We start from the raw sequence: 72,089 nt of genomic DNA, 5'->3' as shown, positions 1-72,089 counted from the left end.
CGTCCTATCCATATCATCTGGGGGACGGAGAAGAACATCAGAATCAGTTGTGAGGGAACATCAGAAACAGACACAACAGTTGTGAGGACTATCCCGTGGTGCTCAGCAGGGAAGTACTACAACACACAAGCGCTAGTTGGTAGGCACCGATTTCCACCTGCAAAGGGAACTCTGGATGTGCCTTCAGACTGGCCGGACTCAGCCAGCCCGGTTAACAGTGCTCTGGATTGAGGATCCTGAAGCCTTCAGTAAAGAAGTAAAGAGACTGCAACCTTGTGTCCTCGTTATTCATCGCGACCTGCACCGCGCACCACCACTTACAACTTTCATTGGACGCCCCTTAGCAGGGTCACGGACCGGGTCTAGCCACTGTGACAACCCCAGGACTGAGACAGAGAAGCCCGGTGCCGAGTACCCCGCGGCCCTGCGTCTGGGGGTGCTCCACATCATTGTCACCTTGGCAACCATTATGACGTAACCATCACCATTACAACCTATTATGACATCATCATCGCTATGACAACCATTATGACAACCCCGTCACCATTGCAACCTATTATGACATAATCATCACCATGGCATCTTCGCCATGGCAACCATTCTGACATCATTGTCGCCATGGCAACTTATTATGACAATAACATCATTGTCACCTTGGCAACCATTATGACGTAACCATCACCATTACAGCCTATTATGACATCATCGTCGCAATGGCAACCATTGACATCACCGTCACCATTGCAACCTATTATGACATCATCACCATGGCAACCATTGTGACATCATCTTCGCCATGACAACCTTTATGATATCACCATCGCCATGGCAACTATTATGACATCATCGTCAATACATACACACATACATTCGTTTTTATATATAGATATGTATATCTCTATATATGATCTTGCAATTTTCACACTAGCCATTAGGCTTCTATTAAATTCACATTTCTTTATTGTACAGTTAAATTTTCAGCAGTCATAGGCAGGGCTGACATCAGGGCATTACTGCTCTTTTACATGCCACTGTATATACAGAGCTCCTGTTGGTAATGTCACTGGTGAGTCCCTGTATTACTTGTACACTATATACAGAACTCCTATGTACAGGTCCTTCTCAAAAAATTAGCATATAGTGTTAAATTTCATTTTTTACCATAATGTAATGATTACAATTAAACTTTCATATATTATAGATTCATTATCCACCAACTGAAATTTGTCAGGTCTTTTATTGTTTTAATACTGATGATTTTGGCATACAACTCCTGATAACCCAAAAAACCTGTCTCAATAAATTAGCATATTTCACCCGGCCAATCAAATAAAAGTGTTTTTTAATAACAAACAAAAAAACCATCAAATAATAATGTTCAGTTATGCACTCAATACTTGGTCGGGAATCCTTTGGCAGAAATGACTGCTTCAATGCGGCGTGGCATGGAGGCAATCAGCCTGTGACACTGCTGAGATGTTATGGAGGCCCAGGATGCTTCAATAGCGGCCTTAAGCTCATCCAGAGTGTTGGGTCTTGCGTCTCTCAACTTTCTCTTCACAATATCCCACAGATTCTCTATGGGGTTCAGGTCAGGAGAGTTGGCAGGCCAATTGAGCACAGTAATACCATGGTCAGTAAACCATTTACCAGTGGTTTTGGCACTGTGAGCAGGTGCCCGGTCGTGCTGAAAAATGAAATCTTCATCTCCATAAAGCATTTCAGCTGATGGAAGCATGAAGTGCTCCAAAATCTCCTGATAGCTAGCTGCATTGACCCTGCCCTTGATGAAACACAGTGGACCAACACCAGCAGCTGACATGGCACCCCACACCATCACTGACTGTGGGTACTTGACACTGGACTTCAGGCATTTTGGCATTTCCTTCTCCCCAGTCTTCCTCCAGACTCTGGCACCTTGATTTCCGAATGACATGCAAAATTTGCTTTCATCAGAAAAAAGTACTTGGGACCACTTAGCAACAGTCCAGTGCTGCTTCTCTGTAGCCCAGGTCAGGCGCTTCTGCCGCTGTTTATGGTTCAAAAGTGGCTTTACTTGGGGAATGCGGCACCTGTAGCCCATTTCCTGCACACGCCTGTGCACGGTGGCTCTGGATGTTTCCACACCAGACTCAGTCCACTGGTTCCTCAGGTTCCCCAAGGTCTGGAATCGGTCCTTCTCCACAATCTTCCTTAGGGTCCGGTTACCTCTTCTCGTTGTACAGCGTTTTCTGCCACATTGTTTCCTTCCAACAGACTTACCATTGAGGTGCCTTGATACAGCACTCTGGGAACAGCCTATTTGTTGAGAAATTTCTTTTTGGGTCTTACCCTCTTGCTTGAGGGTGTCAATGATGGCCTTCTTGACATCTGTCAGGTCGCTAGTCTTACCCATGATGGGGGTTTTGAGTAATGAACCAGGCAGGGAGTTTTTAAAAGCCTCAGGTATCTTTTGCATGTGTTTAGAGTTAATTAGTTGATTCAGAAGATTAGGGTAATAGGTCGTTTAGAGGACCTTTTCTTGATATGCTAATTTATTGAGACAGGTTTTTGGGGTTATCAGGAGTTGTATGCCAAAATCATCAGTATTAAAACAATAAAAGACCTGACAAATTTCAGTTGGTGGATAATGAATCTATAATATATGAAAGTTTAATTGTAATCATTACATTATGGTAAATAATGAAATTTAACACTATATGCTAATTTTTTGAGAAGGACCTGTATATGGTCATCGGTGATCACTGTATTATCTTGTATTACCTGTACACTGACACTATATACAGAGCTCCTGTGTATAATGTCACTGATGATCCCTGTATTATCCCTACACTGACACTATATACAGAGCTCCTATGTAGAATGTAAATAGTGATCACTGTATTACCTGTACACTGACACTATATATTGAGCTCCAATATACACTTATGGTAATATTAGTATTGTATTTTTTTTTATTGATGATCAGTATTGTATTGTATTCAGTCACTATGTGGTGGTAATATGTGGTCTGATCATGGTGTGGCTTTATTTGTTCCTTGTATGTGCTATTAGTCAGTCACTATGTGGTGGCAATATGTGGTCTTATCATGGTGTAGTGGTATTTGTCCCCTTTATGTGGTATTATTTGGTCACTATGTGGTGAGAATATGTGGTCCGGCCATGGTGTAACAATATTTGTCTCTTGTATGTGGTATTATTGATCATTTACTAAAAAATGTATGAGACACATTACCTTAAAGAAAATTAAATAAAATCATAGCTAGAAAGATTATTGGATATTTTAAGAAATGTTTAATAGGTTAGAGTTGAGTAAGGCCCTGCCAAAAAAGTCTACCTTGTCGTGGTGGAAGGCTTAAAATAATCTTTTTGCCAAAACAAAAGCTGATGGCTATGCGTGGGATATGGTGTTTGATGGGAACTGTTAATGAGGGATTGGTGAGTACGTGGTGCAGAAATGCAGTTTTTCCTGGAGTGGCGGCAGGACTGTGGAAAGTTCAAGGGTTGGAGGTGGAGCTTGGGTGGTGACAGAGCTGGGGGGACCTATGCAGAGTCTCAAGGGGCCATAAAAATGTTGCCAGTATGGGGCACTGAAATTCCTGGTGGCAGCCCTGATCACAGGCAGGATTACAATGAAATGTTACACCTGAATATAGAGTAGAAAACACAGGATCCACTACTCACAATAGTTTATATCAAAGCTTACCTTCTCTCCATCCCTTCACAATTACCTCTGGCCATATTGCAGCATAGAGAGCTAAAACCCCTATACAAACAATTGTGCCTCAGTTTATTGCTGCTAATTACCATGTGAAGAACAGGAAGTAGAAGTCTAATAGAAGGCCTAGCTGCCTTCTGTAGCATGCACTGTTCTGATTTGAAAAATTAATCAGATTAATAAATTCAGCAAATTTTTTCACATGGACCAACTACGTAATGGTGTGATCTGGCCCATGAGTTCTAATTCGGTCAGTGTGCTATCTCCTGCACACAGATAAGACAGTCACTGAAATTAAGGCTATCTTAACCTGAAGACATACCTCCCAACTTTCAAAGAGCAGAAAGAGGGACAAATAATGCAAATTTTGGCAACACCCCAACCCACTCCCATTTACCATTTCTTTATCACCTGGCAGGAGATATCAGAGGGATGGTGGCAGTGAGGGATATTTGCAGACACTTGATTGAGAGTGCAGGGCGTAGACTCCGGTCCAGTGATCAGGTCAGTGCTACCTGACAGTTGATGGGAGGTTGCAAATCTCTATCCTTCTGGCGTCCCGGACGTGGCATTTTATTGGCTAGGGCTGGTACAACGTCATCTGTGCATCCTGCTCTTCTCTAGTTCGGACCTGTAAATTAATTTTTTGTTCATTCAATCACAGCCGCCAGAACTTTCTCGTCTTTATGCAGCTTCACTATACAACATCTGGATTTTTTGTGTCCATAGGCCATGTTCACACATTGCAGAAATACTGTGTTTTTTGTTTTTGCAGGATCGGTACCAAACTACTTAAAAACAATTTTCTTGCCCCCTTATTTGATGCATTTTTACTGGAGATGTGAAGCCACGTTTTAATGTGTTTTTTATAGTAGGGAAACATTTTGATTCTGCACTTAAAAAAGTAACTGCAGTTTTTTACATATGAAAAAAGCAGAAGTGCATTTACATAACAGGGTTCTTAGTAACCCTGTTTTTGATTTAAAAAAATAGCATAAAAGCCATCTCACCATTGGCAAAGTGACCTTGTTCGGGTTGGTTCTACACTGTCCAATATTAAAAATCTTACCATGTGTCAGAGCTGACCTCAGTGTTGGAATAAGGGCAGACAAAGGACCAAGTCCCAAACAGTGGACATTACATCAATAGAAATGTATTCAATGCATTAAATCCACATGGTTCAGTGAACACATGCGAATTTCCCTGGGTTCAATAGAAAGCAGCGAACATGTGCTGTGATCAAAGTGCTGCTAGTTCCAGATCATGGGCACCCAGCCTAAGGTTTTTATCAGATCTGCATATAAATACGCCGAGTACAATATGATAAAAAAAAAATCACATTGCACTTGCTCAAATGTTATTTAATGAGGCAGTTCTCATCTGCAAGTTTTTTCTCAGCTGGTACCAGGGTAAGGAAAAAAATCACAGCATGCTGCATATGGCCACGTAAAACAGCCGAAACTCACCAATGCAAGTCAATTTAAAAAAATAAGTAAATAAATAAATTATGAATCGGGCAAGACTGTTTTTCAAAATAAAATATTTACTTGTGTGTTTATTTTCTTTTTACGTACTGGGTTAGTAATGGGGGTGTCTGATAGACACGTCTCCATTATTAACACCAGTGCTTGATGTCATCAGCTGTCATCAACCCCAACTACCATTACTCTGATTGCCTCAGCACCAGGGCAATTGGGAAGAGCCGAGGTAAAGCGTCACTTCTGGGGCAGCTGTGAGCTGATATTTTAAGGTTGGGAAGGGCCTAGTAACCATGGACCTACCCAGCCTGATAATATCTGGTCACTGCTGTCTGATTTACCTTTGCTGGTTAATAAAAATAGGGAGGACCCCACATCGTTTTTTTAAATTATTTATTAGGTTAAATGAGGCTATCTAGCTATTATCTATCTATCTATCTATCTATCATCTATCTATCTATATCATCTATCTATCATCTATCTATCTATCATACACCATAAGCAGAAAATTGGAACAGCACAATGCTCACTAGTGAGTGCCAAGCCTCCCAGGCAACAAAGTATAATGATTGCCCAATTCAGACAAAAGGGAAAAAATGAAGGCTCAGAGGCTTGAGAAATGCTCAGTGTGAGCTGAAATGTCGACCAGACATGTGGGTCTGAATAAACTTCACCACTTTTTTCACTTTGGATAACTATGGAGTGCTGCATTCATTTTTTCCCTTTTATTATACATCATATATATTATTTATCTAGTATCTATCTATATGTCTATATAAGATTGCTTTATTATTTATGATAACTAGATTTAATTATTTAATTTACATATACTATTACAGTATGTACATTGGAGGGAAATAAGTATTTGATCCCTTTGTAAGTTTGCCCACAGACAGAAACATGAACAGTCTATAATTTTAAGGGTAGGTTAATTTTAACATTGAGAGATAGAATATCAAATATAAAATCCAGAAAATCACATTGTATAAATTATATAAATTTATTTGCATTCTGCAGTGAGAAATAAGTATTTGATCCCTCTGGCAAACAAGACTTAATACTTGGTGGCAAAACTCTTGTTGGTAAGCACAGCAGTCAGACATTTTTTGTAGTTAATGATGATGTTTGCGCACATGTCAGGAGGAATTTTGGTCCACTCCTCTTTGCAGATCATCTCTAAATCATTAAGATTTTGAGGCTGTCGCTTGGCAACTCGAGTTTCAACTCACTCTATATGTTTTCTATGGGATTAAGGTCTGGAGACTGGGTAGGCCACTCCATGACCTTTATGAGCTTCTTTTTGAACCACTCCTTTGTTGCCTTGGCTGTATGTTTTGGGTCATTGTCTTGCCGGAAGACTCAGCCATGACCCATTTTTAATGTCCTGATGGAGGGAAGGAGGTTGTCACTTAGGATTTTATGGTGCATGGCTCCATCCATTCTCCCATTGATGCGGTGAAGTAGTCCTGTGCCCTTAGAAGAGAAACACCCTCAAAACATAATGTTTCTACCTCCATGCTTGACAGTGGGGATGGTGTTCTTGGGTGAAAGGCAGCATTTCTCTTCCTCCAAACATGGCGAGTTGAGCTAATTCCAAAGACCTCAGTTTTTGCCTCATCTGACAGCAGCACCTTCTCCCAATCACTCACAGAATCATCTGGGTGTTCATTGGCAAACTTCAGACGGGCCTGCACATGTGCCTTCTTGAGCAGGGGGACCTTGCGAGCACTGCAAGATTTGAAATCTTTATGGCATAATATGTTAGCAATGGTTTTCTTGGTGACTGTGGTCCCAGCTGCCTTGAGATCACTAACAAGTTCCCCACGTTTAGTTTTAGGCTGATCTCTCACCTTCCTCATGATCAAGGATACCCCACAAGGTGAGATTTTGCATGGTGCCCCAGATCGATGTCGATTGACAGTCATTTTCTATTTCTTCCATTTTCTTACTATTGCACCAACAGTTGTCTCCTTCTCACCCAGCGTCTTACTTATGGTTTTGTAGCCCATTCCAGCTGTGTGCAGGTCTTGATCTTGTCCCTGACATCCTTATAAAGCTCTTTGTTCTTGCCCATGTTGTAGAGGTTAGAGTCTGACTGATTAATTGAGTCTGCGACAGGAGTCTTTTATAAAGGTGACTATGTAAGACAGTTGTCTTTAATGCAGGTAAAGAGTTGATTAGGAACCTCTAACTGGTCTGTAGGAGCCAGAACTCTTAATAGTTGGTAAGGGATCAAGTACTTATTTCCCCACTGTGTATATTGTACAGTATATAGAGCAGTCTGTATGCATTACAGTTGTGCTCAAAAGTTTACATACCCCAGCAGAAGTTTTGCTTTTTTGGCCTTTTTTCACAAAATATGAATGATAATAACACCAAAACTTTTCTCCACTCATTGTTAGTGGTTGGGTGAAGCCATTTATTGTCAAACTGTATATAGGTGATACTGCAATTGTTACATATTCAACATATAGGTTATACTGCTGTATGTAATTGCAGTTTCACCTACAGCTCTGGCAAAAATTAAGAGACCACCACATCAAACAGCTGTCATGGGCAGCCCAATCTCCAGACCTGAACCCAGGGGTGGATTAAGGGTAGCCAGGGCCCCGGGCTGTTCAGACACTGTGGCCCCCCCGGTCATGTGACGGGGGTCATGTGATACCTGAACCAGATTATTCCAGAAAAATGGCCGGGCCCTACTCTAATGTAACCCATTAAATATTTGTTAAAATATCCAATACAATTTAGGTATATTTGGATTTATTTTTCAATTTTTAAAATGACCAATATCACATACAAGGAACAAATACCACCGCACCATGACCAGACCACAAATTACAACCACAGTGATCGAATAATATCACATACAAGGAACAAATACCACCGCACCATGTCAAGACCACATATTACCACCACTTGGTGACCAAATAGCACATACAAGGGACAAATACCACAACACCATTTCCAGACCACATATTACCACCACATAGTGAATGAATACTACAATACTGATCAGTAATAAAAAAAAACAACAACACAATACTATCACCATAAGTGCCAGTATTCACAGGAGATCTGTACTTAGTATGCAGTGTCTGTGTAGAGGTAATACAGTGATCACTGGTGACATTGTACACAGGACCTCTGTATATAGTATACAGTGTATAGTGTCAGTGTATAGGTAACACTGACTCACCAGTGACGTCTCTAGGTGAAGTCCTTCATCTTTCATCCAGCACAGACCGCCATCATTTCTTCCAGCCAGGACTCGTCTCTGCAGGAAATAACACAGTTATCTCGAGTTCCGCTTGCAGAACACATTACTTAATTTTTCCCAACTTCTACATTACACCACATGAAGTAAAAAAGGCGACATAATGTCACTCTGCACAGTAACAGGACCGCCCCCCCATTTAAAACAGTGTCCTCAAAAAATAAAATACATCACTGCAGTAATAATATCCCTTAATTAGCCCCTATGTCCAGCATTGCCCCCAGACAGTGTGTTCAACAATCTGCCCCAGTATGTCCAGCATATTGCCCCAGAGTGTCCAGCATTGCCCCCAGTGTGTCCAGCAATCTGCCCCAGTGTGTCCAGCATGTTACCCATCAGTGTGTCCAGCATATTACCCCCAGTGTGTCCAGCATATTACCCCCAGTGTCTCCAGCATTGCCCGAGTGTGTCCAGCAATCATCTGCCCCAGTGTGTCCTCCAGCATTGCCCCCAGTGTGTCCAGCAATCTGCCCCAGTGTCTTCAGCATTGCCCCAGTGTCTCCAGCAATCTGCCCCAGTGTCTGCAGCATTGCCCCAGTGTCTCCAGCATTGCCCCCAGTGTCCATCAATCTGCCCCAGTGTCTCCAGCATTGCCCCAGTGTCTCCAGCAATCATCTGCCCCAGTGTGTCCAGCAATCTGCCCCAGTGTCTCCAGCATTGCCCCAGTGTCTCCAGCATTGCCCCCAGTGTCTCCAGCAATCATCTGCCCCAGTGTGTCCTCCAGCATTGCCCCCAGTGTGTCCAGCAATCTGCCCCAGTGTCTCCAGCATTGCCCCCAGTGTCCAGCAATCTGCCCCAGTGTCTCCAGCATTGCCCCAGTGTGTCCTCCAGCAATCATCTGCCCCAGTGTGTCCTCCAGCATTGCCCCCAGTGTGTCCAACAATCATCTGCCCCAGTGTGTCCTCCAGCATTGCCCCCAGTGTGTCCAGCAATCTGCCCCAGTGTCTCCAGCATTGCCCCAGTGTGTCCTCAAGCAATCATCTGCCCCAGTGTCTCCAGCATTGCCCCCAGTATGTCCAGCAATCATCTGCCCCAGTGTGTCCTCCAGCATTGCCCCCAGTGTGTCCAGCAATCTGCCCCAGTGTCTCCAGCATTGCCCCAGTGTCTTCAGCATTGCCCCCAGTGTGTCCAGAAATCATCTGCCCCAGTGTGTCCTCCAGCATTGCCCCCAGTGTGTCCAGCAATCTGCCCCAGTGTCTCCAGCATTGCCCCAGTGTCTCTAGCATTGCCCCAGTGTGTCCAGCAATCTGCCCGTGTCTCCAGCATTGCCCCAGTGTCTCCAGCATTGCCCCCAGTGTCCAGCAATCTGCCCCAGTGTCTCTAGCAATCATCTGCCCCAGTGTGTCCTCCAGCATTGCCCTCAGTGTCTCCAGCATTGCCCCCAGTGTCTCCAGCATTGCCCCCAGTGTGTCCAGCAATCATCTGCCCCAGTGTGTCCAGCAATCATCTGCCCCAGTGTGTCCAGCAATCTGCCCCAGTGTGTCCAGCATTGCCCCCAGTGTCTCCAGCATATTGCCCCGGGCCCCCCGGATTGCCGTTCGCAAAAAAAAAACAAAAAAAACGAGTTCTCCTCACCTGACCAGCGCTCCAGGCGGCGAGCTCCCTCCAGCAGCGTGGACTCGCCGGCGACTGACAATGACGTCAGATGCCGGCGACGTGTGCACTGCCCCTGCGGCCGACTTCAGCTGCCAGCCTTCAATTGGCTGGCGGCTGTTGTTAACTATTGACGTGCGGGCGTGCGCACACACGTCAATAGGAAACCGCCGCAGCACCGTTAGGGGCCCGGTGAGCAGATGAGATGGGGCCCGATGCGGGCCCCCTCTCTCTGCCCACCGGGTCCGGGCCCATAAATGATACACCAGTCTGACAGGGGGCACATGCAGTAATGCCCTGATGGCGGCTGCCGGCGGGCAATCTGTGCAGCAGCCCTGGGCCCCCCCACACCACTGGGCCCTGGGCTACCGCCCAGATTGACCCTCTTATAATCCGCCCCTGCCTGAACCCCATTGAAAACCTCTGGAATGTAATCAGGAGGATGATGGATAGTCACAAGCCATCAAACAAAGAAGAACTGCTTAATTTTTTGCACCAGAAGAAGTGTGAAAGTCTGGTGGAAAGCATGCCAAGACGTATGAAAGCTGTGATTAAAATCATGGTTATTCCACAAAATTAATTTGTGAACTCTTCCTGAGTTACAACATTAGTATTGTTGTTTCTAAATGATTATGAACTTGTTTTCTTTGCAATGTTTGAGGTCTGAAAGCACTGGTTATTTTTTTAATTTTGATCATTTCTAGTTTTCGGAAAAAAAATACAAAATGTATTGCTTGGAAATTCGGAGACATGCAGTCAGAAGTTTATAGAATAAATTAACAATTTACATTTTACTCAAAAATATACCAATATAGAGAAAAATCAGACAAACTGAACTATTTTGCAGTGGTCTCTTAATTTTTGCCAGAGCTGTATATAATGTATATACAGCAGTAGCAGTATCACCTATATAATGTATATACAGCAGTGGCAGTATCACCTATATAACTTATATACAGCAGTAGCAGTATCACCTATATAATGTATATACAGCAGTTGCAATATCACCAATATAATGTATATATAGCAGTAGCAGTATCACCTATATATGGTATATAGAGACGTCTGTATACATTACATAGGTGATACTACAACTGTTCTATATTCAATATATATAGGTGATACGACTACTGCTGTATATAATTGCAGTATCACCTATATAACTTATACACATCAGTAGCAATATCACCTATATAATGTATATACTGCAGTAGCAATATCACCTATATACTGAATATACAACAGTAGCAGTATCACCTATATAATGTATATACAGCAGTAGCAGTATCACCTATACATTGAATATACAGCAGTAGCATTATCACCTATATAATGAATATACAGCAGTATCACCTATATAATGAATAAACAGCAGTAGCAGTATCACCTATATAATATATATACAGCATGTGACCGCGACAACATCGAAGGTCCTGCACACACACCATCTATAGGAACGGAAGCCGCTGAGGAGATCGGCTGTTTGTGGAAGGTGAGTATAACCATTTTTTAAAAATTGTTTTAACATTCTATCTTTTACTATTGATGCTGCATAGGCAGCATCAATAGTAAAAAGTTGGTTACACTTGTCAAACACTATGTTTGACAAGTATGACCAACCTGTCAATCAGTTTTCCAAGCGATGCTACAGATCGCTTGGAAAACTCTAGCATTCTGCAAGCTAATTATGCTTGCAAAACGCTAGTTTTCTGCGGGAATATGCATGCCAATTCCGCATGCGATATACCCGCGGCAGGAGCTGCAGAATTGCTGCGGAAATTTCCGCGGCAATTCTGCAACGCGTGCACTTAGCCTAAATATCACTCATGTAATGTAAGAAGTAAGTGAAATCTTTGGCATTGTACTATACCTAGATTTCTTATCTGTGCATTATATATAAGTATCTGTTGTTTTCATCCAGGAGAGTGGTACGATTTTCTTCTCACTTGGAATCCGTATGCAGTCAGTTGTTTTCTGAGCAGTTATTAACCATTTACTGGATCATTTACAGTTCCCTATATCGGATGCTATACTGTGGTATCAGATTTTTTTTTTTTCGCACCTATACCCTTGAATGGGTGAGTCTCATTCATTTTCAGAGTCAAATTGCAGCATGATATCATTTTTTTCTCACACTGAATAAGTTTGAGAAAAAAAAAATGTTTCTCTGCATTGCCTCATTGCATAACATCAGTCAGTGTGCTATCTGATAAAAAAAAAAAATGCACAGGCCTGATTTGTATGCTTGCTTGCACAAGGCCTTGGTGGCATTGTACTTCTGAATTGTAATTATTGGTCTATTATTTTCTACATTCCTATGGGCAAGCAAAAATAAATCTTGATAAACCTGTTTAAGTTATCCCAAATTTGTAACTTACCCTCTATCTTCTGCATAGGGGATTACTTTCTTTTAGTTTTTAATCTGACCTCTGGGACCCTCACGATCCTGAGAAACATAGCTTTGCAGAGCACCATGTAAATGGAGCTATGGTCAATCATACGCTCTCTGGCGCCATTCACATGTTGCTCTTCACATAACTCCTTTAACCCCTTTCTGCCAGCTGACGTACTATTCCGTCAGCTGGCAGTATCCTCTGCTTTGAGGTGGGCGCCGGCGGTGAAACGCGCGTCGGGGTGTGTGCGTTGCTTGGACAGAGTGGCACCTTAATGTAATGTTCCCCATGACTTTTTCCCTATTTAATTTTTGCACATAGCACTTTATATATTTCATGTAGGTGTATGCTCACCATGTGATTCCCTGCACTGCTGCAGTTATATCCGTCAGCTTTATTTTTTGCACTTTGGCACGTGGATGTTTTGCATTGATTGTCACATGTATTTTATGCTGTCACTTAAAGAAATCTCTTGGGGATCCTTTAAAACCTTGTTTTAGATGACTATCATCTCGTACAGGTTCACTTGTGATATCCCATATACTGTAAGATATAATTTATGTATATAGGTTTATTTTTATTGATTTACACATTGGTTACTAATTATGCTATATGAACTGTCCTGATACGCACACACTTTGTCTATATATGTATATATATTTTTTAAAATTTGTTTATTTTTTATATATATATTTTTTGTATCGCTGCTACTAGTAAATAAATAAAGATACTTATCTCTGATTATATGACCTTGTCTGGTCTCTCATGGTGTATTCATAGTTCTGGTGATTGGTTCGGTTTCCGCCAAAAATAAGCCATCACATGGGCATATTGGCGGAAAAATAAAAAAGTTATGGCTCTGGGAATTAGGGGAGCGAAAAACTTAAACGCAAGACTGAAAAAAGCTGGGGTCATGAAGGGGTTAAAAATATAAAAAAATAAATAAAAGTTCAAATCGCCCCCCTTTCGCCCCAATCAAAATAAAACAATAAAAAATAAGTCAAACCTACACATACTTGGTATCGCCGAGTTCAGAATCGCCTGATCTATCAATTAAAAGATTAACCTGATCGCTAAAAGTTGGCAGCAGGGATACAATTTACCAACATGACCGGCTTCCTGGATCCATATCGTGGCAACCCATTTAGAGTAAAATAATAGAAAACATTTCAGTGGTAAGTCAGTCACCTGTAATGCTAATATTTATGTGGGTATTGCTAATTGCTTTTGAATCTGTGAAAATGGAGAGACTATTTAAAAATGTCTAATATATGAAGGATAAATCCAACATGTATGCCATACCCCTCCAATAAAATCACATTTTGATGACTTTTTGTCAAATCCACTGTATTGGCAAGCAGGGGCTAAATTCTGAAAATATGTCACTGTCCAAATATTTGAGCCAACTGTAATTAGCCATTAAAACCTGACAGGTGAAGCAAATGACATTGATTTCCAAGTGCTAATGACATCTGTCAAGGGGTGGGATATGTGAGGCAACAAGTAAACAGACAGGTATGAAAGATGAAAGCAGGAAAAATGCACAACTACAAAAATTGCAAAATTCTCTCAGACAACTGGGTCACAGCATCTCCAAAATGACAGATTTTGTGCAATGCAGTGATTCATACCTACTGAGAATTGACTAAAAAAGCAACATTTGTAACATGGCTTGGGTTTTCATAACATGGTTAGGAAAACCCAAGACTTATTGGAGTGAAGGCTAGTGATACATCTGTCAGGGGCCGCAGGCTCAAAAAGGCTACATTGGACAGACATGGTGCAAGCCACTCCATCTGACAGATTCCAGAGGAACACCGGCCTTCACCATATAACCACTGTACAGGGATTTGGTCTTAAAATTGATTGCTTCCATGGAAGAGTTGCTATTAGTGATGAGTGAATATAGTCGTTGCTCGAATGAAAATAGTCAAAAATCAGGACTGTCCTGCCCATCGCTAAAAGTTCCCACTATGGCAACATGAGCATCACATCTAGAATAGATAATGGAGCAGTGGAAGAAGGTGACCTGATCAACATATGCATAGTCAGGTGCATGTGCATTATTGTTTACCTGGAGAAGAAATGGAACTTAGATGTACCTTTTGAAGTAGAGAAGCTGTCACAAGCAGCGGTTTTGAGAAACCTTGGTTATTGACATTTATGTGGCTTTTACTTGTGATGAGAGAGCACTAAAATGCTTGGATGCTCGTTACTCGAACCAAGCAATTTCTAATGCTCGGATGCTCGTTTAGAGTAACTAGTATAATGGGAGAAATCCGAGCATTTTTCCGGCAGACCCTACAAGGAGGTCTGGGGGGCAGTAAAAATGTTAAAATTAGTGATGAACGAGTATACTCGGTTTTCCCGAGCACGCTCGGGTGATCTCCGAGTATTTGTTAGTGTTCGGAGATTTAGTTTTCATCGCGGCAGCTGAATGGTTTAGGCTAAGTGCACACGTTGCGGAATTACAGTGGAAATTGCAGCGGAAATTCCGCAACTCCTGCCGCCGGTATATCGCATGCGGAATTGGCATGCGTATTCCCGCTAAACACTAGCGTTTTGCAAGTGTAATTAGCTTGCAGAATGCTAGCGTTTTCCAAGTGATCTGTAGCATCGCTTGGAAAACTGATTGACAGGTTGGTCACATTTGTCAAACATAGTGTTTGACAAGTGTGACAAACTTTTTACTATTGATGCTGCCTATGCAGCATCAATAGTAAAAAGATCTAATGTTAAAAATAATAAAAAAATAAAAAAATGGTTATTCTCACCTTCCGACATCACCCGATCTCCACACGTGACCGCGATGTCATCCCAGGTCCTTCGCACACAGCATCCCTGGGAACGGAAGCCGCCGCGCCGCTGAGAGGCGGGAGGACTCTGGGGCCATCAGAAGGTGAGTATATCACGATTTTTTATTTTAATTCTTTTTTTTTAACAGTGATATAGTGCCCAGTCCGTGGAGGAGAGTCTCCTCTCCTCCACCCTGGGTCCAATCCGCACATGATCCGCTTACTTCCCACATGGTGGGCATAGCCCCATGCGGGAAGTAAGCGGATCAATGCATTCCTATGTGTGCGGAATCCCTGCGATTCCGCAAATTAATGAACATGCTGTGTTTTTTTCCGGAATGCATTTCCGCTCAGGAAAAAACACAGCATGTGCATACAAAATGCGGATTGCATTTATCACGTTTTTATAGCAAAAAAATGCAAACAAATGTTAAAAATCTGGAACGTGTGCACACAGCCTTAGGCTATGTGCACACGTCAGGATTTCTTGCAGAAATTTCCTTTACAAAACCGGACATTTTCTGCAAGAAATCCGCATGCGTTTTTTTCACGTTTTTCTCGCAGTTTTTGGGGGTGTTTTTTGCGGAGTTTTTGTATTTTTTTCCGGAGGTTCCCAATGCAATAATATAGTGGGAAATCCGCAAAAAATCTGCAAAATTAATGAACATGCTGCATTTTTACCGCGATGCGTTTTTTTTTCGCAGAAAAAAATGCATCATATGCACAAAAATTGCGGAATGCATTATAAATGATGGGATGCATATGTATGCGTTTTTAAGTGTTTTATAGCGAAAAAACGTGAACAAAAACGCAAAAAATCCTGAACGTGTGCACACGGCCTTACAGCTACTACCCAGCCTGAGTACATGTGGGGGTTGCCTGGTTGCTAGGGAATCCCCACATGTAATCAAGCTGGCTAATAGCTGTAAATCATTCAGCTGCGGCGATGAAAACGTAATCTCCGAACACTAACAAATACTCGGAGACCACCCGAGCGTGCTCGGGAAAACCTGAGCAACGAGTATACTCGCTCATCATTAGTTAAAATGGATGGAAAAAGTGATGAATGGAAGGATAACAGCTAGGGAAAGACCCCTGGAAGCATCTCCGACTCCCTTATTGCTGCTGAGAACAATTGTGTCAGACTTTTACTCCACTTTATGACTGACAATAAAACATTCGCAACTGATGAGAGATTGGAGTTCACAGGACAAAGAAATATTAAGAAACATTCTTTCTTGTATAATGACTTGTATATAAGGAAACATTTATAAAAAAAAATTTAAAATAAATAATCATTTAAGGAATCCAAAATTTGAAATTTTTGTAAAAAAAATTGGACATTTCAGTCTAATTTATGAAGGAAAAAAGAACTGCCAACAATTACATGGAAGAGTGATTCAGATACACCCTATATTAGACATAAAGAAGGGCCTCATGCACATTCTGTACAAAATGTCATGTAGTGGTACTCCTAGACTCGTACTGGCTATGCACTAAGGGCAAAGGCTGCCAAAATTTAGAAGCAGGGTCATCCATACACTCTTGAAGGCACCAACTATAGTACCTCATTCAAATATTGTGAACAAAGTGCAGTTGTGTACTCCCACACTCATAAAAGATCTGCACACAGTGCAAAGCCACCTGTCAAAAATTACAGGAAAGAAAGGAGAGGTTTGTGGATAATTTCCGCACTTGGTGATCAATGATGAGACGTAGATCCCAGACTGTCAAATGGACAGTGGCTTATTCTACGCGTTTCTAAGTACAAAAGACTTCTTCATCAGGAAAGACCGCAAGTATCTATGGTACTTGTGGTCTTTCCTGAGGAAGAAGTCTAGTAGACCTCTCCACCACAGGAAAGAGAAATGCAAAGTTTTCCTTGTACCATGGGTCTAGCAGGGTGAACAACCAGTACACTCTTTTGGCCAAGATAATTGTAACGCGAGGGTCACGAGAAAGCAGTGGTACAAAAGATGTCGGCCATATGTGCCAAGCTCCCTACAGCCAACACTTCCCTATCTTCACCATGATAACTTCTCTCAATCTCCTCCTCCATCTCTTCCTCCTCATTCCCCTCCTCAGTCCATCCACCTAGGAAAGACGGGACAAAGCTTGTGTGGGTACTAGCCTTTGTTATGCTAGCAACCAGCTCCTGTTCCTCCTCCTCAGCCTCCACCTCCTTATTGTTACCCAATCCGCGCTGAGTAGATGAGATGAGGCTGGGCTGGATAGTATCTCCCGGTCTCATGTCTTCCTCCATCTCCACCTCATATGCATGCATGCAAAGCTTCAGCTTTAATTGTGAGCAGCGACTGTTTAAGTAGGCACGGAAGCAGAATCATTGCGCTGATTATGACATCTGTCACGGGGTTACCGCGACAGTGTGGAGCCAGAAGACCGCAGCGTCTGATTGCTTCTACTCCGGCACTGAGAAGAAGCACTTCTCCTTCATTTTAAATGTTTATTTCTTCTGGCACAACAGGGGCTAATCGGACATGTTGGAAATCCCTGTATTCACAGCTGGGCTCTGTTAGCCACTCCTGTCCCCTTTATAATCTGGGCTGTTACAAATCCTTGTCAGAGAAAGCATTTGCTGCATGTCTAACAATGGGAGAGGAGTAGATATGAGAAAGAGAGTTGGAGGAGTTATCTGTGACTGTTTGGTTTGTATGTGTGGTAATTCCTTATCCTTCTCTGTTTTGGTTTATTTCCCTACCTTCACACCCCAGTGCATTCCTCTGTTTTATGTGAGTGAATATTTTGTATGCCTGGAGTTTTCTGTTAACCCTTGTCTGTGTTGCCTTGTTTGTCGGGTTGATGTATTACGGTGCACAGTAGTGCCCCCTCTTCCCTGGGTGGGGGAAGAGAGCAAATGGAGGGCTAACTCAGGAGATAAGGCAAGGGCAGAAGCCTTGGCATCTTCGCCATCTGAAGTATCCCGGGGAGCAGGGCGAGCTAGGGCACCCCCTAGTGTTAGGGACAGGGAAGGAGCCCCTGGTCCCGGGTCACCCAACAGCTGTGTTGTGACAGCATCATTGCTGCTCACCATCTTTGTGCAGTCCTCAAAGTGTTGGGGAACTGCGCAAATGTCATCCATGCCCACTCTTCAGTTGTTATATGCGGACGCTGCCCAGAATACCAACGCGTGTGTTGGAACTGGTATTCAACAACTGGCATCTGCTGCTAACAAAGCCTTGACAGCATGTATAGTGTGTAGTTCCAGTGCTTTTTGATGTCACAGCTGTAGTTGACTTGTGGAAATGGGTGCTGATGCGGTGTACCTTGACCAGCTCTGGCAAATCTGAGTAGGTTTTCAGAAACAGGGGTCAGTGACAATTGACAGGATGCCAGCTTAAGGGATCATGGCCCCAGTTAGAGGTATACAGACCTACTCCAGAGACCATCCCTGAACCCATATAGACATTCTGAGAAGCCAGGTTGGGACCATTGGGTCACCTTACCCCATGGAGACGTTCGGAGAAGCCAGGTTGGGACAATCATGTCATCTAGCCACGTACTTCAATTGATTGTCAGCTTCCTAAGCTTGTTGTTACCTCATCTCTGTGGGTGCCCACCAAAAGCGGGGTGCCACTGGTAGCCGGCCCTGGAAGCCGCAAAGTCATAGTTGCTCTAATCCTGGTGAGCCAATGGAAGGGTGAGACTCTGTAATTTTCACCATCTTGTACATTCGCTGGGATTGTTCTATATGTTATTGTTTGTTGGTGGTTCAATAAAGCATTGGGTGAGACTCTGCAATTTTCACCATCTTGTACATTCTCTGGGATTGTTCTATATGTTATTGTTTGTTGGTGGTTCAATAAAGTATTGCCACACTGTTTTACCCTCACACTGTGTGTCTGAGTAGTATTACGACTATGGGAAAGGAGTACGGGTGGTCAGTGGGATGAGACCTGGTCCACGTGATCTTTCTAAAGACAGCCGGGCCAGAGGACGAGAGCACCCACTGACCCCCATGTCTCCACACTGCTGAACCACCAAGTTTAGCACATGGGCCAAGCATGGTACATGTGTGAGCTTGCCAAGTTTCACAGCCGCCACCAGGTTACAGCCATTATCACACATGACCATGTCTTCTAGACAAATTCGCTTCAGAAGACCCTGTTGCCTCTTCACTGTGGCAGTGTTGCAAAGCTTCCAGCTTCCGGCAGATGTGGATGACATGCTCTGAGATACTAAATTGGTGATGGAGAATGAGGGGGAGCAGGAGGGGTGCAGGAACTGGTGTAGGAGGTGGAAGAAACCCTGACAGTAGGCTTCGGTAGCACATGAGCCATGTCAGCATGTGGCTCGGCCCCAGCCTCCACAATATTCACCCAGGGTGAGTCACCCAAATGTTTGTGTTTAGCCTTTGGGTCTGTGGGTGGGTGGCTGGGAACTTTCTTTTTTGTTCCAAGGACTGCGGTAGAGACAGCTGAACATTGTGCCGGGACAACTTTTAGGAAGTGCCTGATGATGGTGCCTCAGAATGTGTAAGGACAAGTGCAGGGCGGGAGGCATCTGCACCAGTGTCATAGACAGGGTATTGGGAAGCACCTAGTACAGGGTAAGAGGCAGTGGTGTCACCCACTGGCACCAATCGTGAACCCAGGTGCTCAGCTCCCCAAGTCAGGTGCTTAGATGACATGTGCCTGATCATGCTGGTGGTGGTTAGGTTCTTAGTGATCAGGCCCCTGCTGATCTTGGCATGGCACAGGTTGCAAATTACCATTTTTTTTGTCTCAGAACTCTATTTATAAAAATCCCAGACAAGGGAACACCTAACTCTTTGATGGAAAAATTCACACGTGTTGGTGCTCTGCGGAACAGTTGCCCACCTTCTCCCTCTGGTCACCCCACATACTCTTCCTGCCTGTTTTGGTGCTGCTAATCCCTCCCCCTCAACACTGCTGGCTTTAAGCTCCATGCCAGCTTTCGAGATTGGGTCGATGACTTCGTTATCCACCACTTCGTCTTTCACCGCCACACCCTTTTGTTGATGACTTACTGAATTAAGAACAACCTGACTTATCAACAACTGTGTCTTATTATCATCTACCTCCTTAGACAAAATTTACTATTTCCATCCATCATCTTCTTGTGACCGTGGCTGCTCAATGTTTTGTGCATCACTAAACAGCATCTCCTCCTGTCCCTCTTGGAACATGTAGGGTGAGAGGCCACAATCAAGAAATTATGTAGTAAAGAGCTCCTTGGAGTTTCCTAGTGTGGGATCACTGGTCTCCTGGGACTCAACATTAGGGAGGAAGAAAGATCAGAGTGAGGATTAAGTGATTCAGACTGTTGGTTGGTGAGACTGATCTGTGTGGAAGACTGGGTGGTGCTGGCAAACATGCTGGAAACATCTGCTATCCAACCGACCACCTGTTCACACTGGTGTGGCTTCAGAAGTAGTGTCCTGTGCCTACTTGCAAAGTGGGACAGGAAGCTATGTGTCATGGATGGGCATATTTCTTCTCCTCCAGCAAAAGGACATAGTGGCAACTACCCCACATGCTCAGTGTCATGATATGTACTTTTACCCTGTCCTGTATTTGAATAATATGCCATTTGATGTATGTAACTGTTCTCTGGTTTCTATTAGCTGTAATTTATGTATTTTCTTGTGCTGGGAGTTTACCTGTAACAATGTCTCCTTCCCCCAATACTTGCAGCCCTAAGCTATAATGTAATTAAGCTTTGTCAACTAGTGAAGGAATAGCCATTCTTCCTCACAGCAGGTGGCTAATCAAATGTACATACTACATAGACTAAGCGGAGCCAACCAGTGTAGAATCTTCTGATTGACCCAACCATTGAATAGAAGGTGCGACCCCTACCCCCCTTCATGGGCGGATCCCAGGAGCTCAGACAATCCATTCTTATTTTGAGATCAGATGTGAGTTGATCCTAAAAGGAGAAAGAGTGGGGGTTCTTAGCTGAGGCAAGACCCCACGTCCATCTGTGACTGCGGAAGCGAACGGGGCGAGACTTGAGCTGAGGACATATCTCGTCATTCGTGAGATTGTTTTGGGATCCCGTGGACTCATGTGGACTATTGCTTTGTTAGTTGGCACAAGGATTATCGGGAGGTGCCCCCGAACCTGTTCCGTTGGACTAATTGTGGACTCTGTAGATCTACCTGCATGTGTTGTTCCAGCGTTCTTGATAATAAATCTGTGGAATCATCCCTTGGCCTGTTGTCCCTTCCTGCACTGCCATACACCCCGTCACAAACTGGTGGCAAGAAGCGGGATCAGAGCAGAAGGAATGGAGGACAATGGCCCAACATCGGGAACCAGCACCGCAGAGTACAAGAACTGGACTTTGGGGAGCCTACAATCAAAGGCCCGTGAAGTAGGAGTCCGTTTTAAAGGACTCTCCAAGGAGCAGCTAATTGAGGCTTTGGAAGGAGTTCGCCTGCAAGATGATGCTGAGGAAGGATCCTCACAGCAAATGGAGGAAAGACTGCAGCCGGAGGTAAATACCCAAAAAAGTCAGTGGGTTGTGTGGTACAAGGAGGAGTTGGCATTGCTGGGAAAGGAGGCCACCATAGACGATAAGAGAGAGGCCATTCACAGAGCTCAGGAGAGGGAGAGGGAGGCCATTCACAGAGCCGAGGAGAGGGAGAGGGAGGCCATTCACAGAGCCGAGGACAGAGCTCAGGAGATGGCATTGCTGGAGAGGCAGATCGCTTTGGAAGCAGCTAGAAACTCCAGACAGACTGTAACCCCAGCACCCACCATGAGGGAACTCCCCAGAGTGTCCCGCAAAGACTTCAAGCCCTTTAATGAGGCTGCAGGCGACATTGAGGGCTTCTTCCAGGACTTTGAGCATCAGTGTCGATTAATGGAAGTCCCGGAAAGGGAGCGAGTCCAACATCTGGTGGGGCTCTTAGAGGGTGGAGCTGCCGAAGCCTATAGAGCTATGGACCCTCGGGGGAACCATGAGTATGTGGAGATTAAACAGACTATTCTAGAACATTATGCTGTGACGCCAGACACTTACAGGACTCAGTTCCGTACTTTAGTCTGTGATGGGGAAGTGTCTTTTAAGATATATGGTCATAGACTCAAACAAATATGTCATCGCTGGCTGGAGGCAGAGGAGGCCTTAACCTGGGAGACCTTTCTCCAGCTTATCCTAAAAGAGCAGTTTTAGTTCAAGTGCCCTGCTGAGATCCGGGAATGGGTGCGTGAGAGGAGACCAGCGACAGTGGAAGAAGCTGCATCTCTCGCTGATGAGGCTCTCACCATCAAGCCTCAGTGGAGGGTTCTGTTGGAGGATGGAGAGAGGCCTACCAGCTCCACAACATCGGTGGCCCCCAGTTCTTCTGTCCCCATTGTTCCCTGTTCCTCTAAGCCACCACCTCATGCTGATACCCATGTAAATGTGCCTCCAGTTGCTTCTACTGCATTTTCTGGAATACGACGAGGAGAGGAAGTAGCAGAGCGCAGGTGTTATGGTTGTGGGCATCCGGGGCATCTGCAGGCCTCATGCCCAGCCAGCCCATGGAGGAGTCATCCTCAAACCCCTACAGCACCTTCAGGTGGGAGCCGGCCTCCAGGTTCCCTTACCCCTCGCCCAAGAGGATGCCTTGGATGGAGTGAGACCCAGCACAGATGCTATCGATGTGGGCAGCCGGGGCATCTGCAAGCCTCCTGCCCAGCTGTTCAAATGAGGATTGATCCTGTACCCAGTCGTATTATTAATTATGTACAGCCAAGTGCCATGGAGGAAGACGTGTCACCACTATGTGAGGACTGGCCTAGTGCCTCACCCACCCATGTTGCACCACTAGGAATTTATGGTGTGCGACCTGCAGCTATGACGACTTCTGCTCATCGAGGTAAGCACTTGCAGGAGGTCGTGCTGGATGGACAGAGACTTATTGGATTTTGTGACTCGGGGGCTTCCTCACACTGGCTGATCCCCGAGTGGTTCGGCCTGAGGCAGTTCATAGAGGACCTGGGATTGTCATTAGACTGGCTGGTGGGCAATGGAGGACTATTCCCACAGCCACTGTGGATCTGAACTTTGGTTTTGGGGTCAGGCGATGTGTGGTTGGGGTGATGGGTGGTCTGCCTGCAGATGTTCTCCTGGGCAATGATGTGGGAGAGCTACGATGCCAATTCGTGGCTGCATGAAGCCACATGTAAGTTACGCTCTGCCTTTGTGTACTTAACCAGCGACCTGTAGAGGTCCCTAGTACGTACACAAATTGGGAGGGGAAGGGATTGTCATGATATGTACTTTTACCCTGTCCTGTATTTGAATAATATGCCATTTGATGTATGTAACTGTTCTCTGGTTTCTATTAGCTGTAATTTATGTATTTTCTTGTGCTGGGAGTTTACCTGTAACAATGTCTCCTTCCCCCAATACTTGCAGCCCTAAGCTATAATGTAATTAAGCTTTGTCAACTAGTGAAGGAATAGCCATTCTTCCTCACAGCAGGTGGCTAGTCAAATGTACATACTACATAGACTAAGCGGAGCCAACCAGTGTAGAATCTTCTGATGGACCCAACCATTGAATAGAAGGTGCGACCCCTACCCCCCTTCATGGGCGGATCCCAGGAGCTCAGACAATCCATTCTTATTTTGAGATCAGATGTGAGTTGACCCTAAAAGGAGAAGGAGTGGGGATTCTTAGCTGAGGCAAGACCCCACGTCCATCTGTGACTGCGGACATATCTCGTCATTCGTGAGATTGTTTTGGGATCCCTTGGACTCGTGTGGACTATTGCTTTGTTAGCTGGCCCAAGGATTATCAGGAGGTGCCCCCGAACCTGTTCCGTTGGACTAATTGTGGACTCTGTAGATCTACCTGCATGTGTTGTTCCAGCGTTCTTGATAATAAATCTGTGGAATCATCCCTTGGCCTGTTGTCCCTTCCTGCTCTGCCGTACACCCCGTCACACTCAGCATCTGCGTACACCATCATCAGCACTTCCGGTTCCCCGTCACTTACTGCACGCCTTGGGCATTTTCTAAATGCTAGGTCTCTGGAAACCAAGTTTCCTTTTTAATTGAAACTAATTTTTTTAATGAACAAAAATATGTGGTCAACTGTAGCAAGACAAGCGGTTTTTAAAATTTTTAAACCACCGTAATTGTACACAGAGCACATTAAACTGTATGGATAACAATAGTCAATTTTTAGAACCAAAAAATTTGATCAACTGTAGCAGGTCAAATAGTTTTTAAAAATGTTAAGCCACAGTAATTTTACTAAGAGCATGATAAACTATATGGATGACTACCGTAATTGAATCCTGTTGGTACATCACATAAAATCCAAACAAAATATATTTAAGTTGGTGGGTGTAACGTTAAAAATGTGGAAGAAAGTTCATGGGGTATGAATAATTTTTCAAGGCACTGTATGTACTATATGTATCATTTTAATGTCATTCAAGGTTTAGTGTCCACTAGTGTTGAGCGATACCGTCCGATACTTGAAAGTATCGGTATCGGAAAGTATCGGCCGATACCGGCAAAGTATCGGATCTAATCCGATACCGATACCCGATACCAATACAAGTCAATGGGACTCATGTATCGGACGGTATTCCTGATGGTTCCCAGGGTCTGAAGGAGAGGAAACTCTCCTTCAGGCCCTGGGAACCATATTAATGTGTAAAATAAAGAATTAAAATAAAAAATATTGCTATACTCACCTCTCCGACGCAGCCTGTACCTCAGCGAGGGAACCGGCAGCGTTGTTTGCTTAAAATTCGCGGGTTTACTTCCTTACTTGAAGTCCCGGCTTGTGAATGGTCGCGTGCCGCCCATGTGACCGCGACGCGACCAATCACAGCAAGCCGTGACATAATTTCAGGTCCTTCAGGATTTTAAAATTACGTTCCGGCTTTGTGATTGGTCGCGTCGCGGTCACATGGGCGACGCGACCAATCACAAGCCGTGACGTCACGGGAGGCTGGACACGCGCGCATTTTAAAATGTGCGCTTGTCCTGCCTCCCGTGACGTCACGGCTTGTGATTGGTCGCATCGCGTCGCGACCAATCACAAGCCAGAACGTAATTTTAAAATCCTGAAGGACCTAAAATTACGTTCCGGCTTTGTGATTGGTCGCGTCGCGGCCACATGGGCGACGCGACCAATCACAAGCCGGGACGTCACGGGAGGCAGGACAAGCGCGCATTTTAAAATGCGCGCGTGTCCAGCCTCCCGTGACGTCACGGCTTGTGATTGGTCGCGTCGCCCATGTGACCGCGACGCGACCAATCACAAAGCCGGAACGTAATTTTAAAATCCTGAAGGACCTGAAATTACGTCACGGCTTGCTGTGATTGGTCGCGTCGCGGTCACATGGGCGGCACGCGACCAATCACAAGCCGGGACTTCAAGTAAGGAAGTAAACCCGCGAATTTTAAGCAAACAACGCTGCCGGTTCCCTCGCTGAGGTACAGGCTGCGTCGGAGAGGTGAGTATAGCAATATTTTTTATTTTAATTCTTAATTTTACACATTAATGTTGTTTCGATACCGATACCCGATACCACAAAAGTATCGGATCTCGGTATCGGAATTCCGATACCCGCAAGTATCGGCCGATACCCGATACTTGCGGTATCGGAATGCTCAACACTAGTGTCCACTTTAAGTATTGTAAATGATCATATTTCTGAATGCTTTAATCTTTTACATGTCACAGCATGTGATTTTAGTCTTGATTGAGACATACAGGTACTTTACTTTATCTACTTAGTTTAATAGCCTGGAAAAGCCCATTTAGTTAATATTAGTTACAAACAGAAAAGTGGTAGTTTAGCTTTCTGAATGCTATTGCAGGATTAAAACAGTTTTAAATATTAATCATTGTCCTTGTGAAAGGTTGTTTTGCTTGCTCCAGTTCCTTGAGTAATGTGACAATCATTTCAGTAGCTAAAAATATAGCTTGTGTCCTAAAAGTGTCTACTACATCTGTTTCTTTTTCCCTTGAAGATGGTCAATGATTAAGCCATTTTATATAGCAATACATTTTATGTCTATTGTCAGTTTTGCATGTAGAAAAGCTGCGGAGACACCATCACGTGTTTCTCAACGCAAGCAATGAATAGCCAGGTCTTTCACCGGGAAGGAACAACCACGGGAAGGGCAGCATCCAATAAAGGAAAACCACCTATGCCAAAACATGGTATATATCCACAGACAGCTGTTTCAGGGTATTTGCCCCTCATCAGTGTGGAGTAGGAAACTGGCTATTAGGAGCAGTGCCTAGTGAAAAGACTATAAACATAAGGGTGAATGACCTCGGGGAGATCAAAACATCCAACACCGCGGAGACACCATCACGTGTTTCTCAACGCAGTGATCCAGAACACTGCCCCCATTCCTAATGGGAAATATGCAAATGCATGTAGAAAAGCCACGGAGACACCATCACGTGTTTCTCAACGCAAGCAATGAATAGCCAGGTCTTTCACCGGGAAGGAACAACCACGGGAAGGGCAGCATCCAATAAAGGAAAACCACCTATGCTGAAACATGGTATCCACCCACAGACAGCTGTTTCGGGGTATTTACCCCTCATCAGTGTGGAGTAGGAAACTGGCTATTAGGAGCAGTGCCTAGTGAAAAGACTATAAACATAAGGGTGAATGACCTCGGGGAGATCAAAACATCCAACACCGCGGAGACACCATCACGTGTTTCTCAACGCAGTGATCCAGAACACTGCCCCCATCCCTAATGGGAAATATGCAAATGCATGCAGAAAAGCTGCGGAGACACCATCACGTGTTTCTCAACGCAAGCAATGAATAGCCAGGTCTTTCAGTGGGAAGGAACAACCACGGGAAGGGCAGTATCCAATAAAGGAAAACCACCTATGCCACAACATGGTATCCATCCACAGACAGCTGTTTCGGGGCAATGGCCCCCAATCAGTGTGGAGTCGGAAACTGGCTTGTACCCCGAAACAGCTGTCTGTGGATGGATACCATATTTTGGCATAGGTGGTTTTCCTTTATTGGATGCTGCCCTTCCCATGGTTGTTCCTTCCCGGTGAAAGACCTGGCTATTCATTGCTTGCGTTGAGAAACACGTGATGGTGTCTCTGCGGCTTTTCTGCATGCATTTGCATATTTCCCATTAGGGATGGGGGCAGTGTTCTGGATCACTGCGTTGAGAAACATGTGATGGTGTCTCCGCAGTGTTGGATGTTTTGATCTCCCCGAGGTCATTCACCCTTATGTTTATAGTCTTTTCACTAGGCACTGCTCCTAATAGCCAGTTTCCTGACCTTTGAAGTACCCAAATGTCATGATCGGACAGGGGTTCATGACCTTTGACGTATGGGTATGTCATGGCAATTGTGCACGGCACATTAGCTGTGCCAGTGCAAATGCTGCCAGGAGCTTGGCTTATGTGAAAGCTGAGATCTGGCTCTCACAACCAGGAGTAGTGCCTGCACCCCCGAAATGCTGCGATCGATATTGATCACACCATTTTCGAGACTAGAAGAGTGAGAGGACTTCCTCTCCCATCCGATCGGATCCATCACAACATCATTGCGAAGGCCTGATTGCCCATAAATACATATATTTTTGTAAAAAAAAATAATTAAACAAAAAAGTACACATATTTGGCATCGCCATGCATGGAACTATCCAACCTATAAATCTGTCACACTAGTTAACCCCTTCAGTGAACATCGTAAAAAAAACTATGCTTTTTCATCCTACTACAGATCAAAAATAGAATAAAACACAATAAAAAAGTTGAATGGAAACAAAAATAGTATCATTGAAAACGTCATCTCGTCCCACAAAAAATAAGCTGCCATACAGGTCCATCAGCAGAGAAATAAAAAAGCTATAGTTCTGAGAATATAGCAATGCAAAAAATAATTATATTTTCCATAAAATAGTTTTATTGTGAAAAAGCAGCAAATCATAAGAAAAAATTATAGAAATGCGTCATCGGTGTAATCGTACTGACCCGAAAAATAAAGCTACCTTATCACTTTTATCATATGGTGAGCTGCATTAAAAAAAAAAAAACCCAATTCATGAATTAATGGATTTTATTCATTTTGCCTTCCAAAAATTTGAATAGAAAGCAATCAAAAATGTTATGTGCTCAAAAACAGTACCAATAAAAACGTCAACTCTTCTTGCAAAAAACAAGCCCTAACATGATTCTGTAGGAAAAACAATAGAAAAAGTATAGCTCTCAAAATATGTCAATGCAAAAAAAGCATTTTTTTAGTGTGTGACAGCAAACATAAAAACGATATAAATCTGGTATCACCGTAATTGCACACAGCTGGACAAAATGTATGAGGACCACAACATACTGGGAACTGCAATGTATGGACACTACAATGGCAGATTTGCAATTTTCACTCAGCAATATCCACTGCTGCTTGTTTCTGGAAAAAAAACATGGAGTAAAAATAGTAACTACACCTATAGATAAAATCCTAGATGGGTGTAATTTCCAAAATGGGGTCACTTGAGGGGGGATTTTACTTTTCTGGCACTTAGAAGTTCTGTATATTCTCATACCTCCCAACCGTCCCGATTTCAGCGTGACAGTCCCGCTTTGGCACCGGGGTCCCGCTGTCCCGCTTCGGGCATTTAAAATCCCGAATTTGCGGCCGCCGGTGAAGCCCCGCCCACTTCCGGGATGTAGAGAGAGCCCGATTAGGTTTGTGGCTGGTTTTTTTTTCTTATACATGCTGGGTCTCCTCCCGACCGATCCCTCCCCCGCCCCCGCCCCCGCCCCCTGTGTGTGCGGCGCTGCCACGCTGAGGAAGAGAGCCAGCAGTGATCAAGATGAGAGGTCAGCGACTCACTACCTGAGGTGTGTGCACAGAGCTCTGGCGTCTCCTGCTCTTAGCTGCTATCCCGGCAGAGAAGGAGAGACGGGGGAGGTGCCGGGACAGTGCAGAGCTGTGAGCAGCCGGAGAAACTGAAGAGCTGCACATGGACAGATCAGCCGCCCCTGCACCACAGAGGAGATTGTGTGTGTGTGTGATGTGTGTGTGTGTGTGAGATGTGTGATGCTGCATTTGTGTGTGTGTCATGTGTGTATGAGGTATCTGGTGTGTGTGATGGCTGGGTGTGTGTGATGGCTGTGTGTGTGTGTGTGATGGCTGGGTGTGTGTGTGTGATGGCTGGGTGTGTGTGTGTGATGGCTGAGTGTGTGTGTGTGATGGCTGGGTGTGTGTGTGTGTGATGGCTGGGTGTGTGTGTGTGTGTGATGGCTGAGTGTGTGTGTGTGATGGCTGGGTGTGTGTGTGTGTGTGATGGCTGGGTGTGTGTGTGTGTGATGGCTGGGTGTGTGTGATGGCTGGGTGTGTGTGATGGCTGCATGTGTGTGATGGCTGCGTGTGTGTGTGTGTGATGGCTGCGTGTGTGTGTGTGATGGCTGCGTGTGTGTGTGATGGCTGCATGTGTGTGTGATGGCTGCGTGTGTGTGTGTGATGGCTGCGTGTGTGTGTGTGATGGCTGCGTGTGTGTGTGATGGCTGCGTGTGTGTGATGACTGCGTGTGTGTGTGATGACTGCGTGTGTGTGATGACTGCGTGTGTGTGTGATGGCTGTGTGTGTGTGTGTGATGGCTGCGTGTGTGTGTGTGATGACTGCGTGTGTGTGTGATGGCTGTGTGTGTGTGTGATGGCTGCATGTGTGATGCATTTGTGTCAAAGCTGCATGTGTTTGTGAGCTGCGTTTGTGATGCTGCGTGTGTATGTGTGATACTGTGTGTGTGATGCTGCATGTGTGTGAGCTGCGTGCCTGTATGTCATTATACAGTATGGAGAACTGTGGCCATAATACAGTATGGAGCATCATGTGGGGTCATTATACAGTATGGAGCATCATGTGCAGTCATTATACAGTATGGAGCATCATGTGCGGTCATTATACAATATGGAGCATCATGTGCAGCCAGTATACAGTATGGAGCATCATGTGTGGTCATTATACAATATGGAGCATCATGTGCAGTCATTATACAGTATGGAGCATCATGTGCGGTCATTATACAATATGGAGCATCATGTGCGGTCATTATACAGTATGGAGCATCATGTGCGGTCATTATACAGTATGGAGCATCATGTGTGGCCATTATACAGTATGGAGCATCATGTGCGGTCATTATACAATATGGAGCATCATGTGCGGTCATTATACAGTATGGAGCATCATGTGCAGCCAGTATACAGTATGGAGCATCATGTGCGGTCATTATACAATATGGAGCATCATGTGCGGTCATTATACAATATGGAGCATCATGTGCGGTCATTATACAGTATGGAGCATCATGTGCGTTCATTATACAGTATGGAGCATCATGTGCGGCCATTATACAGATGCATGCGGTCATTATACAGTATGGAGCATCATGTGCGGTCATTATACAGTATGGAGCATCATGTGCGGCCATTATACAGTATGGAGCATCATGTGCGGTCATTATACAGTATGGAGCATCATGTGCGGTCATTATACAGTATGGAGCATCATGTGCGGCCATTATACAGTATGCATGCGGTCATTATACAGTATGGAGCGTCATGTGTGTTCATTATACAGTATGGAGCCTCATGTGTGGCCATTATACAGTATGGAGCACTGTGTGGCCATATTTTTTTGTTTATAACTATTGTATATGAAACAGTGTGATCAGCAGTGCTAAATGGGTGTGCTTGGGACGTGGATATGGGTGTGACTAATTATGAATGGGTGTGGTCAGAGGCGTGGCCTAAAATTTGCGCGCCGCAAACTTTGTCCCTCTTTCCCATCTTCAAAAGTTGGGAGGTATGTATTCTACGTGTCACAACTCTGTTGTCGGGTGTCCCGGGACCAGGAGCTCCTGCCCTGTCCCTAACGCTATGGACACCCTAGCTCTCCCTATTCCCCAGATTACTTCTGATGGTGAAGAAGCCGGGGCCATGTACCTTGCCTTAGCTCATGAATCCGCCCTCAGTCTGTACCCTTCCCCCACCCAGGGAAGAGGGGACTAGTAGTGTACCATAATACACCAACCAGACTAGCAAGGTAATACGAACAGCGATAATGAAAAATAACAAACATACAAATATATACACAGACAACAGAGGAATGCACTGGGGAATGGAGGATGGGGTTAAACCAAAGTGGGAAAAGAAAGGCAATTATAATACACTCAAAACTTAGCAACAGTAACAGATAAATCCACTGATCGCCTTCTCCAATAACAACCACCAACAACTTCCAGCCATGCAGCGAAAGATAGCTCTGACAATGAGTGCTAGCCAGGACCCAGTTTATACAGGAGATAGGAGTGACTATCAGTGCACAGCTGAGAGCATCAATGCATGAAAGTATCCAGGAACTGTCAACTGAGCAGATTAACCCCTGCACTGCTAAAAGAAATATGCACTGCTTAATACGAAGATTAAGTGCGTTTAATTAGGGCATGAATAGGAGAAATCAGATGCTGCGGTCTTATGGCTCCTCTGTGTCATGGTAAACTTGTGACACTATGATTATAAGTTCTGAGAGAGTGAAATCGCCCTGCATTCCTCCCGAGTCTCGCTGTGTGGCTAAGCAATACTGTACAGCCACGCTGTTAGGGCTAGCGGAACGCACCGAATGAATATAGAGATTTTATTATAATAGATGCGTTCGCAGCCCGGGGTCCACCGTGCAGGCGCACCTGCTGCTAGCAAACGGCGGAACTATATGGCGGTATGAGCTAACTCTGTTACTTCACAGAGTAGCCGTGAACTCAAATCACTGCGCCCTGTTAGACTTCACAGTGGCACAGGCTAACTACCCAAACGAGAGCAGTCAGTGGTCATGCACGCACACAAAACTCCTAGCCGGAGGTGGCAGCGTTCAAGGGGCTTATTTCAGCCGGGTCCCTGAACACAATCATACATGACCACACTGGCGCAAAGTACATAACTTAGAACAATACTAGCGCATGGCCGTGCGGCCCTTAAATAGTTGCAGCACGTACAGGACCTTCCTAGAAGGACCAATCAGAGGCTGCCACAGAGCGTGAGCACCTACAGGACCTTCCTGAAGGGCCAATGGCCTAAGCTGCTATATCTGATCATGTGACCCTCGATCTCCACTGAGAGATCTTACTCTGGGCATGCTCAGAACGAGAAAAGCAGGACTTAGTCCCAGAAGCGTCTGCTCGCCGCTGCCCAGCACTGACTTCAATGGCAGAAGCAGGGAAAGCAGCAGTAACTCTTTGTACAGAGTGGGACTGAGCAAGACGCTGGGACCGACGTCGCCACTGAGCAGGCTCCACTGCGGCAGGAGAAGAATGGGAGACCACAGCGGAGATGGACCGAGATTCCCCCTGTGCAGAGATGGGAACTCGACCCCTAACACACGTATGGAGTATTGCTACATTCAGCAGAATTTGTGTGACAGATTTTGGTGCCATTTTTTACCCATTTCCCAATGTGAAAATGTAAAATCTGGGCCTAAAACAACTTTTGTATGTAAAAATGTAATTATTTTTTCTTCACTACCCTAAGGTAAAAAATTCTGTGACATACCCGTGTTGTCAATATGATCACTGCATGCTTAGATGAATTCATTGAGGTATGTAGTTTGTAAAATTAGATCACTTATGGGGGGGCTCTGCTGTTCTGGTACTTCAGAGGCTCTGTCAATGTGACATGGCACCCTCAAACCATTCCAGAAAAATCTGAAGTCCAGTATGGTGCATCTTCCCTTCTGAGCTTGGCACTTTGCCTGAAAAGTAATTTTTGATCACATACAGCTCTGGCAAAAATTAAGAGACCACTGCAAAATTTTCAGTTTGTCTGATTTTTCTCTTTATAGGTATATTTTTGAATAAAATGTAAATTGTTCTTTTATTCTATAAACTATTGACAACATGTCTCCGAAGTTCCAAGCAATATATTTTGTGTTTACTTTCTGAAAATGAGAAATGGTCAAAATAACAAAAAAATGCATTGCTTTCAGACCTCAAATAATGCAAAAAAACAAGTTCATAATCATTTAGAAACAACAATACTAATGTTTTAACTCAGGAGGAGTTCAGAAATCAATATTTTGTGGAATAACCATGATTCTTGATTACATTCCAAAGGTCTTCAATGGGGTTCAGGTCTGGAGATTGGGCTGGCCATGACAGGGATTTGATGTGGTGGTCCTTCATCCACACCTTGATTGACCTAGCTATGTAGCATGGCGCATTGTCCTGCTTCAAAAAACAGTCCTCAGCATTGGGGAACGTTGACTGAGGAGAAGAAATCAACTGTTTTTCCAGGATAACCTTGTATGCGGCTTGATTCATACATCCTTCGCAAAGATTAACCTGCCCAATTCCAGCCTTGCTGAAGCATCCCCAGATCAACACCTGGTCGTCTAATGGTTAGATGGAGACCTGGAGAGGCATACCAGCCACAGTGTCTTGCACCCACTGTAAAATTTGGTGGAGGATTGGTGATGATCTGGGGGGGTTAAGGGGTTAAGCACATCTGGGCTCTCAAAACGCGTCATGACGTCTTCTCTCGATTCCAGACATTTTTGAGTTCAACAAGTCAAACGGTACTCCTTCCCTTTCAAGATCTGCCTTATACCCAAAACAGTAGTTTTCAACCACTTACATACAATACTTACTTACTACCATATTGCATGGTCCATTTTCTCCTGTTGCCTTTGTGGAAATAAAAAATTTGTGACTGAATACCACTGTTTAAGCACATCAGGGGCTCTGCAAACGCTACACGGCACCTGCTATCTATTTAAGCCAATTTTACGCTCCGTAAGTCAAATGGTGCTCCTACCCTTCCAAGCCCTGGCGTGAGCTTTCCACCACATGTGCGGTATTGGTGTACTCAGTAGAAATTGCGCAACAAATTGTAAGGTCCATTTTCTCCAGTAAAGTAGGCATGTGATAAATAGTATTCATAATCTATTTTGTGTGCTAAACTATCTGGTTTAAGGGCATCAAAAGTAAAAGTTTAAAAATTACAAACTTTTTACATTTATTGTCAAATTTTTGATATTGTCATAAATAAACACAAATCATACAGACCAAAATTTACCGCTAAAATTAAGTACAACATGTCACAAAAAAGCAATCTCTGAATCACTGGCATACGTTGAAGAGTTCCAGAGTTATGACCTCATTTATTGACGCTGGTCAGAATTGTAAAATTTGCCCTTGTCAGGAAGGTGAAAACAGGTTCGGGGGTGATGAGGTTAAAATGGCTGGTGTCTTGTTACAGTGATAGAAACCTGTATTATATTGTTTATCGGACAGATGTCTGTGAGCATGTGCAGCAAGTAACTCCACTGCTGTTACCTAGAAATAACCTATACCAAATATTGTCAAACATCTCCAGGTCATAGCAGTGGAGAGTCCGACTACTGCACATGCTCACAGGCACCCATAATATTACCTATTAACATTCTTTGACAGGTTTAACAAGATGCTGGCTATTTTAACCTATGTTCCTTACCTTTCTAAACCAAACAAGTGTGACTTTCTAATTAAAGATGCTCAGGAATTTATTTATAATGACATTTATTTAATTTTTTAAGTCTTCATAAACCATTTAAGAGTGGAAACATTGCTGCTTCTGTTATTGCACAATAAAAAAGATCAATTAAAACCGGATGCTGCTACTCTTCTGAAATGGATTAGTTTGGCAACAAATCATCTCTTTTTGGTGTTCAAACATGCACTTGGAATGAACGCTTATTACTGTCTCATACTGTTAGGGCTGGCGGAACGAACCAAATAATTATAAGGATGGTATAAGGTGCGTTCGCAGCCTGCGGTCCACCTTGCAGAGATGACACCTGCTGCTCGGTAATGGCGGACAGTATATGGCGATATAATATGAACTCACGGGTTAGCTTCACCCGGTATGTAGGAAGCGAACCCTGTTGCGTCACAGGGCCGCAATACCACAGAGACAACGCTAGTATTGGGTCACAGGACTCTGCCCCAAGGACACGGGGTTAGAGTTCCGCTAGACGCCGCAACTGCAGTACCAGGGAAAACCTAAAAAATGATTTACCGCACTGAGTGCATACAGCGCCGCTCTGGAGGACTCCACTAACCACCCTAACTAGGGCCAGGAAAACGCACCAGTTGCATAAGGCGCCGCACTGGCGGTCACTGCTAATTGACGCTGTGTAGTTGTGCCTAGTGCTGGATGGCACAGTCTGGCGCTAAGTAGCTCAATCACCAAAGTACTTTCAACAACACTAGGGATGGGTATGATTAGGAGCTTTCACCAGATTCAGTCATACATCCACACACACACGATTTCTGATTTATACTAGCACATGGCCGAGCGGCCATGCGAACCTTTTATAGTTGTACCTCTCCGGGACCTTCCTAGTGGTCCAATCGGAGCCGCTACAGGACGTGAGCATGTGACCCCCGACCTCCAATGAGGTCGTCACGTGGGCATGCTCAGTAGAAGAAAAGCAGGACTTAGTCCCTGGAACGTCTACTCACCTCTGATCAGTGCTGGTTACAAAGGCTGAGCCTGGAAAGGCCGCAGTAACCAAGCGCACAATATCTGCTTGAGCCAGACCAGACGCTAGGATGAACATCTCTGCTGAGCAGGCTCTACTGCGGCTGGAGGAGAATGGGAGACTGCAGCAGACATGGTTCGAGATTCTCCGTGTGCAGAGGTGGGAACTCAACACCTAACACATACCATTGTAAACACTTAAAAGCGTGTCTAATAGGGTTGAGCGATACCTTCCGATACTTGAAAGTATCGGTATCAGATAGTATCGGCCGATACCCGAAAAATATCGGATATCGCCGATACCGATACCCGATACCAATACAAGTCAATGGGACTCAAGTATCGGAAGGTATCCTGGATGGTTCCCAGGGTCTGAAGGAGAGGAAACTCTCCTTCAGGCCCTGGGATCCATATTCATGTAAAAAATAAAGAATTAAAATAAAAAATATGTATATTCTCACCCGTCCGGGGGCCCCTGGACCTTACCGATTGTAACCGGCAGCCTCCGTTCCTAAGAATGAGCAGTTTAAGACCTTCGATGACGTCGCGGCTTGTGATTGGTTGCGTGCCGCTCATGTGACCGCTCACGCGACCAATCACAGGCCGCGACGTCATCGCAGGCCCTAAACTCCCCCAATAGGGGGATGAGCTAGTGAAGCAAAAATGACTGCTTACTGCTAGGAAGTTAGATAGGGTCTCGAGTATTTGGTGAGAGGACTAAGAGTTCTAAGTGAATAGTGCTACATTAAAGGGTGACCATAAATGAGAGGAGACCGAAGAGGAGGGATAGCGAGATCCTTAGAACAAGTCAGAGAGACGGAGTGGCCGTCTGGAGACGGGTTCTAGCAGAGGACACCTGACCACAAGACCATGGGGAGGTAATGTCATGAGTGGGAGTTCCAGAGAGCCAGTAGTGGGAAAGAGGACGTAAAGGGATATTCCCAAAAACAAAGGAGCTGTCAGACAAGCTGGAGCAGGGGATGCTAGGCTGGGGGGTGGGTCTTTTTATGACAGTGACACCATAATTCTGGACAGGCCAGCATTCTATCCACCTTGCAGATGAATTGCCCCACACTTGACATACAATGCCAAAATGCAGAACCTTAGCCAGAAGGAATCCATCCTCTAAAATATTATAGCAGTGTCAACTCAAGGCTAATTATATGAATTATCAGTTATAAACTGTTTCTTATTTTCTAGCCAATGATATGTCTAATAGTGAATGAGGATTACTCAGAGGATAGAAATTACACTTTCCGAGCCAAGACATGAAAAATAATCCAAGCACTTTTTCTCAGTACTGATTTAAAATTTATGTTCTACAAACCTCAGTTCACAGACATTAGTTAATAGTAGCTTTTTTGCAAGATTTCAAGACCACAGATCAATAAGTAGTTTCAAACATAATATTACTAAAGTGTATAACAGATAAAACAATTATCTTTGCATTTCAGACAACTTTTGCAGTGCAGTCTGAATGCATAAAGAACTGGGACTATTTAAGAGACAAATATTGTACAAGATCATAAAGTTACAAATAATATAAAGAAATATTTATTGAAATATTCATATTAAGAGGATCCATCTGCTCTCTTGACATATCTATTTCAGTAAACAGGTGTATTTCGCATGAAATATCAATTTTGGAGCATCCTTTCTTAGAAATCTTCATTGTGCAATTTCACTATAATTCCTCCTAGAAATGCAACTGCAAGTATTTATCAAAACAAACATGTGAGGAGAGCTGAACTATCCTCATTAAAGGAAATGTCCATTCTAAAATGAAAAGTCTGCAGTCGCTCTCTGTGACTGTAGACTTTTGAATCCACCCAGCACATGCACTGTGTGCTGCAGGGATTCACCATTCTCTGCCCCGACAATGGTGGTCAGGTATGCGATATACATACTTGCAGGCAGAACCCATCTAGAGGGCCTGGCCTAGCTTAATACAAGAGTATAGAGTGAGGCCGCACCCTGTCTAGTGGTCATGGTCATCTAGAAGGCGTAGCCATCTAGCGGGCACGGCCTCACGCCACACTAGTGTATGGCTTTTTTGTACACAGCTGAGTCACTTGGCCTTGTTTCCATGTTGAAAGTACCGTATATTTTTTTGGCTATGATTCTTCTATGTCAGTAACATAGCTACCGGGGGTGGGGGCAGTCGCCTCAGGCCCCGCAATCAGAGGTGCCCACTGGGAACTGCCACTACTGTAAACTGTGCACCAATACAGATAGCCTCTGCAATGGTGCAGCGAGACACTGTCTCCCTGCAGTAACGCTCTATGTTCTGTAGATCGTAGGTTGATTTAAGCCAGCGGTCTACAGAAAAGCAAAGAGAGCATGGACTAGGCATTCACCCGGCACAATGACATCACCGTGTTGGTCCGCCCACATCTTGGTCTTATTGATAGGGCAAAAAAACAGAGTTAATGTCCAAAAAATTACATAATAATTTATTAATTAATTTACAGAAAATACCAGTAATTTTCCAACAACATATAAACAATACACTTAGATAAAAAATTCAGGCAGTTAAAGGTGGGAAGTAGCACAGAAAGAAGATAACGGTGCAGCACTCAGGCTGATGCCATATACACAAAAATCACCTGCATAGTGCAGAGTATGAGACACAGGTAATGAAAAACCGGGGGGCATATAGAACACTATGTAACAATGTATGAGTCCTGTACACTGACTCCTATCTTACTCATTGGACCAAAAATCCCCACCCCGGTATCTTACCCATGCACTGGCACCAGAACTGGACCGCACCGTTGCCCCAACGCGCGTTTCGCATCGGCTTGCTTCGTCAGGGGGCGGACCTGATGAAGCGGAAGCGAAACGCGCGTTGGAGTGGTGTGTGCGGGGGACAGCTTGAATCTCAGACTGGTTGGTACAAATTTACTTTTATTACAAACGGCAGTAGTAAATTTTTCATTTTTTGTGCACCTCAGCTGTTTGATTTTATTTCAGATTGGTTTTTTTGTGCACTGGTTTGGATTTTTCTTATATATATCGCAGCCTTATTAATTGGTAATATTTTTGCACATATATCTGAAGATTTATTATATATTTTGCACATCATTTATTTAATTCACTGGGATTTGTTTTGCTAACAAAATAATTAATTCACATATCAGTTTAATTATATATTTTTCTGCAGCAGTTTTCACACTTTTGGTAGCACTTGCTTTTCACTTATTTATATTTATGCACATACTTACTTGTGTGTGCATATGGGTGTATATACACATATGTGTATGTATTTGAATGCTAATATTCAGATGTAGCATTGCTTTACTGCCGGTGCATTTGCACATTCTGATAACAGGATTTTGTATATACATTTTCTAGTGCCTTACAGTCTGTTATTCCCTGTCCCCTGCCACATTTGGTTTTTATTTAATTTATTGTGTATATTAAATGTAAAAATAGGTTTTCTTGTCTATCAATTTTATATTTTTTATTTAATATATTTCTGATAAAGAATATACGTGTGTAACTGTGGTCTGGCATTATTATTTTAAATAAAATTTATATTTTATGAAGTTTTGGCTTTGAATATTTTTTTGGGTAATATATGAGTAATACGTATTCTTAGTCTTTTTTATTCTTTATTATTGTGGTATTTCTTTTCTATATAGGTATTATTGCATTAAATTCATTGCCTGGGAGTGACCTTGCTGATGCAGTATAACGTGCACACATTGCAGATTTGTCTGTGGAATTTTCTGCGCAGATTCTTCCTCTCTTGGCAGAAAACGCAGGTAAAAATCCACGTGGATTTGATGCGTTTTTGATGCGGATTTTCATGCGTTTTTTTCATACAGATTTGTATGCGTTTTTGTAAGCTAAATAAAGATCTATTATTTAACAAAAAAAAAGAATTGTGATGTCATTTCTTTGTCCAACCTCTTATTTTACATACTCCATTGTGTTTACACACACAGATAGATACATAGATAATAGATAGATAGATAGATAGATAGATAGATAGATAGATAGATAGATAGATACATATGCAGCGCCCCAGAGTCCTGGTCGTTGCAGTACTGTGGCTCCGCCACTATGGGGAGCCATGGTGCGTCCGATGGCACTGAAGGAGTTCATCTGATCAGGTATCACAGACACCAATAGATTTCACAGCTGGGCCTCCGGGGGGAGCTAAGGGTTCTATTCATTAGGCCACTCCCCACCATAGTGGGTAAACTGGGGGTCAGGCAGGAAGTTAGATCAGAAAGCTGACTGGATTGGACGAAGCAACACCTAGTGGCAGAGGGTGTTGTGGAGGAAGAGACAGTAGGGTCTCTGTCAGGGGTGGGATCCTGACAGAGGCTTGGCATTGAAAAGAACGTAACGGGTCCGCGCCAGCTCCGGGAAGCGGCGGGACCCAAGAAAGGACTAGAAGCGAGATAGATTGTGCTGAGTGAGAAACGAGATCAAGCAATAGGAGAATACCAGTAGGGGTCGTGCTGTAAGACCGGAGCAACATCCTACTGAGGCGCACTACCGGCGGCCGGAACACCGAGGGAGTATTTCATTAGACAGCTTCAAGCAATACTCTAAACAGCAGCAGGACAGTCAGTCTCAGGCGGGCTGTCTCACCTAAATCACCTATGAAGTCTTGGGAGGCAATTGCGGGAGAGGGGCGTCTCTAGGGTCCCGGAAGAACTCCAGGCCTACCCGACAAATGGGTGCCGTTCTAACTCTAACATCAGGAAGGGACGGAAGATTAGCAGAAGATCAGTTAATCGAGTTGTGAGGGAACACGAGAAACAGACACAACGGTTGTGGGGTACTTTCCGTAAGCATAGCAGGGAAGGACTACAACACATAGCGCTAAGAAGGAAGGCACCGATTTCCACCTGTGAAGTGAACTCTGGAGGTGCCATTGGACCGGCCGGACTTGCGCAGCCTGGTGAACCGTATTCTGGACTGAGGACTCAGAGATCTCCAGTAAAGAGGTAAAGAGACTGCAACCTGGTGTCCTCGTTATTTACCGCGACCTGCACCCCAGTACAGCTTCACCATCATTTATCATATCTGTCACTGTACGCCCCTCAGCAGGGTCACGGACCGGGCCTAGCCACCGTGACAACCCCAGAGCAGAGACTCAGAGGCCCGGTACCGGGTACCCCTTGGCCCTGCGGCAGTGGGGGCGCTACAACTTGGCGTCACGAACAGGATCTACTTAAGCCTGAGGAATCGGGTCATGTGTGCCTTGGAATTGTGATTTATTTTGCTTGAACTGTGACTTATTGCAAAGACTGTGGATTGCCACTTGCCGCCAAAAGTTCCCGCCAAAACTGCCGCCATTACAGCGCTAAGGAGAGCGCAGGAGAAGACGAAGGGCGTGGAAGTGGGCGTGAACAAGCTGGAGAGCGCGAAAGACAATGGCCGCCCAGTCTAAATATTTCTGCCCCTTGAGGTCGTGTCCGTCAGCAGCCGAGATCCGCCTACTGATCCTCAATGGGGGGCGGAGACAACGAAAGCGAAACCGCCCACGAAGGAGAGAGCGGGAAAAGGACCAGGAAGAAGGAGTCAGTGACATGGAGGACGCCATGGCCAGCCGCCCGGAGCCGGAGCGTGGGGTCAGAGCCGAGGACTCCCCCAGCCACCCGGAGAGGCACCGCAGCCAGACCTCCACAGTTGATGCTGACCTCCTTCAGACCGGAGCGGACGAGCAGATCCACCAACTCCTGCAGACGCAGCTGAGCACTGAGGCCGGGTGGAAGAAGGCCATCATCGGGAGACTCGCCAGACGTCTGTTGGCAGCCTCGTCTGGTCCGGAGCAGGAAAGAAGTTCCAGCGCTCCGAAGCCAGAAAGCAAGACCCTGCCGGAAAGCGAGATGCTGCAAGCAGAGATGACGACGTCGCAGCACGAGGCCCTGCAGCCAGCATTCCAGACCCCAGCGGAGGCAGAGCAGACCGGCACCGGAGGGACCGCATCTGAAGCAGGTATGAAGGACGACCCTGCCCTGACGACCGACACCACTCCAGTGACTGCTAGTGCCACAACTGCTGACTCCATTCCCGTGACTGATCTTGCAGCAGCCGCTACCTCTGCTGCAGCAAATGCCCATACTCAAGCTGCGCAGACCTCCATCGCTGCGCATGATTTAACTGTACATGAAAGACGGATTAACGGCGTGTGTCCAGCACTGGGTGTAACCCTGGACCTCACTTTGCCCAGGCCAAGAAGGGTTAAGTGCCAGGTGCAGCCCTGGAAGCCGTCCAACTAAACCTCGGAAACCTGAATATGTAAATAGTTAACTGTCTGTTTCCCTGCTTTTTGCTGCTTTAAACCCGACTAGGGTTATTCTTAAAGGGATCCCTTCGTTTACCCGGGATCCCTATTGCTTTTCATTTTTGCTTTTATTTTCATTTTTGTTTTTGTTCCACAATATTATCAAGAACTGCTGAATCATGAACAGTGCATGATACAAACTGCTTGTAAATAGTTTGCACCTTCTTAAAGGTGCTCCCTACTGGTTTTACTTAAAGAGAGACTCTTTGCGAAGATACCGCACCGGAGCCTGTGCTGAGTATGGACTGGTAGCTTGAGAAGACGCGCTACCTCACAGAGACTTGGTCCCCTCTTAAAGGGGATGTTCATTTGCCGCATTTTGATAGTAATATTGCTTAAGACAAGTAGCAATAACGTTGATGAAGAGAAAAGTGATGATAATGTTGTACGAGAAAAGTTATATGTGTTTAATTAGTTAAATGTGAAGAAATACTGATGATGTGCTCTGAGAATTAAAAGGTGAAAGATAGAAGAAGGATGCAGTGGGCCCGTAGAGATAGATGTGGTGTCCAGCATGCAAGAAAGGAAGAAAGATAATGAGAAGGCTTAATGTTCGATAGAAAATGTTTAGATAATGTTGATAGATAGTTAGGATAGAAGGTAAACCCTGAGTCCTCATAGGAGTCATGTAGAAATGACTTAGTGCTCTTAAACTGAAAGTAATGTTATGTTCTATACTGTGTATAGTAGTTGAAAAGGCAGTAGGCCCTGGCTGAACGGGGCGGTCCTGTAACAGAAAGGAGAGGCAGTAGGTCTGGTGCCGATAGGACAGGCGGTCCTGCAGATTTAAAGAAGGCGAATGGGAAAGTTAAAATACCTTATAATGTGATTATAGGAAGGTCTTTAGTGGATTTAGAGTGTGAGTCCTTAAAGGCAATGTTAAATTATTGTTCAACAATTTTGTACTTAGTAGAATACCCGGTTGGGTAACAGGAGTTATTTATAGCCTGTAATTTATAATGTTAACCATGTTTGTAACGTTCAAGTGTCCTCACCTCCCATAAAGGGAAGCTCTGTTCAAGTATACTTATTATTATTTGCACTCAACAAAAATTGTATGTCTTTTTGCTAACCTGTATTGTTGTTTTCTTCCCAGTCCCGGAGTACTGTGTTTAACCAGGGGGGAGTGCAGCGCCCCAGAGTCCTGGTCGTTGCAGTACTGTGGCTCCGCCACTATGGGGAGCCATGGTGCGTCCGATGGCACTGAAGGAGTTCATCTGATCAGGTATCACAGACACCAATAGATTTCACAGCTGGGCCTCCGGGGGGAGCTAAGGGTTCTATTCATTAGGCCACTCCCCACCATAGTGGGTAAACTGGGGGTCAGGCAGGAAGTTAGATCAGAAAGCTGACTGGATTGGACGAAGCAACACCTAGTGGCAGAGGGTGTTGTGGAGGAAGAGACAGTAGGGTCTCTGTCAGGGGTGGGATCCTGACAGAGGCTTGGCATTGAAAAGAACGTAACGGGTCCGCGCCAGCTCCGGGAAGCGGCGGGACCCAAGAAAGGACTAGAAGCGAGATAGATTGTGCTGAGTGAGAAACGAGATCAAGCAATAGGAGAATACCAGTAGGGGTCGTGCTGTAAGACCGGAGCAACATCCTACTGAGGCGCACTACCGGCGGCCGGAACACCGAGGGAGTATTTCATTAGACAGCTTCAAGCAATACTCTAAACAGCGGCAGGACAGTCAGTCTCAGGCGGGCTGTCTCACCTAAATCACCTATGAAGTCTTGGGAGGCAATTGCGGGAGAGGGGCGTCTCTAGGGTCCCGGAAGAACTCCAGGCCTACCTGACAAATGGGTGCCGTTCTAACTCTAACATCAGGAAGGGACGGAAGATTAGCAGAAGATCAGTTAATCGAGTTGTGAGGGAACACGAGAAACAGACACAACGGTTGTGGGGTACTTTCCGTAAGCATAGCAGGGAAGGACTACAACACATAGCGCTAAGAAGGAAGGCACCGATTTCCACCTGTGAAGTGAACTCTGGAGGTGCCATTGGACCGGCCGGACTTGCGCAGCCTGGTGAACCGTATTCTGGACTGAGGACTCAGAGATCTCCAGTAAAGAGGTAAAGAGACTGCAACCTGGTGTCCTCGTTATTTACCGTGACCTGCACCCCAGTACAGCTTCACCATCATTTATCATATCTGTCACTGTACGCCCCTCAGCAGGGTCACGGACCGGGCCTAGCCACCGTGACAACCCCAGAGCAGAGACTCAGAGGCCCGGTACCGGGTACCCCTTGGCCCTGCGGCAGTGGGGGCGCTACACATACATAGGTAGAAAAAGAGGAACAGCACCAGAAAAAATACCTTAAAGCGTGCATGCTTCCCTGACCAGCATTCCAATAGCCTTCCAGACAGTAAACAAAAAAGGAAACAGCACACAAAGATGTAAAAAAAAGGGACTTTAATGCCCTGTGGCGTGGCAACGTTTTGGATAAAACAAATCCTTTCTCAAACCTCTTATTTTACACACTCCATTGTGTTTATACACACAGATAGATAGATAGATACATAGATAGATAATAGATAGATACATAGATAGATAGATAATAGAAAGATAGATAGTAGATAGATAATACATAGATAGATAGATATACTGTATCTATGGGTAGATAGATGATAGATTGATCGATAATACCAAGCCCGATGTTTGGTAATAAACATAATAAAATGGTACATAAAGAGTTAAATAAAGGCACACACACACACAAAATCTGTGCTAGTCTGGGATCACACTTGCGAGAAACTCGCATGAGCCTCGAACCTCCGTACTCCGCACTGTCACCGGCACTTGGACCGGAGCACTCCGCTGCATAGAAATACATGCAGCCACACACTCTGGTCCCGAGTGCCGGTGGCAGTGCTGGGTATTGAAGTGCGAGACTCGTGCGAGTTTCTTGCATGTGTGACCCCAGCCTTAAACGCAATATCTGTTTAATTTTAAAAAAATTGAAAAAAAAATGGCGTGGGCTCCTACGCAATTTTCTGCGCCAGAGAGGGAAAGCCAGCGACTGGGGGCCAATGTTTATAGCCTAGGAAGGGGTTAATACCCATGGGTCTTCCCAGGCTATTAATATCAGCCGGCAGTTATATGTTTACCCTTTATTGGCTATTAAAATAGGTGGACCCCCCAAAAAAGCGACGTGGGGTCCCCCTATAATTAATAGCCAGAAAAGGCTATGCAGACAGCTATGGGCTGATATTAATAGCTTAGGAAGGGGCCATGGATATTGGCCCGCCCCATGGCTACAAACACCAGCTCACACCTGCCCCAGAAATGGTGCATCTCTAAGATGAGCCAATTCTGGGACTTAGACTCTCTCTTCCCACTGCCCTGTAGTGGTGGCATATGGGGTAATATTTGTGGGGTTGATGTCACCTTTGTATTGTGAGGTGACATCAAGCCAGCTTAGTAATGGAGAGTTGTCAATAAGACACCTATCCATTACTAATCCTATAGTTGTTAAGGGTTAAATAAAGACACAGCCAGAATAAAGTATTTTAATGAAAAAAAACACTAAACACAGTTTCCCATCTTTATTATACGCCTAATTCCTGCGACGCCCTCGATCACCTGTAAAAAAATAAAATAATAAACCAACACAAATCTCCCTGTTCCTATGTAATCCATTTAATAATGACTGTCCCATGATGATCTCCCCTATAGAGCTGTCACATCAGGAGATGTGACCGTTCTACAGGGCCTCCAGTGACACACTGACAGGAGATAATGGCTCCTGCAGTATTATCACTGAGGGTTCACTTGAGTTCATGCTCTTGCTTTACGGCACTGCTGCATGAGAATTTTCTCACGCAGTGGTGCCGCAAGTGACAGCATGAACTCCAGTGACCTCTGACAGCGGAGTGATCCACTGCGGGAGGATACCTGCTGTCATTGTATTACCGGAGCCCCTAGAGAGCAGTCACATCTCCTGATGTGACAAAGAAAAAGAAAGTAACGGGCACCGCATAAATATATTGGGGATCAACCATATGCATATACAAAGACAATACATATAGAAAAAAGAAAGAAGATATGCATACCAATGGGATCAACCTAAAAAAATAATGTTTATTATAAATACCAATACAAAACACAACAAGGCAAGACACAATATATTATAAACATTTAAAAACCCAAGAAACATGGCAGGTAAGTCATACGTTCCCCCCAGGCAAATAAAGAAATATATGAGCACCTCATAACAGATAAATTATCTAGACAGTAGGTATAAGTTAATGAAGAACACAGCAGGTTCCCTACCAATCTGCTGCCAGCTACACCAGACTGCACCTTGACACAATATATCTTAGATAATTATATCCCAAGTGTTGGATACAGAAACGTCAATATAGGCATATTTACCAGGATTGCTGTGCAGAAATCAGAGCCAAAAGGTGACACAAGACACCACCAGGGAACCTGTAGCCGTAACTAAAACTATTGGCATAAAACCCTCAAAGTCTGGATGGTCAAATTGAAATGCAATGACCAATAGTTAGGTACTAACCATAGGGGGGAAAAGGAACTGAAGCCCCGCGCGTATCGACGCTGTTAAAGCGTCTTTATCAGGGGAAATTTCCCCTGCTATCTGGCTCTGTATTAAATATATGCTGCCTATGCAGCATCAATAGTAAAAAGATCTAGTGTTAAAAATAATTTAAAAAATAAACAATCGTGATATTCTCAACTTCCGGCAACCCCCGCAGCCTTCCCGATCCTCGTGATGCTCCCGGCAACTCCGATTCCCAGTGATGCCTCGCGACAATGACCCCAGATCACAGGTCATTGTCACAAAGCATCACTGGGAATGGGAGCTGCCGGGAGCATCGCTAAGGCCTGGGCTGGATCCGGGGGCCGCCAGAAGGTGAGTATATAACTATTTTTTATTTTAATTCTTTTTTTTTTTTAACAGGGATATGGTACTCAGGGCCTGGAGGCGAGTCTCCTCTCCTCCACACCTGGGTACCATCCGCACATGATCTGCTTACTTTATGCATGGTGGGCATAGCCCCATGTGGGAAGTAAGCGGATCAATGCATTCCTATGTGCGATTCCGCCGTGGAAAAATATGCAGCATTAGCACAGTATTGCGGAATCCCATTGAATTCAATGGGCTGGGTTGTGTATACGGCAAAAATGCATACAATTCGCAACGTGTGCACATAGCCCAAGAGTCCTGGATACAGTTTTATTTATCTTAGGAGCCCTAAGAGCAGCGAGTATGTGAACCTCTGCCACCTGACTCAGTGCTGCTGATTCACTGCAAGGCACCAAAGGCAGTGAAGCCATCCCTGGCAAACAGAATACAACAGACTTATGAGACAAGAATCTGTCTACTGGATGTTGATCAAGGCAACTAGTCTGATTGCCGTATGTGGAGTTGGGAAGGATTGTTTCCTTCCACCTGGTGGGATTTTCTGCTCCCAGGGCAGTAGTATGTCCTTTTATAGGATGAACCAAAAGAGACGTATGTCACCTTTTAAAGTTAATTATGAAAGAGACTTGCCTTTAGCACTCAAGGTAGTAGCTCACTTGAGAGATCTGTTGCAAAAGGAAGAAATGCTAATTTACTAAGCCAATTCAAGCATATCTGTTTGTTTGGCTAAACCCTGTTGTAAAGAATGAAGCAACAGAAGTTGGACCTGGGTCCAAAAACACGAGGACTCTATAACCAGAGTTGGGGCCTAAGACAAGAAAATGTGAAGTGGTGGGCTGACGATACAATGTGCACAACAAGGCACACACAAGTCAGAAGGTCTAACCCGGAGGCCCACAGCCAGAGGCAAAAAAGGCACAAGGCCTGAGGTACTATGAAGCACAGAGGCACTATGACACACTAACGATACCCCTTGAGGCACAGGGGCACCGAAGCACTATGATGCAATATGATGCACATAAGCACTATGACACATTTTGATGCATAGAGGAGCTATGAAGCCCTATGATGCAATATGAAGCAAAAAAGTACTATGAAGCACTATGATGCAATATGATGCATAGAGGCACCATGAAGCACTAGCACTATGAAGCACTATAAAGCACTTATGATGCAATATGAAGCACTATGATGCAATATGAAGCACTATGACGCAATATGATGCATAGAGGCACTTTGATGCAACATGAAGCAAAAAGGCCCTTTAACCCCTTTCTGACCTTGGACGGGGTAGTACGTCCGAGGTCAGAAGCCCCGCTTTGATGCGGGCTCCGGCGGTGAGCCCGCATCAAAGCCGGGATATGTCAGCTGTTTTGAACAGCTGACATGTGCCCGTAATAGGCGCGGGCAGAATCACGATCTGCCCGCGCCTATTAACTAGTTAAATGCCGCTGTCAAACGCAGACAGCGGCATTTAACTACCGCTTCCGGCCGGGCGGCCAGAAATGATCGCATCGCCGACCCCCGTCACATGATCGGAGGTCGGCGATGCTTCAGAATAGTAACCATAGAGGTCCTTGAGACCTCTATGGTTACTGATCCCCGGCAGCTGTGAGCGCCACCCTGTGGTCGGCGCTCACAGCACACCTGCAATTCTGCTACATAGCAGCGAACATCAGATCGCTGCTATGTAGCAGAGTCGATCGAGTGGTGCCTGCTTCTAGCCTCCTATGGAGGCTATTGAAGCATGGCAAAAGTAAAAAAAAGTTAAAAAAAGTGAAAAAATAAAAAAAAATAAAAGTTTAAATCACCCCCCTTTCGCCCCAATCAAAATAAATCAATAAAAAAAAAATCAAACCTACACATATTTGGTATCGCCGCATTCAGAATCGCCTGATCTATCAATAAAAAAAGCATTAACCTGAACGGTAAACGGCGTAGCGGGAAAAAAATTTGAAAAGCCAGAATTACGTTTTTTTGGTTGCCGCAACATTGCATTAAAATGCAATAACGGGCGATCAAAAGAACGTATCTGCATCAAAATGCTATAATTAAAAATGCCAGCTCGGCACGCAAAACATAAGCCCTCAACCGACCCCAGATCATGAAAAATGGAGACGCTACAAGTGTCGGAAAATGGCGCAATTTTTTTTTTTTTTTAGCAAAGGTTGGAATTTTTTTTCACCACTTAGATAAAAAATAACCTAGTCATGTTAAGTGTCTATGAACTCGTACTGACCTGAAGAATCATAATGGCAGGTCAGTTTTAGCATTTAGTGAACCTAGCAAAAAAGCCAAGCAAAAAACAAGTGTGGGATTGCACTTTTTTTGCAATTTCACCGCACTTGGAATTTTTTTCCCATTTTGTAGTACACGACATGGTAAAACCAATGATGTCGTTCAAAAGTACAACTTGTCCTGCAAAAAATAAGCCCTCACATGGCCAAATTGACGGAAAAATAAAAAAGTTATGGCTCTGGGAAGGAGGGGAGCGAAAAACGAACACGGAAAAATGGAAAATCCCAAGGTCATGAAGGGGATAAAGCACTATGATGCAAGATGATGCAATATGATCCACAGAGGCACTATAAAGCACTATGATGCAATATGATGCATAGAGGCACTATGATGCAATATGAGGCACAGAGGCACTCAATATGATGCATAGAGGCACCATGATGCAATATGATGCACAAGGGCACTCAATATAATGCATAGAGACACTATGATGCAATATGATGCACAGAGGCACTCAATATGATGCATAAGGCACTATGATGCAATATGAAGCACAGAGGCACTCAATATGATGCATAGAGGCACCATGGTGCAATATGATGCACAAGGGCACTCAATATAATGCATAGAGGCACTATGATGCAATATAATGCACAGAGGCACTCAATATGATGCACAGAGGCACTATGATGCAATAAGATGCACAGAGGCACTCAATATGATGCATAGAGGCACTATGATGCAATATGACACACAGAGGCACTCAATATGATGCATAGAGGCATTATGATGCAATATGATGCACAAAGGCACTCAATAGGATGCATAGAGGCACTAAGATGCAATATGATGCACAGACGCACTCAAAATAATGCATAGAGGCACTATGATGCAATATGATGCACAGACGCACTCAAAATAATGCATAGAGGCACTATGATGCAATATGATGCACAGAGGCACTCAATATGATGCAAGTGTAACACCCCAGGGTCCTGGTTGTTACAGTGGCATTGCTTTCTTCACGGGGAGAGTGATGTCACGCTTGGAAGCAAGGGAAGATCTCTTCTATCAGGTAAACACAAACATGCAACATGTTCACACACCAGGCCAGAAGGGGGAGCTGTAAACACAGTTTAAGGGGACCGTCCCTATATATTCTGGCTTGGAGGAAAGCGGTCAGTCTGTCAGGAGGACAGAGAAAAGGGCAGTCAGACAGTGAGTGTCGGAAGGACTGAAGGGGTCGTGCAACCAGAGGTGCTGCAGCTCCAGCATTGAGAGAACACAGAAGGAAGAACAGACTTGTAGTGCAGGAGAGCGAAGCACAGGAGAGTGACAACTTGGGAGAATAGCTGCGACTGGGCTACCTCCCTACAGAGCGCAGATTCCGGTAGCCAGAAGACAGAGGTTGTGTCGGACTCTAGGAGGCACAGCAGAAATCATCAGGACAGCTGGACTACACGTAACCTGTCTGCCCTAATACCCAGGAGACACAGTGGCGCATATAGCCTGGGTCGTGATAGAGACCCTGTAAAAAGGCTCGAGCCACCTGTCATACGGGTTAGTGTCCCACCTTTATGCAGGACAGAGAGAACTGTGAGGAACTTGATAGGAGCCACAGGCAGCAAGGGACTACACCAAAGCGCTGGTAGGAAGACTTTCATCTCCACCTGGTAAAAGGGACTCTGAACTTGCTTCCAAGCCGGTCGGACCATGCCTGTACCTGTGATCCGGTGCCCTGGACTGCGGTTGTCTGAAGCCTTCAGTAAACCAGGTATAGAGACTGATAACCTGTGTCCTCCGTTCTTTACTGCACCACTCACCATCCTCATCTATACACCGGGAGCCCTGAGGACCTACTTCACCTGTGGGAAGTTATACTATCTTAGCTGCCATAACATCACCGCAGAGGACCCCTTTAAGCAGCGTTGGTCCCCAGTGTTCGAATACCACAGGTGGTGTCACGAACAGAAACTTTATTCCTACAACTCCCTTAAAAGACCTTTCCCCTTTTACTTAGGTGCCCAGGGCCACGGATCGGGTTGCTGCCACCGTGACCACCCCTTTAATTGTGACCGGACCCTATACCGAGTACCCCAGTCGCTGGCGGGTGACTCTCATAGAGCTACAGCCATGCTTGAAGGTGCCAAACAGGCCTACGGTTAAAAGCAAGAGAGCAATCTCTCAGAGTTCTGGATAAATCTCCACTCTGAATAGTACATCTCATTTGTCAGACTGACCCCACCCAAAGGAGCTAATTAATGAGTCGCAGCGGGAGGGTATGCTGCATTAACACCCTGTGTCCTCCTATGGATGGAGTAGTTAAGTTGCAAAGAAAAGTGAAACACCTGTTTTTCGAAATACAAAAATGGAAAACATGCTTCCAAAAAGTCACTCTGAAGCCCAATCATAAGGCTCTGTGCAGACAAGACATGCAACAAACTGAAGTCAAATCATGAGATGTAGCCTGGACATATGGCCTTATTATAGCCTAGAGGTGCATAGCCTAGCTGCGTATATGTGAAAACATACCTCAGCACATGAGGCTGTAGACACAGCTTTGGCACAAGGGCAGGAGACTAGCATCAGCCTAAAGGCCTAGACCATCAACAGAACATTCTACCATGCACTCACCTGTGCTGGCTCCATATCTGCTAGAAAAACAGGGGGAGCTGGTAACGCCAAGAGCCCATCATGAACGGAAGCAGCATCCCATCAGGAATGCTGCATTGCTGACAATAAATTTTCTCTCCTGTGCCTCACGAGATCCAGGAAACCAACCTGTTGCCTGTCTCGTTCTGCACTTCCGCATTCTACCTTGGAATGCACGCTGACCTTATGCCCCGGCATCCTGCTCTGACATCAGTGGAAGTGCGATGGCTTCTCCACCGCGCGACTTCCTGAAGTAGCGGTGGCTTGCCGGCCGACGTAGTAGCCGAGAGCCTCTACTGCGGGACAAAGCGGCTCTACCCATTAGCCTTGTCTGCTCGCTGGTCTCTGTGGCTGAGGGACCCCCAACCAGGAGGGTTTCAGTCCAGGGCTACTTGACAGGGGGAAGGTTTGAACGCGCCGCACAATCCCCCAGAGCCCCATAAAACATCCATCTTCTATCTTCACTCCTGGAGCAATCTTTCATACAACCATCCCCTGAAGGGACAGGAAAAACACTGGAGGGTGGAGGGGCCTTTTAACCTCTCTGTGATCCTGTTCCGCTATAGGTCACAGAAGGACTATCTCCCATTGTGCTGTCCGAAGGGATGTAATGGAAAATATCCTTTACTTACACACAGAAATAGTAAGGCTCCTTTTGAGATTGCCAATAGACATGTGGGAGACTTTTCAAATGTTTGGAAGAAGGTGCTGTGGTCAAATGAGACCAAAAGTGAACTTTTTGGGTACCAAGGTTAACGCTATATCTGGCGCAAAACCAAAACAGCTCTTCACCCCAAGAGCATCATCCCCACAGTGAAACATGGTCATGAAGCAACATGCTGTGGCAATGTTTTTCGGCAGCAGGGACAGGGAAAATGGTCCAAGTCAAGGGGAAGATGTATGGTGCGAAATACAGGGATATTCTTGAACAAAACCTGTCTCAGTCTGTCAGTGATTTGAGATGGGAACGGAGATTCACCTGCCAATAAGACAATGACCCAAAGCATACTGCTAAACAACACTCAAGTGGATTAAAGGAAATCTGTCACCAGAAATAACACTGTAATCTGCAGATATGCGATTAATCTGCAAGTTAACAGCGTTATTAAGCTATCCGATGCCTGCAGGCAGTCGAATGTAGCAGGGAGAAAATGATCTTTATTCTCCCCACCAGAATTGGGTATTCAGTCATAGGGGTTGGGGCGGCGCCGGTTCAGTCACCGCTCTGAGTATACAGAGCAGCCACCGTAACCGCACCCACAGCACTGACTGACGCTGGCTCTACATTGGGCCTGGCTGTTAGTCAGGTGAAATGTGTAAATGTTTTGGAATGTCCCAATCAAAGCCCAGACCTTAATCCAACTGAGAATCTGTTGTCAGACTTGAAGACTGTTGCTCACCAGAGGAAACCATCTAACTTAAAGGAGCTGAAGCAGTTTTGCCTAGAAGAATGGGCAAAAATCCCTGTGGCGAGATGTAGAAAGCTCATAGAGACTTATCCAAAGCAGCGTGCAGCTGTAAGTAGGCTCTCAAAGTACTGACTTTAGGGGGTGAATAGCTATGTCACGACTCTGTTATCAGGTGTCCCAGGACCAGGGGCTCCTTCCCTATCCTTAACGCTAGGGCACCCTAGTGCACCCTGTTCCCCGGTTTACTTCTGATGGTGAAGACGCAGGGGCCACGTACCTTGCCTTAGCTCCTGAATCCACCCTCAGTCTGTACCCTTTCACCTCCCAGGGAAGAGGGGAGTAGTAGTGTACTGTTATACACCAACCAGACTAACAAAGTAATACAATGAAAAAATGCACACGGCACTCAAGGTTCCTGTGTGGTGCTCAAGTCGGGTTTCCAGCCCCTCAATCTAATACTCAAAAAACACTTGGCACTCAGAAGAAATATGTTGCAAGTTAATTATTCCATTTATTTGTGCATCCAGTTAGAAAATTTAAACGTTTTCGGTCCCTACATCAGACCTTCATCAGAAATTCCTTTTTTTTAACTGAAATACAGGTAGATAATACAACAAATGAATATCTATACACAGACAATCACAAAATACAAAATACATGGTGCACAACATGGGGGACAATAAATTTATAATGATACGTTTCCAGACCAAATCCATTGTGTGACAGACCGAGTGCATGCAACCGTGGCGGCTGGAGCAATTCCGGGTTGGTGGTCCGTGAGTTGTGAGTGCTTCCAATTATCCAGAGCTAGATAACAGGAGGTAAAAAGCTGTGCAGCTAAACGTGCAGATAAGGAAAGAACAAAAGGCACATAAGCAGAAGGTTATGCTATGAGTATAGAAGAAGAAGAGGTCAAAATTCCTAAGGGACACGGAGGACTACCTCCAGAACCGTGTCTATCAATGGCGTGGCACTCGCCAATTCACCCGACGACGCAGCTCCCAAAGTTCCTCAGGCTCCACCGACAGCCGGTCTGGCACATCATATTCCTCTACATCTCACTCTTTTTTAGGGAACGGTCAGAGCCGTCCAAAAGGAAAACGAGGCGGGGGGGCCAATGCCGCCGGGGACTTCAAAAATCAGATGACAACCAGGTCACAGGTAAGGACTTACCATTGGTGATCAACATCTCTTCCAGGAGCCTGGACACACACCAACTCTCCCTACTCCAAAAGGGTCTGTCGTTTTGTCCAATGTACAAATTTAACCCTTTCGAATTGAGTATGGACCTACAGAGGTTCTATCGGAACATCAGATTACGAGTCCATTTCTCTGAACAACCACCGGTACCAGAACCCCCACGTCGGGACCATTCCTCCCTACTTGTACTTCAAGAATTGGGATTACGATTGCCCAGTTCGTATATGCCTCCAAGGAACAGTCCTCCGGTGGAAACATTTGTTTCTCTGGTCGAAAGGGATATCCATCGGTTCTATCGAGAAGTGGAACAGGGGAAATTCCATTTTCAGACTAACTTGACACGGTCTGAGAAACTTTCTATTGAACTGTTAGCATCTGACAGATCTCTCTTGTTGAAACCAGCAGATAAAGGTGGGGCTACCGTGATTATGGACAAATCGGATTATCTGGAGGAAGTATTTAGACAGCTCAGTGATCAAGCGGTTTATAAAAAGATTTCTTACAATCCCCTAAACCGTATAGAAATGAAAATCAAACAGGTACTGGAGGTCCATCTTCAAGCAGGCACAATCGATAGTAAAATGAGGGATTTTCTTACTAAAATAGATCTCATCACCCCCATTTTCTATATATTACCCAAGATACACAAGAGATTGACCAAACCACCAGGTCGACCTATTGTGTCCTTAACAGATTCAGTCCTGTCACCACTGGCCATCGTGTTAGAGAAAATTCTCACACCCTTGATTAAGACTACACAGTCCTTCCTACTAGATACCAATGACTTCATCAACATAATCAAATCCATAGGCCCTTTATCCCAAACATGCCTTTTGATCACCTGGGACGTGAATAGTTTATATACGTCCATAACCCATGAGAAGGGACTACAGGCCACAGATAGGCTTCTAAGTGAAGCCGGAGTGGACACTAAAATACGTCACTTTTGCACTGACCTTTTAGATCTTGTCTTAAAGGAGAATTATTTCATGTTCCAGGACTCCTTTTATGTTCAACAACAGGGTACAGCCATGGGCTCTAACGTTGCGCCTCCTTTTGCAGTAGCCTACATGGCAGCCTTCGAAACAGACTTCGTGTTCCCTCACCCTTTGTTCATCAATCACTGCAAAATCTGGCGGAGATACATTGATGACATTTTTTGCATATGGGAGGGACCGATAGAATCACTGGTGGCATTTGACAACCACATAAACAACATATGGCCAGAACTAAAATTCACCATACAACATGATACCAAGCGTATCAGTTTCCTGGATACTTTGGTTTATAAGGAGAGGGATGGTTCTCTTGCCATTGATTTATATACCAAACCCACGGACCGCAATGGCCTACTCCATTTCAGTAGCTGTCACCCTCCCTCAACAAAAAAATCCATCCCCAAATCCCAATTTCAAAGGGTGGAACGGATTGTCTCTAATGATAGTCTAAAGGAGGCTAGATTAAAAGAGATGGAGCGAAAATTCTCAAATAGAGGCTACCCACAGGGGATACTCTCCCAGGCCAGATCAAACATATCACAGAGGAGGCCAAATTCTGGTACCAAAAGAATCCCTTTTGTCACAACTTTCCACCCTTTTTCAGGCTTGGTACAATCCACCATTAGGAGACATTGGAATATTTTGTCAAAAAGTTACCCACTAATTCCTGAGTTCAAATCTCCATTTCTTTCGTGTTTCAGACGCGCAAAGAATCTAAAAGATAGATTGATTAAAGCTGACATAGGTCCAGAGACAACCGTGGCCAGACAAACGTTCCTCCAAACACAAAGAAAGGGTACTTCCCATGTCTCAATTGTCTACAGTGTAGCAATGTCCAAAAGGGCCCCTCAGTTTTCCATCCCCAAACGGGCAAAGCCCTACCCATCAAAGGCTTTTACACCTGCGAATCCACATACGTCATTTATGTCATCAAATGCCCCTGCGGCCTGGCGTATGTGGGGGAAACCACGCAAGCCATTCGGGACAGAGTGTCCCAGCATAAATCTACCATCCGGTGTAAAAAAATGCATCTACCACTCCCCCACCATTTTAATGAAAAAAATCATAATATTTCCCAACTCCGATTTCAGGTTCTAGAGCAGATAGATCCCCAGAGAAGAGGTCAGAATCGCGTAAAAACACTCAAAAGAAGGGAAGCGTTCTGGATCTTTACTTTACAGACCCTAGAGCCCAAGGGACTTAACAGGGAGTTAGAAGTAGCAGCATTCCTGTAATTATTTATATGCATACAATTCCTTATGATGGCGATACGTGTACATAGTTATTTTATCAATTTGTCTAATTTTATTATGTCTTTTCCTTTTTCCTAGAATCGATAGTTTCACGGCACACACGTGGCACCAGCGGTCACATATGGCACCATATATGGTAGAGTATACAAGCACCCATAGGGAGATGGCACTACATAGGCATCTTTATTCTGTCTTGTTTACCCCTGATCTCATATTCATTCATGTTTGCTCTCATATTGACTATGCTCGCTACCTCTGCTCCTTCCTGTACGGCATACATCGCCCCGGCAACCACAGCATACACCCCTGGCCCTAACGCATGCGCGGTCTAACATATCCTTTTTCCACTGCAGGACCCGCTGCTGTTTTTTCACCTTCAGACGCGCGCATGCGCAGTTAGACACACCGCGGTCATATGACGCGGCGGGTCACATGACCCGATCACACAGGGCTCTTAAACCCGGAAGTACCGCCATTACACAGCGGTCCCCGGGATCTCCTGTCTACATGCCATACAACCGGCGCTGCAAGGTAACATCTGACCCACTAAAGGCAACGCTTCCTTCTGCGGATGCCTCTACATGCTATTTAAGTTTTTTTTCCCCTTGTACCTCCCTCCAGCGCTACCCATAGTGGCAGTTTGGCGCCTTCACTCAGGACCACTTCTTCAGGCATAGTGAGGCAACCGGGTAACTATTCTTTATCATTACCCACATGGTTTTGGTGTATTTGTAACGGGGGTAACATATAGTACTTTCCTTATCTCTTAGGCTATCAGCCTCTCGGCCTTTATCCCTAGTCACCCAGCTCTGGCCTGCATAGGCTTTGATATACCCTTCCATACTTTTTCGTCCAGGTAACGTTTTTCCATTATTGTTTTCAGGACCTCCGTACACCGGTTCATCTCATTTCACCGCCTAGCATCCAGTTATTCACCACAATTAGGGATGCCGCTTGGCTCCAAACATATCCACACACGGCCTTTTTACCTCCTGTTTTTCATATACTCCTCTTTTCTTTATTTTACCTGTCGCCAAATGTGCCTAGACCACCAGCTCATTGTCTGGGATAAACGGGTCACGCATAGCATTCACACAACGATTAGTGCTCCGGACAGCCTGGCTACCAGTTTCTGTGTTAATTAACATATGTTGTCACAATTGCTTTGTAGGCTGACACTAGTCCGTTATAGAGCACAGCACTCCTTGCAAGCACCCGGATTAATCCTTCTCGTAGTATCCTTTGGGGTAGTATCCTTTGGGGCAATATGGACCTCTACCATAATTGTGATCATATGACAGAACTCTACCATAATCATGGTCCTATGACAGGACTTACTATACTCATAGCATAACCTTCTGCTTATGTGCCTTTTGTTCTTTCCTTATCTGCACGTTTAGCTGCACAGCTTTTTACCTCCTGTTATCTAGCTCTGGATAATTGGAAGCACTCACAACTCACGGACCACCAACCCGGAATTGCTCCAGCCGCCACGGTTGCATGCACTCGGTCTGTCACACAATGGATTTGGTCTGGAAACGTATCATTATAAATTTATTGTCCCCCATGTTGTGCACCATGTATTTTGTATTTTGTATTTTGTGATTGTCTGTGTATAGATATTCATTTGTTGTATTATCTACCTGTATTTCAGTTAAAAAAAAGGAATTTCTGATGAAGGTCTGATGTAGGGACCGAAAACGTTTAAATTTTTTAACTGGATGCACAAATAAATGGAATAATCAACTTGCAACATATTTCTTCTGAGTGCCAAGTGTTTTTTGAGTAACAAAGTAATACAAACAGGGGGAATGAATAAATACCATACAAACAAATAACCATACACATACACAAATTCCATGCACACAAATAACAGCGGGATGCATCGGGAAGTGGAGGATGGGGTTAAACCTAAGTAGGTGAAGAACGGGAATTATCACACACTCACAACCTAGCAACAGTCACAGATAAATCCAACAACCGCCTACTCTAATAACCACCAGCAACAACCTCCAGCCATGCAGCAAAAACAACTCTGACAATGAGTGCTAGCCAAGACCCAGATTATATAGGAGATATAGGAGATGGGAGTTTCTAACAGTGCACAGATGAGAGCCTAAATGCTCCAGGAGCTCTCAACCGAGCAGATTAACCCCTGCACTGCCAAAATAAATTTACACCATTTAATATGAAGGTGAAGTACTTCTAACCAGTGCAGGAGTAGGAAAAATGGGTCTTCTGGACCTTCTGTGTCGCGGTAAACCCGTGACATATGCACACTGAAGTTTTCAGTTATTTTATCCTATTTGTTGCTTCACATTAAAAAGAAAATCAAATGTTCACAGTTGTAGTCATGTTCTTCACATGAACTGGTGCCAACCCTAAAAAAACAGTGAAATTCCAAGTTGTGATTACATTTTAATCTTTACAGTCCACTAAATACATTAACATAAATGTGCCTTCCTTCGGGCATCTAATTCAGTTTAACAGCCAATTCTTACTACCAGCACTGCAGATAAAAAGGAAAAATCAAGTAGCTATAAGAAGATAAAAGGCTTTGCAAACCACTGAAATTGGGATTGACATCCATATAATGCATTATTTATGCCTTGAAGTTCTGAATAAATTGTCCCAAAAAGCTATCCCCTATTATTGTGGGTTTTTTCTCATCCATTGTAATGCTGCAGTAGCACCGTACGCAGTGAAGAGGCAGTGACCTACAAAATTCAAACACAAAAGTCTCTATAATGTGTTACTTCACACATAAAGGTGCATAGCATTTTATAGTACACATCATCAAAGTTCAATACACACAGTTACATCTTGTCTCAGTGCCCGTTTCATAGCACTACACATCATATGGCTTTTAGATTGCAGTCCCTAAACATGCTGCACTTCTCCTTGTCCAGTATCTGTGGGGCGACCGCACACCATATTACAGTCTCCAAACACAGCTTCACATGTTGCAGACACTACACATGCCAGTCCTCCTCTAACTAGTTCCCGTGGGGGTCCTGCACCGCTGTATCACAGACTCTGTACTCACACACCTGTACACAGCCCAGGATATCTTCTGGATAGCAGCCGGGCACCACTTGGTGGCAATCGTTACACATGCCAGTCCTCTTTCGGGCACAGGACATCCACCTCCGATACAACTCCGGGCACAGGATTGTCCACATCTGACTCTTTTGGGCACAGGACATCCACCTCCAGCACAGGACTTTCCACATCCGAGACCAGTTACCATACACGACTTGCATCGCTGTGTACGCTGCGGGTGCCAGGCTATTCAGCTGCCATAGCTGCTGACTTCGCTGGCCTGTGCTGCTTCATACACACATGGAAAACCTGGACTAGAAATCCGTTACTGCCATGCACACCTATGGACTTCATCCATCTTCATGCACAACCTGGGGAGAACAAACAGTGACCCCTACCTGTGACACGAGTCACTGCCTCACATATCCGTCCCCCCTGTTCATACCTGTGGGGTTGAACACTTGTTACCCCGTATGGGCACGAGACAGAGAATCCTTATGACCCTGTGACATCCCCGCCCAAAACAACATTTTCAGTCTCTCCTGCCAATACCTCTAGGCGGAGCTTATCGGGATTACACTCTGACCCTAATTTGGCGAATCCTATGGCAGGTATCTCAACATTTTCGGGTTCTATGCCCGACACAGCACATAAGTACATTCTCTGCTGCTTCCACTGCATCTCCTGCTGCTGCAGAACCTCTTGCTGCAACTGCAGCTCCTCCGCAACACAGACTTCATGGACCTGCCAATACACAGTAAATCTTCGTAACCCCACCGAGTTACTGCCAGAAGCCTTCAATCTTCATGGCCCCGATGAGCCACAGCAAGCTGTCTTGAAAAAATGTTTCCAGCAGATTTGCACAACGCGATGCAGCACGCTTTGGGGTATGCCTCAGTTCACACTGCCCGCATTCTTTCCACCATATGTAATGCTGCGGTGGCACTGTACACAGTGAAGAGGCAGTGACTAGTGTTGAGCGATACCGTCCGATAATTGAAAGTATCGGTATCGGATAGTATCGGCCGATACCCAAAAAGTATCGGATATCGCCGATATCGATACCCGATACCAATACAAGTCAATGGGACACTGTTATGACCCCAATGGCGAGGGTCTCAGAGATATCAGCAAGTCTGCGAAGTACAAAAATCCAGCTCATAGGGCAGTGGTAACTGGGTTGACCATATATCTACTCCTAACGCCAACACTAGAAGTAGCCGGGGAACATGCCTACGTTGGTCGCTAGATGTCTCGCGCCAGCCGGAGGACTAACTACCCCTAGAAGAGGAAAACAAAGACCTCTCTTGCCTCCAGAGAATAGACCCCAAAAGTTGGATACAAGCCCCCCACAAATAATAACGGTGAGGTAAGAGGAAATGACAAACACAGAGATGAACTAGGTTTAGCAAAGAGAGGCCCACTCACTAATAGCAGAATGTAGTAAGATAACTTATATGGTCAACAAAAACCCTACAAAAATCCACACTGGAGATTCAAGAACCCCCGAACCGTCTAACGGCCCGGGGGGAGAACTCCAGCCTCCCTAGAGCTTCCAGCAAGGATAGGATACAGATTATGTACAAGCTGGACAAAAATGCAAACAAAAACAATAGCAAAAAGCAAGAAAGCAGACTTAGCTTAATCAAGCAGGAACCAGGATCAGTAGACAAGAGCACTACAGATTAGCTCTGATATCAACGTTGCCAGGCATTGAACTGAAGGTCCAGGGAGCTAATATAGCAACACCCCTGACCTAACGACCCAGGTGAGCATACAAGGGATGATAGACATACCAGAGTAAAAACACTAGTAGCCACTAGAGGGAGCCAAAAGGTAAATTCACAACAGGACACCAAGTATCGGAAGGTATCCTGATGGTTCCCAGGGTCTGAAGGAGAGGAAACTCTCCTTCAGGCCCTGGGATCCATATTAATGTGTAAAATAAAAAATTAAAATAAAAAATATTGATATACTCACCCGTCCGGAGGGCCCTGCACCTTACCGCTGTTAACCGGCAGCCTGCTTTGCTTAAAATGAGCGCGTTCAGCACCTTCCATGACGTCACGGCTTCTGATTGGTCGCGTGCCCACGCTCATGTGACCGCCACGCGGCCAATTACAAGCCGCGACGTCATTCTCAGGTCCTAAATTCCTCGAATGAGGAGTTTAGGGCCTGAGAATGACGTCGCGGCTTGTGATTGGTCGCGTGGCGGTCACATGAGCGGCACGCGACCAATCAGAAGCCGTGATGTCATGGAAGGTGCTGAACGCGCTCATTTTAAGCAAAGCAGGCTGCCGGTTACTACCAGGGCGCGTCAGAGGGTGAGTATATCCCTATTTTTTATTTTAATTCTTTATTTTTTACATGGATATGGATCCCAGGGCCTGAAGGAGAGTTTCCTCTCCTTCAGACCCTGGGAACCATACACTGGGAACTTCCGATTCCGATTCCCGATACCACAAAAGTATCGGATCTCGGTATCGGAATTCCGATACCGCAAGTATCGGCCGATACCCGATACTTGCGGTATCGGAATGCTCAACACTAGCAGTGACCCATAAAGTTCAAATACAAAAGTCTATTTAATGTGTTACTTCACACATAAAGGTGCATAGCATTTTATAGTACACGTCATCAAAGTTCAAAACACACAGTTGCATCTCGTCCCAGTGCCCGTTTCACAGCACTACACATCATATGGCTTTTAGATTGCAGTCCCTAAACACGCCGGACCTCTCCTTGTCCAGTATCTGTGGGGTGACCGCACGACATATTACAGTCTCCAAACACAGCTTCACATGTTGCAGACACTACACATGCCAGTCCTCCTCTGACTAGTTCCTGTGGGTGTCCTGCATCGCTGTATTACAGTCTCTCTACTCACACAGCCATACACAGCCCAGGATATCCTCCGGATAGCAGCCGGGCACCATATCCACCTGTTTGCAATCATTACACATGCCAGTCCTCTTTCGGGCACAGGAAATCCACCTCGGTACACCTCAGGGCACAGGACTGTCCACATCCGACTCAGGCAGAGGGCATCCACCTCCAGCACCTCCGTGCACAGGACTATCCACATCCGAGATCAGTTACCATACACGACTTGCATTGCTGTATATGCTGTGGGTGCCAGGCTATTCAGCTGCCATAGCTGCTGGCTCCACTGGCCTTTGCTGCTTTACACACACAGCCAGCGCTCTGCAGGCCTCTGCTCTGCACAAAAGCACACACCAGACTGACACTGACGTTGCACCTGACACCTGACACACACATACCCCTTACTGCAGGGTTTTTATCAAACAAACCTGTGGTTTTCAGCCACATGGAAAACCCGGACCGGAAATCCATGACTGCCATGCACACCTATGGACTTCATCCATCTCCATGCACAACCTGGGGAGAACACACAGTGACCCCTACCTGTGACATGAGTCACTGCCTCACACCATCTAAAGGGATTTGACCTCTTAGCAATGCGGCTTATGTTGATTTTAAAGGGGTTGTCCACTACTAGGTCAACCCCTTCTTGACCCAAATGTTTTACCCCGATAAAATAAAAGTCTATACTCACCTCCCATGCTGGTGTCGTTCCAGCGGTGTCGGCACTCGCGGTCCCGGGGCTCTCGTGTGGTGTTGCCACATGTGAGCCTGGTGCCCAATCAGCGCTTGCCTCACTGTCCCAGCCTTCGAACGCATTGAACATGTAGAAAAAGTCAGAGATAAGCTGCAGCCCAGACTTTCCCTTCATGCTCAATTCATACGAAGGCAGAGACAGTGACGCCAATGCTGATTGGGCACCAGGCTCACATGCCACAACAAATGCACGATAGCCCCGGGACCATGAGTGCTTCACTGCTGACACCATTGCAAACAACTCCATCATGGAAGGTAAGTATAGGCTTTTTTATTTTAATTGGGGTCAAACATTTAGATCAAGAAGAGCTTGTCCTAGTAAAGTACAACCCCTTTAAGAATGCAGCATGATATTCTGTTTGTCCTGCTGCATATAGGATCCATAACACCTTATTCCTCATTGACATTGCTGTAGCAGATTTTATTTTAAAGTCAAACTGACAGCTGAGACATTCTGCCCGATTTACGAGGTAAGAGCGAAGCCACCGCTGATTTTCCGCTGGAATCACGTGATATTACAAAGGTCATGTGAGCCCTTGGAGAGCCAGTGCCAACAACACTGGAATGGCACTCACATTGGAGGTAAGTATAGCTGCAATTATTTTACTTGGGGGAAACAAACTGATTGAGAAGGGGTTGTCTGAGTAGTGGACAACCGTTACGTTTGTCAGAGACCACAGGCTCAAAATGGCTACTTTAGATAGACTTGGCACAAGACATTCCATTTGGCAGGTTCCAGAGAAGACCCGAATCCCTTTCACCCTTATACAGGGACCTGGTTTTACAGTTGGATCCAATGGACAGCTATCATGGAAGGACTGCCGTCCAGAGGCAGGAAAGGTCGCCAAGCAGGGTCAAAGTGTCAAGTCACATCAATGAAAAAATCAAGAGCCAAGCAGATAGTCAGAATTCAACCCAAGTCAGAATCAGGAGTTTGTGCCAAAATTGCATAGAATGAGAATAGTCAAAAAAGCAAGCCCAGGTCAAAAGTCAGGAATGTCCACTGGGAGAATAGCAGGGTAAGTTACAAAGAATCGAGTCAGAATATAACTGGTAGTGGACAGCAGAATTTCAGGATGTTAAATAGCTTGCCGTCCCACCCAAACCACACAGCAGTTACCTCCATGTCTCACAGTATGGATGGCACTACAAGTCCCAGAGAACACAAAACTATAACTGTCGCCCCACATCACCCGCAACGTGAGTGCGGCGCCACCTGACAGCAGAGGCAGAACAGGCAGGCACCGATACAGAAGTCACAACAACACCTTTTAGGCTATGTGCCCACGTTGCAGAATGTTTGCAGAATTTTCCTGATCAAAACCAGACTCCTTTCGCAGGAAATCTGTTTTCCGCGCTTTTCTCACGTTTTTTTTCCCGGAGCATCCCAATACAATTATATAGTGGCAAAATCGCTGAAATTCCGCAAAATTAATGAACATGCTGCATTTTTTTCCGCAATGCTTTTTTTTGCGGAAAGAAATGCAGCATGGGCACAACAATGCAGAATTCCATTAAAAATAATGGGATGCATTTAGTAAGCGTTTTTACAGTGAAAAATGTGGGAAAAAGCGCAATGTGCACATACCCTAAGGCCTGTTTCCCCAGCTTTTCTGACGCATACATCCACATGCATCTTGATTTAATATCTTTTACATTGTGGCGCAGGTACATGCGTTTGCATGCATTCACCTGCGTTTGCTTATGCATGCGTATTTTCGCGGTCTGCGGCTGGGTGCGACTAACGCACCATGTTGCAATTTTTGAGGTGTCAAATTTCGTACGCATGCGGACGCTTGCGGAAGGAGTGCGTATAAAAAAGCATTACAGTCTATGGGAGCGCATTGGACATGCGTACGATTGCGTTTGCGTTACATGCGTTTTTATGAGTAAACATGTCCAGGAACTGGTTTTAAGCCACCCCCCAAAGAAAGCTTTTAAAAGAGGGTATGGGCACTGGAAGTTCATTTCTCTCCAGACTCTGGAAGCGATACAAGACATTGCAGCATATTTTTTGGAAGACTGACTATCAAAATGTGAGTATACAAGCTATATGTCTGCCTGTCTGTTTTTCTCCCTGCAGTCTGTAATCATTTCTGTCTCTCTTGCAGCATTCCTCATCATGTCCTCCAGTGCAGAGCAGACCTCACAGAGTTGACAGGAGACTGAAGTGAGTACATTTGTTACTGATTGGTAAGTATTCACTTTCACTATTTACATGTAGCAAAATATTTATTTTTCTTTGCAGAACCATTCCAGTGCAGATGAGCAGGAGCAGCAGACTCAGGCCCAAGTTCCAGTGGCAAGACGGCGTGTAAGTATTCTTGACTGTTTTTGGTTATTCGTGATTGTTTTTTGTTATTCTTGACTATTTTTGGTTTAAGTGTTTTATCTTTACAACATTAATGTCTTTCTTTCATTTCTAGGTTCCACAACGGGAGGAAGAAGCCATTAACAATGACCTCCTCATTACACTTGTGCAGGAGCGAGTGGCGTTGTGGGACACCCGGGAGCAGCAGCACTCGGACGCTGTGGTGATTCGGCGGCTGTGGAGTGAGGTGGCTGAAGCACTGATGGATGACTGGGACAACGCCACGCCACGAGTCCGAAAGGAATTTTGTAAGTATTGCAATATAGTCTGATGCGGCAGTGTACCTGATGGCCGTGATCACACAACCGTGTGTGATGCGAGAAACTCCTGCGAGTTTCTCGCATCACACATGGTTGTGTGATCCAGGTCTCAAGTGCATTGTTTGACAATTTTTTTTTTCCCCTTTACAGTGAACAAAGTCAAAATCCGTTGGCGTTCGATGAAGGATCACTTCAATAAGGACCTGAGACAGGAGATCCAAGTTTGCAGTGGTGCTGCAGCAAGGATCGGGAAATACAAGTACCACCGGATGCTGGCTTTTCTGAGGCCTGTTCTTGCTCAGAGAACGTAAGTATTTTTTTATTTGTATTCCATTGTGTTGTATTCCCTAATCTAAATTTTTCTATTCCACAGGAGTTGGCGCTTTTACAATTGTTGATTTTTGGTAGTACTGTTTTACGTTTCTTTTCACAGAACCTGGAGCAGCACCCTCGAACCTGGATAGTCCCCTGGAGCGGTCGCTCATCGAACAGCCACGGACTAGCCCCAGCCATCCACCAGAGATGCAGCAAGTGGGCCGGCGTCACAAGCTGGAGAACAGGCAGCTGGTCCTTCAGGTGTTCACCTGTCCCAGTCCTCTGCCACTTTTTTGTGAGGGTCTTCCCACCAGTGGCAGAATGCCTCAAACAGGTCACTCATGTCTGAATTTATTCACTTGAGCTTGGTCTTTCAGAATGGCCTGAAGGCGCTGGGAGATAGACTGGAAAGTGGCCTGACCCATATTAACACACTTTTCCAGGATGTCAACCAATGCCGTGACCGTCTGGAAGCTGACCTCCAGAGACTGGCACACCATTTTTTTTAATAAGATAGAGCGGGGTATGTTGGAACTCCAGCTCAATGTGATGCAGGCCTGCAATGCTTCTTACATTCAGGCTATGCAGCAGACTCGATACTTCCACCAGCCACAGGTGGTATTTCCACCTGTGCCACCAATTACACACTTTACCACAATACTGAGTTCTGCTGCATACCACTGTATGGCCACCACCATGCCCAGTCCTGATGCACACCACTACACCGCCACCACCATGCCAGGTGCTGCTGAAAGCCACTGTCAGGATGCTGAACATTTTTTACCTTTTGTGCATTACTGCCCTTTTCCAAGATGGCATCTTTGGTCTCATGTGCACTGTGTCTTCCTGCTATAAAACTCCCCCCCAGCCTTCAGTCTGTGCTAGAGTATTCTGCCTTGCATCCAGCTCCTGACCTCTGATTACTCCCTGGCTATACACCTGCTCCTGTGAACCTGTGTGGTGATCCTGCTACCCTGCTCTGAGTTTCTGCTGCATACACAAGTTTCCAGTATCCTCCTTCATCTGTTGTTCGTGTTTACTTCCATCTGCATTTGCTGGACATGTAAGCTGTTTCTGCTTTGCAATAACCTGAGACTATTAACCAGGCCTCCCTGGTTGAGCTAAGATATGATTTGAACTGCCTAATAAGCATATCTATTTGTGCCTGGACTAAGACAAGGATTTATTCGTGTCAAGTATCCTCAAGAATAACGGTGCTTCATAGACTTTCTGCTTGATTGCATTTTCCTCTGAAGTTTCCTATAGACTGCTAAGCTGCGTTATTATTTGCACCAAGTGTTGTGGACTTGAGTTTCTCTCTGCACCTGTTTGAATCACCATGTGATAATATAGACTTTACCACTTATAAAACTGTGTCCTGAAGTTGTCTTGTTCCACGCAAAGAGTCTCCTGAGTTATCCCCTATAATTATTACAGGATACTCTAGCCTAAAAAAAAAAAGGAGACTGCTGGAACAATGACTGCAGAAAGCAAATTAGAGCAGGTGTTTTCCAAAATTAGATCACTGCAGAAAGATGTGGAAGGTCTGCAAAAGAAGTTAGGAAGCTTTGAACACAATCAACAAGTGTTTGGACAAACTTTGCAGGACTTGAGCAACCGCATGGCAGCCCAGGAAAACAAACTTGCTGGCATAGAGTCCCAGTATGGACGGGCTTTTCAGGACATAAGCACGCAAATAGCTGCACAAGTGACTTTACCCTCTGGGCATCCGCCACCAGCTGGCCAACCTAAGTTGCCCCCATTCAGATTTAATGGTGATCGCGACAAATTTCGTCGCTTTGTGAATCAACGTATGCTATATTTTGATGTGCACGCTGACCGTTTTCCTACTGATAGATCCAAAGTATTGTGTGTAATAATGCTACTGACCTCACGAGCGCTCGCCTGGGCGAATCCGATGATTGAGTCTCGTGACCCACGTTTAAATGACTTGGATGATTTCTTGGCCGCTATGGCATTAATGTTTGATGACCCTAATCGCCGTGCAACCGCTGAATCTGCTTTGTTGTCTTTACGCCAGGCTAAACGTTCTGTTATTGAGTATGCCACTGAATTCAGGAGATTGGCGGTAGATACCAATTGGGACAGTTATGCACAATTGCCTATTTTTAAAAGGGGTCTGTCTAGTATTGTAAAAGATGAACTAGCCCGCTCTGAGTCACCACAAGAGCTAGAGACATTTATACAGCATTGTGTGGACATAGACATTCGCCTTACTGAGCGTAGGCAGGAGAAATTTGCTGCATATAATCGTGTTTCTAACTTTTCCCTTCCTTCCAAAGAGCCTGCAGGTAAAACCTCTCGGGAGGTGGAGGAGGTGCCCATGCAAATTGATTCCGTTCAAAGGTGCGAGATCAATGAGCTCCAGGAGCATCGCCTTCGTGAAAGTCTATGTTTCTACTGCGGTCAGTCTGACCGCATCTTGATCAATTGTCCTAAGTGTCCTAGACGGCCTAACAAGATGCTATCAGCAATAGGGGAGTATGACAACTGTGATGATGAATCTGACATCTCTGAATGTAGCCTGCCTTTAAACGCTGTATTCCATTCACTTTCTATGACTTCACCCCCCAAGGAGCTGAAGGAAAAGAACTCTCACTGTTCTCTCCCTATTAAGATCCTGTGTTCAGGACAGTGGATTTCCAGTTCAGCTATGATTGACTCTGGTGCAGGTGGCAATTTCATGGATATTGCATTTGCCAAGGAACATGGTATTAAAATTCAGCAAAGAGCCTCTCCAATTACCATGGAAACAGTGGATGGGTCACCTTTAATCTCTGGGCCTGTGGATCAGGAGACCATACCCCTTGAAATTTTGTTGGAGCCTAATCATCAGGAGCAACTTTCTTTCTTGCTAATTTCTTCTCATTTTCCTGTGATTTTAGGCATTCCTTGGTTGCATTCTCAGTACCCAATTATCAACTGGGAGACCAAGGAGATTATCTTCCAAACAAGGAGCAACTCAGCGTTAACAGAAGCTGTCCCTGAGTCCACGGCTACAGAACCACATGTACAGGTATTTTCTTTACCTCCAGCTTATAAAGAGTTCTCTGACATCTGTGACAAGAATGCAGATCAGCTTCCTCCACACAGGCATTATGACTGACCCATTGAGCTGCTTCCCAGGGCAGCCATTCCTTTTGGTATCGTATACCCTTTGGCGGCACCTGAGCTTCAAGCCTTAAAAGAGTATATTGATGAAAATCTGGCCAAAGGCTTCATACGTCCTTCTTCCTCACCAGCAGGGGCACCTATCTTTTTTGTAAAGAAGAAGGATGGGACCCTGAGAACCTGTGTTGACTATCGAGAACTGAATAAGGTAACCGTACGAAACCGTTACCCTTTGCGTCTGATTCCCGAATTACTGGAAAGAGTCTGCCATGCTAAGGTGTTCTCTAAACTGGATCTTCGTGGGGCTTATAATTTGGTGCGTATTTGTCAAGGGGATGAGAGGAAGACAGCATTCAGATGCCGGTATGGACACTTTGAATCTCTTGTGATGCCCTTCGGGCTTTGTAACGCCCCTGCAACATTTCAACACCTTGCTAATGACATTTTCAGAGATTTGTTGGACCAGTTTGTAGTGATCTATTTGGACGATATACTAATCTTTTCTGACTCTCTACAGGAACATGAAGAACATGTCAAAACTGTTTTATGACATCTGAAAGAGAACCATCTGTATATTAAGCCGGAGAAATGCGAGTTCCATCATTCTGAGATACAGTTCTTAGGTTATATCATCTCTCCCCAGGGGCTGAACATGGAAGCTGGTAAGATTCAGGCTTTCCTTGAATGGCCGGTACCCAAGAACATTAAGGAGGTCCAACGTTTTATTGGTTTTGCAAATTTCTACAGACGCTTCATTCGAAATTTTTCTGATATTGTCCGTCCCATTACTTCCTTGACAAAGAAGGAAAAGCCCTTTAAGTGGTCATCACAGGCTCAAGAAGCTTTTGATCGGCTTAAGATCTGTTTCACATCAGCACCGCTGTTGATACACCCAGATCCAACACTTCCTTTCATTGTGGAGGTGGACGCTTCTGATAATGCTTTGGGGGCTATTCTCTCCCAAAGAACTGGAGAGAAGGGTCTGCTACATCCTTGTGCTTTCTTTTCCCATAGACTAACCTCAGCAGAGAAGAATTACGACGTGGGAGACAAGGAATTGCTGGCTATTATTGCGGCTTTCAAAGAATGGAGGCATCATCTGCAAGGAGCTGCACAACAGATCATAGTGCTAACTGACCATCGCAATCTAGAGTTCCTTAGATCCGCTAGATGTCTTTCTCCTCGTAAGGCTCACTGGAACTTATTTTTAAATCAATTTAACTTTGTTATCTCGTACCGTCCAGGTTCTCGTAATGGGAAGGCTGATGCTTTATCCCGAATCCATGCTGCGAATTCCGTACCTGGAGCCCCGTCCAGGACCATTCTATCTGATGCCAATTTCATCGGAGTTATCCACGATCAGGACTTGTGGAAGGAGTGCAGGAAGGCCTATGAAGGTGATGTATTTCTGGCCAACCCACCTGTAGATATTTATCTTGTCTTTAAGGGTGGCATGTGGTTCAGAGATCGACGTATCTACGTCCCGGAGGTCGTCCGTCTGCAGATCCTCAAGTTGGTACATGACTCCAAGTTGGCTGGTCACAGGGGGGTACAGAAGACACAAGAGTTCCTGAGCCGATTCGTCTGGTGGCCAACTTGCCTGAAGGATACCAAGGACTATGTTCTCTTTTGCGAGGTATGTGCCCATTACAAGACTCCTCATGTGGCACCTACGGGTCTTCTACAACCATTACCTGTTCCGTCCCGCCCTTGGGGATGTATATCAATGGACTTTGTTCCATGCACCGGCCTCCCCTCAGCTAAAGACACAGTGAACTTGGTTATACAGAATGTCTTCCGGTTGCACGGGGTTCCGGATGAGATCATCTCTGACCGTGGAGTACAGTTTACTTCAAGATTCTGGAAGGGGTTTTGCTCTGCACTCAATATTAATGTCTGTCTCTCTTCTGCTTACCATCCCCAGACAAATGGTCAGACTGAGCGTACCAACCAGACGCTGGAACAATATCTAAGATGTTATGTCAGCCATCTCCAGGATGATTGGTTGGAGTTGTTGCCGATAGCCGAATTTTCATATAATAATTCTCAGAGCGCCTCCACTAAATTTACACCTTTCTTTGCCAATCTGGGTTATCATCCGTGTATTTTACCTAGGTCTCCAATTAATTCTCCGGTTCCGGCAGTGGAGGAAAGGCTGACTGCGATGAGACAGAATCTGGAGGTTCTGAAGGAATCCCTGACCACAGCTCAAGAACGTTATAAGAGATCGGCTGATAGATTCCGTAAACCTGCAGCTATGTTCAAGGTAGGAGATTCCGTGTGGTTAGCAACTAAGAATCTGAAGTTAAACGTTCCTTCACAAAAACTTGGACAGAAATTCATTGGCCCTTTCAAGATCAACTGCATTGTGAGCTCTGTGGCCTGCCAGCTGAAGCTGACTAGGACTATGAAGGTACACCCAGTTTTTCATGTATCTTTACTAAAGCCTGTATCTCCTAATACCTTCCAGGGACATGTTGTGCCACCTCCGCAGCCTGTGGTGATTGATGGGCAAGAACAATTCGTGGTGGAGGAAATTATTGATTCCAGGATTCGCAGGAATCGGCTCCAATATCTGATAAGATGGCAGGGATATCCCCCTGAGGAAGACTCTTGGGAACCTG

General features: G+C 45.0%; 1 long non-coding RNA gene across 1 annotated transcript; it reads left to right on the top strand.

Moving 5' to 3' along the window:
• Positions 1-56,782: 56,782 nt before the first annotated feature.
• LOC143818310 (uncharacterized) lies at positions 56,783-58,272 on the top strand. Its single transcript, XR_013224450.1, has 3 exons — positions 56,783-56,842; positions 57,878-57,941; positions 58,107-58,272. It is a non-coding gene; the product is annotated as an uncharacterized LOC143818310 (long non-coding RNA).
• Positions 58,273-72,089: the final 13,817 nt, after the last annotated feature.

The sequence above is a fragment of the Ranitomeya variabilis genome, chromosome 3, assembly GCF_051348905.1.
Source record: "Ranitomeya variabilis isolate aRanVar5 chromosome 3, aRanVar5.hap1, whole genome shotgun sequence".
Classification (NCBI taxonomy): Eukaryota; Metazoa; Chordata; class Amphibia; order Anura; family Dendrobatidae; genus Ranitomeya; species Ranitomeya variabilis.
The sequence above is the reverse complement of the archived record's forward strand: the minus strand, read 5'-3'. Positions and strand labels throughout refer to the sequence as shown.